Source organism: Callospermophilus lateralis, unplaced genomic scaffold, assembly GCF_048772815.1.
Source record: "Callospermophilus lateralis isolate mCalLat2 unplaced genomic scaffold, mCalLat2.hap1 Scaffold_132, whole genome shotgun sequence".
NCBI classification, from domain to species: domain Eukaryota; kingdom Metazoa; phylum Chordata; class Mammalia; order Rodentia; family Sciuridae; genus Callospermophilus; species Callospermophilus lateralis.
Genome location: NW_027512489.1, coordinates 556,559 through 620,619, shown reverse-complemented (window position 1 = coordinate 620,619; position 64,061 = coordinate 556,559). Strand labels below are relative to the sequence as shown.

The window sequence follows — 64,061 nt, the reverse complement described above, 5'->3', positions numbered from 1 at the left end:
TTACACATTAGCCAAATGTGTGTGTATGTGTATATATATTTCTGAGGCACAATAAAATGGTATTTATATCTACAGCAATTTGTTTTTCTTTCATTTCTGAAAATTGAAATGATTTACTTACATTTTCTTTTTAAGATAAGTTAATATTGGAGATAAACACACAGAATTAGTGACTAGAAGCTAGTACTCAATTTTTTGAACTATTATTCCAAAATCGACTTTTTTACTTCACTGTGAAAACTTAAAATGTGACCTCTAATATTTAATTGACACACAATGCTCCATCAAATCCTATTTATGATTTTCACATTTATGTAATTGAGTATAGGGTACAAAGAGACAAGCAAGGACAATTCCTAAATTTTTAATTTCATTGGAGGCTGTTATCCAGTAATATTCAAAATTTATGTCCTCAGTGAATAAGTCAACTAGATCATGTATAAGAATGTCAAGTTACAAAAACCCCAACATTTTTAAAATACAATCTTTTAAAGAAGCCATCCTCATTTCCCCCAATGTCTGCTCTTCAAGACTATTGATAGAAGCCAGACACTCTTGCCTCACCAGTCTTCCCCAGAAAATGCATTCTGGCCTAAGAAGTGGGAAAATTAATAGGTTCAATTACTCTGGCCTAAAGAGTGCAGAGTCTATTAATGGACTTATTTCCAAAGGAAAGCTGCCCATTGCTGCTGAGAATAATAGCTAACAAAGCTTTCCAATTATGGGTTGGAGTTTAAAATGAAGGAAAATAGGTCAGTACAAGGGATGAAATGAGAAAGGGAGAGTCCAGTGGTAGTAGGAAACTTGGGGAGTGTCGAGTTGGTAACAGCAGAGCCAAAGAAGGAAAGAGAGACCAGAAAGAGAAAGAAGATGCATTGAAAAACCTCATTATATAAATTACACTAACTCTGTGCCTTACTCATTTTCCAGCCTCAATTCCTGCTGCTGAAACAGAAAATTTGTATTGATTCCAGGCCATGTAAATATAGTTAATCTTTAGAATGATTAATGAGATTGAAACCCACCATGCTTCCGATTACAGTTCTAAGCAACAAAGATTTGCTAAGAAAAATCAAGATTTTCATGTTCTCTTTTTCTTTTCTTTTTTTTGAGAAATACTTTGTATAATATTATTCAGAATTGGAATACATACTTTATATTATAGAGACCCCAAAATAAAATTTTAAAATGTAATAAATCATGGATTTGAAAAATCAGCTGACTGATCCTGATCATGAATAGTTTATACAAATACTCATTCTTTTCATATTTTGTTACGTTTATAGTGAAGAAAGACGATTTTGGGGAATAAAGAAATTTACACTGTTTGCTTTTGCCCACAAAGTCCTATTGTGTCAATAGTGATTGTGTTTAAGTTCCCAGTAAGCTATTCCCATTACTGTTCTAATTATGACTTACAAATTATGAAAACAAATATTCCTACCAAAATTATACAGGATGTCTTTTTATAAAAATTATAAGCATGCATTTCTCCACAGATCACACATTGTAAAAGCTAAAAAACAGTATTATCAATAAGAAGATTGGCTCATTTAATAAATTTGAAAAACAGAGAGCAACAACTGTTGATAACATGTCACACAGCAGATGAATTTTCAGTATTTAAGTATAATAATTTATTGAAAATGTATTAATTATTTACTAGCAACAAGGACCCAAATTCTGTATGAATATTGGAAGTTATAAAGATGAAAAGATTGCCATCTTCAATTATAGGATTAATAATTACATTAAGTTTTAATAATGTTTTTTAATGTTTAATTTATTTGTCTTATCAAATGGGTGACTCAGAATTTTTAAAATTATTATTTTGCATATTTTCTATTAGTTTATGCAACAAGATACACATGAGTTAAATTTCCACTTAAGTACTTGTCAAACATAAGAAATATCCCTTGTGAAAAGTACTTGTTTATAGTGAAAATATTTTCTCCCATATGTCTGAAACATATTTAAATATAAATAGTTAGGAGACAGCCATTTCTGAATTTCTACTTAGTGTTTCTGAAGTATAAGTCTTTGAAAAACATCAAAGTGGTGTTCCAGAAAGAGCAACTACATTTAGATCCCAAGGTAGAGAGAAATTTAATTGGATAAACTTCCTTGAGGATTGAAGCAAACAGAAATCATTGAAAAACATAAATCCACTGAATGTGGTGACACATGCCTATAATCCCAGCAAATAAGGAGACTGATGCAGGAGGATTGTAAATTCAAGGCCAGCCACAAAAATTAGCAAGACTATTACAAAATGGAAAAAAAAATCTCTGGGAATGGCTATCAATGGTAAAACTCCTGGGGTTCAATTTCCAGTACAAAAAAAAAGGAAAAATCAGAAACAACAAGACAAAACTCAAAATTCCATAACAGGGTTTTAGCATCCACACAATAAGTTTTCTATATTATTTTAATGATGGAAAAGCTGCTATGGCATCCTGACTCAGTTTATAAACACATTCTTGTTTCACAATATATTGTTGGTTCTAATAAAAATTGTATTTTAATGACCACTCTTAACATTTGAAAGATATATTATTAATTAAGAAAATTTTATAAAAAATAGAACAGTATAAAGGTATCTTCTGAAGTACTTTATTTTTACCCTTTAATTTTCTTGGGAAGATGACATCCAACTAAATTATTTAAATTCAACAAAATCTGATGAAATGTAAGGTATCTAGAGAATGATTAAAATCACTTAATCTTTGAAATTGAATTAGTGGTAGAGATTGTTGTTTACATGCTGATTAAAAGTAGCCTCACTTCACCAATAAAAATAGAAATAGAGACATTTGAAGGAGATAAATATTGCCTCTTAGAAATATATTTCCCTTGATCAGTGATAAACACATTATGTTTAAATAATTAAATTCACTTATTGCTCCCATAATCTGTTAAATTGTTTGAGAAGGTATGCTGGTCAACTATTTCATGGAGCTGAAATAATTCAAAGGTAAAGTAGAATGACTTGAGAAGCGAGAGGACTGAGGAGTGACAGCTCTTTTTTCATTTTTTTTTAGATATGCATGTACTTATAATGACTGCAAATTCTCTCTTCCTTACTGGAAGGGCACGTTCCCGTGGGAAAGGCCTCCATAGTATGGAATCTAACTCTATATTACTGTAAAAATGTTGAGGTAACAGCAAGCTTGAAAATGTTGCAAGCCCTAAGCAACATTAATAATCATAGCCAACAAAATCAAAAACAGAAAACTAAATAAAATGCACATTTGTCTTTAAATTTTGGAGTTGTGACTTGTTTTCTAAATATGTAATGAGACTCATAAAAGAACATAGTTAATATATCATTGCAAATCAACATAAACACGGGGAAAACAACTAGTTGAGAAAATATCTGTGAAGCTCATAAAAATAATGTTTTTTTTAAATTCAAGAATTTCTTCAAAATTGAGAAAGAAAAACACCTTTCTTTCTTGAATTTCTAGTACTGGGGAAAGGGCAAAAATCAAATAAACAGGCATTTCACAGAAAAAAAAACTCATACATAGACACTCACAGAGAGACAACAAATAAATGTTCTATCATAGTCATTGGAAAATTAAAATAAGTCATTCAAATAATATAAATAAAGTTAAGCTCAACTAACTCTCATATCTAACTCTTCATTACAATTTACTTGTCCCTCAAATCCTGATCCTAAATGAGAAGTACCAAAATAAAATAACATCTCAACAATTCTAATGAGAAAAATGACAATCAAAAAAATCTAAACTGGTGCCACAGAAAATAGGTTAAGTGAACAACAGTTTATAAATAAACATACATTATATATTGGTATAACACAAGGGAGGTGTTACATCTTTTCTCCTTCTCTTAAGGAGGAAAATGTCTGGGCAGTAGTTGGTAAGAGAGAGTGGAGGAGAATCATTCTTCGGAAGATTTTTGCTCTTTTGCACTATTTCTTCACCATTCTTTTCTTCTTCTTCTTCTTCTTCTTTTTTTGGATAATGGGATGTACCAAGTCTAATGAGTTGAGCACTGAGAATTACCCTAAATGAAAACTGCACTAAACTCCTTTGAAACTAGTAAACTTGGAAATGTGGAAATCAAGTATTGACATGGTTGACTAAGTACAGTAGAAGCTGCCACCTCTTCAGTCTCCTCTCTTGGTGAACACACTCACAGTAAAGTATTTAGGATTATTTGAACAGAGTGGTAGATAATTCACGTTTTTATGTGACATTTTTAACTTGAAACTCTTAATTTGTAGCTATACCTTTTTCTGAACCCATGGTGTCCAAATATCACTATTTCTTATTTGGTGTATTTTGCGTACAAATATTGGAAATAAGAAAAAAAATACATTCTTGCAGAAACATATGAACTCTAAGTTTATTATTTATATTCATATATATATATATATATATATATATATATATATATATACACACACACACACACACACACACACACACTTATATATATTTACATATATATACACACACAGAATGGGCACAAATTACTTACCTAATTTTAAATCTGCTTGTCTTTTTCACAGCTCTAAAATTCTCAAAACTCCCATAGAATTCCTATTTTTTTCCTAGAAAAATTCTGTTAATCCAACCAAATTTAGAATGTACTCTCTGAACATCCTTCCTCATCTCTGAAGGAGGTGAGAATTGATTCCCATATTTTCCTAGAAAAACTCCTGCTCCTCTAAGTAAATTTAGAATAGATTTCTCTCCTAAAATCCTTTCCATCTAAGAATGTGGCTAGATAAATTTCCTTCTGTCCCTACAGAGTTATATATATGAAATTATTTTAGACATTAACATATTGTAGTCTTATTGTCCAGCCCTAGCCTTCCTCAATCCACACATGCATGCATGCATGCCTGTGCACAAAGTCTCTGAGTTCCTTGAGGGATGGATATGGCATATTTATGTATTACTGTGCGGCTTATAGGTTCTAAAGCAGAAGATGCTAAGGATTGATTAGTCTGAAGCAATTATCAAATGATAAAAAGGTATAATAATGGAAGTGGTAGAGCAGCCAGAGGTTTGTCATCATCATCATTATTATTATTACTATATATATTCTTTTGTGGTGTGTGTATTGATTTATTGGTTAGTTTTGTTGTTGTTTTTATATAGTCCAACATCTCAATAAATTTTCCAGCTCTTCTATGTACTTGCTGAATACCCATTAACTTCCTAAGCCTATCTAATGATAATAAACACTCAGGTAATTAGAATAATTTAAATATAAAAGAAAGTATATATATAGAATAAATAAATATTTATACTTATTTGTATGTTTACAAATATATAAAGAAATATATATGTATACATATGTGTAGATAGATATATAGTATATGTAAAATATTCTACTTACATCTTATTTCACCCTCACTTTCTTTTTCACATTTACCAAATCTGATGAAGTTATCTTACACCATGTGTTTTAATCCACCAAAAAGAAAATATTTCAGTATATACTACAGTATAAATATTCTCCGGTTTCTAATGCACAATTAAATTTTCCTTATTATATAATTACTCCTCTAAATCTTTTGATATTCTGAATCTCCAAAGAAAAGCAAAATTAAAATATTTACTGAAGTAGGTAAAAGACAATTTTCAACTTGAGTCAGTGGCACAACATATTTCATTCTATGAATAAGAATTTTAAGTATGGCACTGTGAATCACCTTGACCCAAGGTAATGTTATGGACTATGATTTTTGGGTCAATGATACATTGATTTCAGAAATGACACAAGTCTAGTTTGATTACAACATCTTTTAACCTGTACCTTGTATGCAACAATGACACATTTTAAGTTTAAGGTGTACCTCCTGCTGTCAAGACTGATCTTTCCAACAATAGCAAGTGAGGATTTCTCCTACCTTGGGGGGAAAAATGTGCTTTTTCAATTCAATGTATTGAAGAAAAATTTTTTCCCATGGATTTTCTCTCAATATAGGTATACACACAGACACACACATACATACATATATTCATATAATAGAGACATGTATGTTCAGATGTTATATATTTATGGATGGAATACATGATTGAAATAATATAATTAGTCATAATTAGTTTTAAGCATTTTTATTATCTACAGATTTTTAAGACTAAGTTTCTATTTTGATTTCAAAACAGCATTTTAAATGTAATTAGGATTTTTGGAGTACCAGCATTTTCAGTTTCCATCACACATCATTCTTCATACCACATGAGGTATTTTCAGATTTAGCTAGGCAGTATGTCTGAATAAAGAAAAATGTGTAGATAACACTGTCTGCAGACTCTGTGCATTAATCAGGCATGGTTTCTTCCCACCTTACACAGTACCTTTTGTCACATACTTTTCCCTCTCAGTAAAGCTAAAATTCAGGTTACATGGAAATATTTGCAATTTGTTCAAGACCTAAAACTTTGAGACACAAGCAGAAATCCCTTTCATTTTTCCTCTTCAGCCATCTTGAATGTTGATTCTTGTACTCTTGAGTTCACCTCTCCACTTCTGTGGTTATCTGTTTAACTGGTTGATCGATCATTGAGAAAAGGATAAGTATCAGAGTTTCCAGCTCTTGTTCCTTTCACAGAACTGTGGAACAAGAACTGACATCTAATTTTACCTTCTGCATGGATAATTGCCAACAGCCACATACTTAAGATGGGGTATGTTATTATAAAGCCCTTGGCTGCTTTCCTCTCTGAACCTATTTTCTCAATTTTATGTAGTATCTTTTTGTTAATTCACAGTGGCCCTTTGCCATTCCTCAATATACCTTACAAGGGACTTTCTATTTTTATTTCTCTGACCTGAAAATGCTTTCTCCAAACCTCCTATGAATCTCACCATCAAATATATTCACAAGATGCTAATTAAAAACAAACAAACAAAAATCAACTATAAACATCAGAAAGATAACAAGAGTAGAGGGAAGGAACAGGGGAGGGAGAAGGAAAGGAAAGCAGACTACTGGGGACTAAATTAGAGCAAATCATATTCTATGCTTTTTACAATTATGTCAAAATAAATTCTAACATTATGCATGACTAAAATAAACAAAGTAAAATGAATAAAAAACTTTCCATGACTAACTCCATTATGTATTTCAGATCTTTACAAAAACAGCACATCTTCAAGTTGATTTTTTCTAATTGTCCTCTTCTTGTAGCACTCCTTCCATAACATAGAATACAACCCCTAAACCAGAAGGTGGGATATGTAGGGAAGATTTAATGCTGCAGATTGAATCTAAAGGTCTTTAAAAAAGAGACTAATCTTTGGTAAGTTCATAAATACATTGTGTAAGGGACAATTCTATTCTGAGAAATTAAAAAAATTATAAGTTAAAATTTTTCATGAAAAATTTATTTTACTATCATTAAATTGAAGTTTTTTCAGTCATAATCACTGATATTATGTTACATTTGTTGTGACATCAGAATTTTTATTACAATAAGTAGAATTATAATTAAGAGAAAATACTTTATATTCCAATTTTAATATTAATAATATCTGTACAACAATCAAGTCATTTATCCCTCTCCTTTATCAGTTGTCTCATCTATTAATTGATTAGGTTATCTAGATTATTTAACATATTTCTTGAAGATCTAACATTAATGAGCTCTTTTATAAGCATAAAATTCTCTCTTAAATTTGCTTTCCTTTTTCTATAAAATGTGAATATGAATTGTTGTCAATGTTCATCAGCCAAAGACCACCAGAAATACATTTAGCACAGTTAGACTTATTACTTCTTATAAGACTGCAATCTCAGGAAACCTTCAGTTTCTTCAAAAATAGGAACTTTTAGGGTACACTATTTATATGGTCAAAGCAAAGAATTGTATTAACAGAATAAATATGGAGAATTGAAAGAGTAATTTATCATTAAATCTAATGGGTTCATTTGGTAATACTTTTAGATTCTTGTCTAAAAGTAAGTGAAATCATGAATTAAATTATGCTATCAGTTTGTGTGTTATGTATAGAGTAAGATACTCTTGGATATAATTCTATCAGTAGGATATGTTCTTTGTGCCTTACAGCTATAATGCAGGTCTATTTGAAAAGTTTCCCTTTATAAAATCTCTACCATAAAAGACGCTTATTAATTTGTTTTTGTAAAACTTTATCTAGATTTGTATGAAATACTTAATGATAAAATATGAGTTTGGCATATGGTCCAAATGCAGCATTTGACTCATGGTGGCTACATCATAAATATCCATAAGAAACATAGGTATTAATAATTATGTAAAACATTGTCATAGAAACAAAATAGGATCACAGAGATAAACTGGATTATGATACTAAAATAAAATGGAAGATGTATTCTAAAACATAAAAAACTACTGGTACAGTATTATGAATTACAAAACTCTTATGTATGTTTTAGAGGTCCTTTTTCCATCTTTAAATGAAAACATATAGTAAATGTGGAGAGACATTCCTGAAATTCCAGGGACTTGGAAAGCTGAAGCGGAAGAATCACAAGTTTGAGCCCAGCCTGGAAAAGTTAATGAGATACTCTCTCAAAATAGAAAGAAAAGAAAAGAAAGAAAGAAAGAAAAGAAAAGAAAGAAAGAAAAAAAGAAGGAAAGAAGGAAAAGAAAGAAAGAAAGAAAGAAAGGAAGGAGGGAGGGAGGGAGGGAGGGAGGAAGGAAGACTGAGAATGTAGCGTTTTATGTATCTACTATAGAACATGAGAGGGTTTAAAACCCAGTACTGGAAAAAGAGAAAAAAATGAATAAATAACAACATGTAATTTGAAGAAACAAACATGATTTTTATTATTTAATTTTGTATAATGATATATTAGAATTAACATCATCAATATTGTATACCAATGTATATATTACTCTGCTTTATTCATTGATTTGAGTATGTATATGATTGCAAAGGACAAAAAATCAGTTTTAACCAGCACTAACCTAAAATAAATATATAGAGCCCAAATATGCAAAATCTGCTGGTTCCTGAGGGAATCAAAGGAAAGTTTAATAAAATGGGGGATCTGAGAGTTCAGGAGTCTTCTTTCTTAATATGCCAACTCTGTTTTTGTTCCTATTTACCCATAGGCATTTACCCTGTATGCCTATGAGAAAAAGATGTTTTAGGATTGATTTCTCTTGATAGTTTGTCACTATGATGGCAGGACTCTTTGAGGATCGGCCTGTGATAGACATATTGAAACTATTTCTCATTTCCCCATTACAAATATATTTAGCTATCTTTGAATTGTACATCTCTGTCTTCCTTTTACAAGATTATTTGCTAATTATAAACATAATACAAATTTATTGTATTGAAAAATTCATGAAATAATTCACATTTAAATTATTATCCCTAACTTTTAGGGATAATAATTTAAATGTTATTAGAATATTTGCCTATATTATTTATTTTTATGTAAATAAAGATATGTTTATAAAAAAAACTGTCTTTCTTTCACATTACTGAAATGTTGGTGTTTACATTTCAACCAACTTTCAATTCGCATACAATAAAACTTCTCTTACTCTAGAAATAAGATAATCAATTAATAACTACCTTATGGAAAATATTATAGAATTCATATCCATTTACATTACAAATGCTTTAAGGATGTTTTCATCATTTCAAAATTGGGTCCCTGTATCTTGCCTCCATTCCTGGAATGAGAAAAGCTTGATCACTGAATGCTTTTTAATGCATTATTTTAATTCAAAGTTATATTTATTTTAGAATACATCATAATACATATTCAACTACCATATGATAGAAATATATAACTTTATTTTGTTCAGAATCAAATTCCTTACTTTTTGTGGTCTTGACTAAAGATTATTTTTAAAAAATAAACCTTGTGAATCTTGTAGTTTATGAGAACAACAGGCAAATATTAAGCAGTTATAATGAGTATAAAACAAGTTTATTTATTTTCTAGAAATACTAAGCATAGTTTGATAGTAATTCCAAATACTACAATCAATTTCATTGACTTTATAACTACAATACCTGATAATGATGTTAAATTATATGTGATCATCCTATAAAAATAATTTCCTCTTTTTAATCATAGACCATAGCCAAAAAGCTCATTATATATGAAGATGAAAATGTGAGATCACAGATAAATTCTTTCTCAAAAATGACAATGTTCTTTAGCCCCCAAGTAAAACATCATTTTTACATAAAACTTAATATAAGGCAAAATATGATTTTGTTTAACTACAGTAAATTATAACTCTACATCCTTCAAAAATATATTTTTAAAGTGCATGTATAATTTTATTTAATGATACATTTGCAGGTGTTGCATATAATTAGGGTTATTAATTTTGGTTAACAGCTCCTTGCAATAAACAGGATAGTTACATTAAAAATCCATAAATAAATATTCTACAGTGGCTCTAATCCCCATTTATGGAGGTGATTATAACATAATAAGATGTTCCTTCTTTAAAAATACCTAATATTAATTGAATGAATTGGTTTAAATCTATGGTAACGCTCAATAAATTTAAAAATCTCTTGACAATTGAATCTTGTTTGAATTAATTTTATTAAATTTACTTGAAATTTTAGTTTAGATCTGCAGTAGAGATTACTTAAGGGTCCAAATTAATAAGGTCTTCATAATCTGTATACACATAACTTCAGTGTTATTGATGGCCTATAGTTTTAATTGTTAAAGATATTATTAATTTCATCTATTATGTAAATGGTTTCCAAGGAAATGCTATTCGTTCAAAAAATAATATATCTGTATTGAAATATTCAAGAATGATGCATACTTGAAGGCCATAAAATATATTATGTTTAACTAATTTTAAAAGGTTTGAAAATTTACTTTTATATAGTAGGTGTTTCTACATTGAAGTTTATATGTTTTCTCTGATAGGTGGAAGCTAACCCACAATTAGGGGGTAGTAAAGGAAGAATAGGAGTGCAGTAGATTTGACAATGGGGAATTTTGTTATGGGAAGGGGAATAAGAGAAGTAAAGACATTGGAATTAATCTGACATAGGTTTCCACGTACATATATGAAAACAACACAGTGAATTTCACCACCAAATACCTAATAATGGAACTCTAATTAGACTATGATATACTCCATGCTTGTATAATTGTATCAAAATGGATTCTGCTGTCATATACAAGTAAAAAGAAACAATGAAAAATAAACCATAAAATTGGGAAGTTCTTTACTTACCATTTTATTAAAGAGGGTAACTTAAAAACATTTTCACTTATACTCTGTGCCAACTGTGTCTCCTAGAATGGTGGGATTGAAGTAAGTATGCCTACCATCTAACACAGTTTGATATGTATCTTGGGTCTATGACTTGATATCAGAATTTCACAAGTGTTTTAAACAATCCTGTAATACGATCCCAACCTTTATCAGTCTGACCTTTTCTCCCCATACTCCAGTATAAATCCAGACCTAAGTCAGCCCAACTTCCCAGAAGTCAGCTTTTTGCTCCTGTCCAAACTTTGGATTCATTCTCTTTATCTTGCACTTTTTCTCCAGCAATCCACTACCATCAAGGTATAATTAATCCTTTATCTCTTTTGTGAAATATCATTTAAATGCATTGCTCTCTTCTGCCTCTACATTCCTTATCTGGGTATTTTCTAGATCATTCATTGTGCCACTTTTGTGCATGTGTCCATTATTTTCCCTCTTTTAGAATGTCAGAAGTTTAAGAAAAAAATGCATTACCTATGATTGATTTACATGATGATACTAAGTAGATGTTGAAATTAACTGAATTTTTTCATTCTTATGCACAAGCAGATAAGTACATGATATTTGAAGTATATCAATTTTCTAATATTACTGTTTTACTCTCCCTTATGTTTTCATACCCTATTCATGATCTTAAAGTCTACTCATAAGTTTAATAAAATATCTAATAATAGAGTGTTCCATGAAAAATAAAGAAATGGAACTGTCTTGAAAATTTTTAAAAATTGAAGTCACTGGTAAGTATTCACATATCAGGAGGCTGAGCAATGACCCTCTCATAGTAATCAGAGTTCCTTACTAGTGGTTATCACACTCTGGCATGCCACACTACATTCACAGGGCAGGGGCCAAGGGTAATGGGCAGGTATGACACCTCACCAAACTTCCTTGAGGAATGAGTACTCAGTGTCAAACTGCTGCAGTGACAAGATCACAAGTTTCAGGGCCAAGCCCTTCACTTCTACCCATAGGGCCTAGCAGTCATGGCTCATCAGCAGTCTGGAGAAGGCCAGACCAGGAGGTGTCTTTTAAAGAGAACCAACTATGATCCATGCCCCCACCTGGCTGCGCAGCTTTCACCTATGACACTAAGGGCATCTGAACATGGGCATGCAACATGGGAACACAAATCATCAGCTGGAATTCAAGTAAGGGCACAGAGCACCAGGTCAGAACCAAGGGCCAGTGGGCACTCAGACAGGAAGAAGCCCAACCCAGAGCAGTTTTTATATACAAGGAGTGGCTGAGGCAAGCAGGACCTCCAGGGCCAATAGATGGCAGAAAGAAGACTTGCGCTAAATAAAAGAAGCCTTTATCTCCTTCTGAGATTCCAATGTCTCTCTTCCAGCTTTGGACCCTACCTGAGAGCCTTCTGACCCTTTAGGGCCCAGAGCAATGCCATTACATCTTGTAATCTGACTTCATGCTATCAAATGGAGTTAGCCACTGGCAACTCTCCTTCCCCTCAGTAGTTTTTCATTCTCTGCCATGGACCATATCCCATGGTGAAAACCCAGACATTCCCAGGCACATAGGACCTCAGCTATCCAGACCCCATTTTTTTTTGGTACCAGGTAACAATGCAGGGGTTAAACCACTGAGCAATAACCCAGCCCTTCCTTTTAATTTTTATTTTGAGACAGGGTCTTGCTAAGTTACTTAGGGCCTCCATAAGTTGTGAGGATGGATTTGAACTCTCAATCCTCTTGCATCAACCTCCCAATCCACTGGGATTACAGGTATGTGCCACTCTGCCTGGCTCCAGACCCCTTCTCTGGACCTGACCTTACTGACAAGCTTACCATTCCTACATCCAACCACACAGCAGACATCCAAACCTATCCAAAACAGATATTACCACTGTCTCCCAAACACATTGCTCCTTCTTGGGGTCTCCATGATGATTGCACAAAGCTGCAATGAGCTCAGGAAGGCTGTCCTCCACCTCCTGCCACACCTCCATGGAATTGATGATTAGCCCAGCCACACTGCCTTCTAACCATTTGCAGTTTGCACCATGCCAGAAGCTTCCTGACAGATCCCTCCTCTCAATGTCACTCTCTTACGCCACTGTCTTTTCATCACCAGCCATTAGGGCATGTCTACATACACTTTCCTTCATAGCTCCTCTCTGTGCAGTCAAGATCAAGCTCAAGGCTGTCCACAAGCCCCTCCACATGTCTCTCCACCTGTCCCATCTCCACAACCTGGCACTCACAGCCTGAATTTCAAGCTCTGTCAGCGGTCCCTTCCTAGACTCCTGCACAGATGCAGATTCAGACTCAACACCTGTGCATCAAGGAGGCCTCTGCCTCTGACATCTACCCAGCCAGCCCTCATGGCAAGGAGATGTCTTTTAAGGAGAACCGACTATGATGTATTCCCCCACCTGGCTGCACAGCTTTAACCTATGAGACTAAGGGCATCTGAATGGGAGGCATACTCATCCTTTACTCTTAGGCTGTCCAAGGATGAGAAGCAGGCCAATCACTTATATCCCAGGTGGGCCCAGTATTCTGGGAACTGAACGTTGTGCTTTGTGCTGCTCTCAGAATAGAGCTCTGCTCACAAACATGTGAGAGAGGCCAAAATGGACTTATCCTCATTGTGCCTAACATGGAAGGACATATGGGTTTCCCAAACTGAACAGTGCCTTAAACAGAGTTGAGACCTTCTGGCACTGGAGATAGAGGGCTCATGGGTGAAAGAGAAAAAGGAAAGGCTGTGGGGTAGTCACCTCTGTGAAGATGGCATGGTGCTCCAGGTCCACATTGTGAAGATGGGCCTGGAGGAAATCTGCAAAAGAGTGGTGCTGCTGCTTGTTTCAGTATTTGTGTGACAGTGCCTGCACCACAAATGAGCCCAGAGTGGAGGTGCTAAGCTGCACCACAGCATCTGGTGTGGCACAGTACAGTAAAATCAGCTTGGTCTCCTCAGACACCCTGTGGTTCATCTCCTCCATCAGGTCCCCAGGGCCCTGCCTCTTCACAGCCTGCAGTACCATGGAGGCATAGGCATCGGAATGGAAGCTGATAAAGACATCAGCAGGGCTGTACTTGTGCCCAGCAAGGAATTGATGGGCCTTCACATCAGCAAACTGCTCTGCCTACTGCATGAGCTCCTGCATGATGTTCTTTTGCCACCCCTGCAGCACTGAGCTGAGGTCCAGGTAGTGCCGGTTCATGAGGGGCATGGGGAACTGATCGTACACCATATTTTTCTCCTCAATGACAAGCAGGTGGAAGTCAGGGTGGACCCGACACTTGACATGATGGGTGGCAAGCCCAAGGTCCACATACTTCTGATCCCCGAGGTAGATGTAGTACTGGTTGAGCGCATCGTACAGGCTCTCCTAGAGGTGCTGCAGGTTCAGCAGCACCACCATCTTTCCTGTCTTCATGCAGATCTTCACCTGGTTGATGTTTCTTCAGATCTGGGTGTACTCCTGATCCCAGGGAAAACTGGAACCAAAGATGATCTCAGGCTACTGGTCCTCACTGAAGAATGACATCTGCAGGATCTGCAGGGCCATGTAGTTTTTGGTCAGTATGAGCAAGTAGCGGGATTCAGCTTCTTCCAGTTCCCCAACTCTGTTTGCTGAGTTCCAGGGTGCTGACTGACCTCTCCAACGCACCCGGCCGCAGGTAAATTGGCCATGAAGATGTCCAAAGCAGGGATGTCACCTTTGCCCCTGAAGTTCTGAAGGACTGCCTGTGCTATATCCTGTGGATAAGGCTTCTTGTTAGATGCTCTGGCAGTGGAAAAGACCATCTTGATGAGGCTATAATAGTTGTGAAGCCCAAAGAATTTCTTGTTATGCCTGCTGCACACTGTTTCATAGGCTTTGGCAAAAGGAGCAAAGTACTCTTGGACCCTGTCCTGCACCAGGCTGTCTGAAGAGCAGATCCCTCTGGCACTCTCTATGAGCTCCTTCTCACTGGGGCTGCCGTGGGACACAAACTACCCTGGTTCATCTTGGCAGGGTCAAGGGCCCAGTTGGAAATACCTATGAAGCCAACTTTTTGGTGGGGGTTAGGGTCACCTTCAATGCACCCATCTTCCAGCAGTGGGTACACAGCCTTCAGGGGCATTTTTGGGGAATCTTCTGCCAAGCCAACCTCATCCAACACCACCACAGACACATACTGCTGCAGGTCCTTCCCCTGCTGAAAGTGAGCACACTGCTTGAAGGTGTTCATGATGCCCTGTGGGGTGCAGTGGGGGCTACACTGGAATGACACCAGGTGGACCTGCTTCAGGCTGTGGAATAGAGTGGAGTGTGAGGCCTTGCCCTGTATGGTATCTGCCATGATGGTCTTGGCAAAAGATTTGGAGCTGCCAGGCGTTCCCACCAGGAAGAGGGGTATCTTTAGCTCAGTGCAGATGATCATCATGAAGAAGTTCTCCTTCAGAGCCAGGTTCCTGGCTATGGTTTTTCGCAGAAGCATCTCACTCAGGAAAAGATCCTGTGCATGCCTGATCTCATTCAGGATGACCCTTCTGTCATCATATGGTTGTGGAAAATACCTGCAAATGGCTCTGCAGTAGGATTCCTTCTCCTTTATGGATTCATGGTAACAGACCCCCACATCCAGCACCAGAGACCAGAAGATGGGGTCTCTCCTGAAGTTATTTTTGCTGACACTGATCTCACAGATAAAGGTGTTCAGCTTCACCAATAGCATTTCGCTGCAGCCATGAAACCAAGTGAACACCTTCACACAGCACTCCACATTCCAGAGGCTGACAAAACTGCACTTACTTTCAGTGTTGCTCATGAACCTCTGAGAGGCAGAGAGCACTTCTGTGATCACATGAGTCTCATCCTCACTGATCCTGATGTAGTCCAACAGTCTCTGCACCATCTGCTGGATGTAGAGCTTTTCAGCAGTGCTATTTAGCTGCCCGAAATTTCACACTAGAGGAATCATCCTCAGGGGCAGGGCGTGGACATGGTACACCAGCTGTCTGAGGGGAATAGAGCACAGCCTGTCTGCTGTCTTCTCTGAACTGACCCTGTATCCCAAACCACCTGAGTCCAAATGGCAGATGGTCTACTGGGAGTGCTTCCTGTAAGAATTGCAGGCAGCTATGATGTATGTGCAAGCCTGAGTCCTCCTCCAGGGACTGGCCATCCACAGTCTAGTCACACAAGACTTCCTTAATACAGCTTATGGCTTCTGTTGTGTTGGCTTTGTCAATAAACAAGATGGAGTCTAACTGCTGTTGGTTCTTATTGGATAAGGAAGTTTTCTCAGCCTCTAAGTCTTTGGAGTGAATCAAAGCTGCAGTTGTTCCTCCATGGACCTTGACCCGTTTTATGGTCTTAGCCCAGGCACCAGCATGCTGCAGATCATTAAGGAGTTTAATGAGCCTGGTTTTCCCACAGCCAGTTTCTCCCATGATGATAGCTGGGATCCCACACCAGAACCGCATTAAAGTGGCCAGAATCTTGAGCCTGTTGTCCATTGTAAGATCATATGCTTCATCAGGGATAAGGGACTGAGGAATTCCTAGTAGCTGGCAGGAGTCTCAAGAGTTTCTCATGTCTGAGTAGGTTATCAAAGTCAACATTGAAGGAAACCCCCTGAAGTAACAACCCCCTGTACAGTTCTTCTGTCATGGCATCTTTCCTGATTATCTCCCCATTGAGATGGTTGATGGCATCAATGTTGCCATTCTCATTGGGCCAGAGATGGTACCTATGAATGTCATGGTCTCATGGTCACCATTGAAGAACACATATGGGTGAGGCTCTGACTCCCACCTCCTCCAGAGAGTGAATGGGGCAAGTTCTTCTTCATCAACCCCATCCATGGTGATTGTGTGCTTCCCTTGGCTTTGGTCAGAAGTATGAAGTGTTGGTGTAGCAAAGTCTCTTGCCATGACAATCATAAAGGGAACCACAAAGTTCTTGAAGCCCTGTAGTATATCTCCAGTAAAGTCTGCATTGCAGAACACAGAGGCCTCACAGTCCTTGAGCTGAGAGTTGAGGAACCAAACAAAGTTCTGGAGCTCAGACCAGGAGGGGTTTATGACCCCACAATATATTAGAAGGTGCTGGAGGCACTCCGCTGAGTCTTCTTGATATTGAAATGTGTCTAGGTTTTGTTTTGATGGAATCTTTTTAAATATTGGAAAGGTCTTTGGGAAGTAGCACTGCAGAACTTTCTCTCATCTATTCCAGGCTCTATGAAGCTCCTCTCCAGGCTCAGCTCCATAGCTGTCACTTCTTTGGAGGTTTGCAGGTAACTCTGGGGAAGATGTCAAAAAAAACTGAACTGAGGGACATGTGGATTCTGCAAAGAAGAGACATAAATAGAAGTTACAATTTGTTTTCCTGAAAGACGCCCATATGTGTTAACCCTCCATGTGGTCTCCTGTGGATAGGCCTTTATGAAAACAGTCACTTGAATACATGTGGCTTTCTGCAGCCTCTTGTTCACAGAGGCTGGCATCTGCATGTTAGAGCATTACAGAAGCTCAACTATGGCAGCTGCATTATGAACCAGAAAGCTATTTCCCATCCTGTGGCTTCATCTCTCCACCATGCATGAACACATGTGCAACAAAAGGCACATTTTCACAGTTGAACTATATTTTTCAAGTTTTCATGCAGTCTCAGCTAACAGATTTCCATAAATGAAGTCTCAATGCCATCTTCACTAGCAGTAAGAGAGACAGTGGCCATCAACAGAGGAATTTCCCACACTCAGAATGCCTGGGATTCAACCCAGACATAGGACCAATCTGACAAATCCAGACAAATCCAAGATACTATCAATCAACACGAGAGTATCATCATTATAGATATCATTAAGATTTAAGTCCAAGCATGCATTTTCCCTTACATGTACTCATAGCTCCCCTAAGGTGAAAGTGGAAAACAATCAAGATGTGTCAACCCAGGCTACAGGCCACAGAATCAAATGCCTTGTGTAAATACCAGCTTTGTAGACCTTTTTGGCAGTACTGAGTTTCCTTCTGGAATTTCAATGATATATAAATGGAATGGGTTCTGAAGCCACATTTTTTCACTTATATCCATTAGGTATTGCAAAATGAGGATTTTGAAAAGCAAGACCCAAGTTCCAGTCTGTTCCTAAAGACATAGAAGCATGGGTTTGAAAAATACACAATTGCCAACCATTCTTCCCAAACCCCAGCACCCTCCTGTCTTCTTCCTTGAGAGAAGGGTACTGACTACAGGCAAGTGAAGAAGGAAGGGACTCTTCATACAAGGAGAAGCAGATGGGGCCCTGGGAATGTGAGACTTCTGATGTAGCCATTCAGTTGCAATGTGGGCACTTACCAAAGCAGTCACATCAAAGTGGAATATCATGGGTGTTTTCCAATACTGAGCATCCCAGAAAGAAAGCAGGGAGACCAGGACCTGGCCCTCATCCACCTGAGAGTCAGTCAACTGAACAATCTTTAAAGGCACCTTTTCACTGATGAATTTCTTTTTCAGTTTTTCATGCAGTCTCTTCACATAGAGAGATTTCCGTGTAATGTTAAAACAAGGAAATTAGATCCTAAGCCTCTGGATCCAAGAAGAATAGATTCAGATATATTAGAACTTACTTCTCTGCCAAGAGCAGTGGCACATGCGTATAATCCCAGGAGCTTGGGATGCCAAGATAGGATCATTATAAGTTCAAGGCCAGCCTCAGTAACCTAGTAAGGCCGCAAACAACTTAGTGAGACCATATCTCAAAATATAAAATAAAAAAGGCTGGGGTAGAGCACCTCTGGGGTTAATCCCCAGTTAAAAATTTTTTAAAAAGTTACTTCTCTGTATAAAATTTAAAACTGATGCAACAGAACATCATATTAGAGAACAACTCCACCATGAAGCCAGAGTCCCGAGCTGTCACCCACCCAGCATCCTCACATTCTCCATGATGACAGTGATGGAAGTGCAATAAAGTAAAAGCATAGGCATGTTCCTTGGGGGACGAGAGATCAGGTTGTGTATGGAAAGGACACAGTGATGCTCACAGGTTGAAGTCAACAGAATGGAAGTCACCATGTCTTTCCAAGGAAACATAACAGTGACTAAAGGGAAGGTACAAAGGCACTCTTCTCCTGGAGCCAGAGCAGCTGTGCCTCTTCTGCTCACACCAACACTGTTATGCTCGAATTTAGGACCCCCAAAAAACCACCAGAGACCAAGATCGATATAAACAGCAAAGAGGTGTTTATTGCGAGCTAGCTCGGTCCTCTGCATGTACACAGCAACTGGTGACACTGAAAGGCCCCAAGCCCAGGGTTTGCAGCAGTTTTATACATTCTTTGGAGAAGGCAGGGACCCCCACGTACATCATAGCATCTCTTAGCAAATCATCACACACTGTGGGAAAATCAAATAACAACTCTAAAACATGATTAGCACATTCACTGGCAGGAACAAGTTGGGTAGGGGTGATTGGTAACTACAAAAGGGGGATTCATTTGAACTGATTGGTTTAAGCCAAGAGGGGTGTTCATGCTGAATTTCATGGTTTTCCAACACCATAAACTACTGGGAGGGTCATCTGGCACCCCAGGTATTTCCCTGTTTCATGCTGATTGGTGGCTGCTAGGAGGTTACTATGGGTCTCCACCTGGAGGTTACTATGGGTCTCAGCCTGACTGAGTCAGGGAAACCTGGCACAGCAGATCTCTCCTGTTATTTGTAGATAAACCACTTAGCAGGGTGGGAATGTGCCTAGGAGCGCTCTGTGGGTCTTTCCAAGGACAAAGGTCATGTCCCTTCCTTGGACAGGCTTTGCTCTGAGATAGAGCTGGTTTTTCAACACAACCTGGAAAAGGTCAAAGGAGGTTATGCAGGGAAAAAGTGTAGAGAAGTCCACACAAGGAGAGGAGCAGGGCACCCAGGAATTGCAACCTGGGTGGAGAAAAAATCTAGGGGATGCACTGATTGCAGGGAGTCAGACCCTCCTGAGACTCACTTTCCCACCTGCAGAGGGGTGTCATCTGAGGTGCCCACTGCTACAGAAGCAGGGGTCACTTGGAAGCCCTGAGAAACTGCCTGCCCACCCCAGGGCTCTCATTATTCCTGCTCTCTCCAAGGCCACAATCCCCACACACATCTGGTCTCTGAACACAGCTGCCACTAACAAGGTCTGTACTGGGACCTGGTAGTGATGTGCCAAGTAGGCCTGGATGGCACAGAAGGGTGCTTGGGGGATGAGGTGGACTTTGTGCTGGCTGAAAGCTGAGGGCAGGGAACAGCACTCCTGTGATGTCACATACCATCACCAGCTGGTAGTCCTCCCAGGGACACTGTGTGCACAGGCTATGGAATAGGGCCTTTGCCTGGCAGGCCATTTTGTAGCCCAACTAGTCTGTGAATAACAGGCTGCAGATCTTTTGCCCTCAGGAAACTGGAGCCAGGCCATGGTGCAAGAGCAGGGCCACCTCCTCAAACATGGTCCCTGGGGTACAGAGTAGCACCTCATTGAAGGTGGGGCAGGTGATGGACTGGGGCCTGCATGTAGATGGCCAGGGCAGCCAACAGCACCTCAGAGGGGCCACACATGACAAGGTTGGGCTGGCCAGCCTGAAGGCCCTCAGGGAGAGATCGCTCCATGGGAGGCCCACCCATCCTGGCCAGGTGAGCCAGACAATAGCCCAGGGCCTCCAGGTCCAGGTAGCCAGGCAGAAAGACTCTCATGCTTTCCAGGAACTGTTCCATGATAGCCCTCAGCTTGGTCACCAGGCTGATCTTAGAGGATTGCAATGGTGGTAATTCTTCCATCACTGTCCCCACACAGTGTCTGGTGGCCTCCTTGAACCCCTCAATGTTCCTTATGATGTCAGCTGGGGTGCAGTTGTCTTTGATGAAGGACAGAATCATGAGGGCAGCTTTGCTGGGACTCTGCTTCCTGAGCTCCGTGCTCAGGTGGACCAGCCGCTCAGCCATGTAGAAGTTGAGGTAGAAGTGCTCCCTGTAATTCCTGCTCACTAGCTCCTTCCAGTCATCCAGGAAGTGCTCCATCTGCCTACAGAGGGCTTCCAGCAGCTGGGTGACATCCCCACTCTCTGTCAGCTGGCTTACCAATTCCAAGTGGAAGTCCATGCAGATGGAGATGCCATTCCTGGGGCAGCAGTAGACCTCGGCAGTCCAGGTTTGGAACAGCAAGTTTCTCACAGAATATAGGTTCAGGAAGGCTTGCACAAGCCACTGCACATGGCAGAATAACTGGGGGGAACAGAGGTATAAGGCAGATGTCACAGTGAGCTACTGCATGGGGACATACCAATCTAGACACACAGGAGTTCTACTTCAAGCGGCTTGGGTTCACTCCTCCCATAGGGTCACTGGGAAACATGATGAGCCTAGGGAGAGGGCAGCCACCTTCAGGAAGAGATCAGGTAGCAGATAAGAATGTAGACTGTGGGCTGGGCTATGCTCAGTGGTAGAGCACTTGCTTAGTATGTGCTAGGCCCTGGCTTTCTATCCAGCACTGGGGAAAAAATGTCAATTGTAAAGTGCAAATAAACTGTAAGAAAAGAACCATTACATGAGATAGAGACTATTATATAAATCAATAACCTGTGTCAACGTTTACTTCAGTTTTTTTAGTACTGGAGATTGAATCCAGGGTAGTCTACCACTGAGCTATGTTTCCAGCCCTTTTTATTTTGAGACAAGATCTCACTAAGTTGCTGAGGCTGGCCTTTAACTTGCAATCCTCCTGTGTCAACCTCCTGAGTTGCTGGAGTTACAGGAATGTGCCATGACACCTGGCTTGTTTACTTTAGTTTTGATGAAGAGTGCCCATTAGAATCTTGAGATGTTTGATTTTACAAATTTACAGAGTAAATGAAGCCATTCATACTTTTTCTTAAGGAGTATCTACCTGATCACCTCCTGTTAAATGCAGTGGATTGACCAACAGTAATGAGATCTTTCTGATGCTGTTAAGGAGGAGCTGATGCCTCCAAGGTCTGTCCCACCTCAGATATGGCTCCAGGCAAGGTGCACCCTGCAGACCCATGAGCTACAGTCTCTGGAGCCACCCTGTCCACCAGAGGCCAACCCCTGCCTGTTTCCTTTTGCAGGCAGTGGGGCAGTGAGCATGCCCAGCCTGAGGCAACAGGGGCACCTGCTCACCTCAGAAAACCTCTTCACTTCCATTCTCTTGTGGTCTTTCTTTCCAGACATCAGCATCAGCTTATTTAAAAAATCCTTCAGGTCTTCCAATGTATAGGAGCGATCTGGCTCCAGGCCACTGTGACCCCCAGGGAGGATCAGGTGCAGGATGGCATCTGGGGAGATCTAGGATGCAGAACATGTTTAGAAGCAATTTTCTGGTGGCTGAAACCCTGACTCTGCAACAGGCCAGTGCGCGCCACCAACACCATACCTAGAATCTGGGAGGGCTCACCTTCTGGTTGCCTGTGGATGCCCTGATCTCATTGATGCCTCTTCTGTTGATTACTGTGGCCAGGGACAGGGAAGAGAGCTTGATGGACCCATGGCTTTCCTTCACTGTCTTCAGCCAATCCAAGTTTCTGGCAGAATCTCACTCTTGGGACAAAAGCAGAGAACATGGACCAAAGTTTGAATGACTGTCTTCCTTCCTGTCCTCCTCATGCCCCTGCTGGGCAAACTCCAGCCACCCTCTTCCAGGACTCTAGGCATAACTTCTTGCCCATTTCCTGAGGTTGCCTCAGGTACCCCTTTCTGGTACCCCAGGACACTGACCACTCATTGTGACTGAAATGGTGCCAGGTTCCTAGCTGACACTGGAATGCACATGGCCTGTACTTATGGATGATTGGTTAGATGACTACAGGCTATGCCCTCTGGTGGCAGGCCACCATCCTCCTGGGTTCCCAGAACAAAAACCCTCTGAGGAGAAATGCCTGACTGAACAGGATCCCTAAGTTCTTAATGTCCTGCCATGGTCCCTGAGTATGACCAAAAAACTTAGAAAAATTTTAAGAGAATATGAGCTTCTAGCAGGCAAACTGCAAATTGCTCTCTCTGTCCATCTCCCTACCCTTCAACCACATGCAGGACCAGCTGTCTCAAGGCCAGTGCAGGTCTCTGGACATCTTTGCTCATTGGGTGAGTTACGGAGTGAAGGTTAACTCAGACTCTGGTATAGACAATTTACTTAAATGTTCATATTTTTCTGATAAAACATTAGTCAATATCAATTGTTAAAAATACCCAAAAGTAATGAAATAAAAGACAATTACTACCATTCAGAGAACCACTGTAACCCTCTTTTAAACTTCCTATTGTGCTGTTTTCACACTTGTATTGTAGGGTGGAGACTGCTCTTGATATGCAGTTCCATAGCTCTCTTCCAACCCAAGACAAAGAAAGCATTTCCATTCATGAAGAAAAGCTGGTTTTCAACATCAGTTTAAATGGCTGCCTGTGTGGCCTCAAAGCACAGAAGTTCCCCAGGGTTGCAAGATGACCATGTATTGGAACAAGGAACAAGACTCACCAGCTTACTGGGAAGGTGAGGATCATTTTGCAGAGCCTTCCAGAGTTCTTTCAGCAGTTCCATGAACTCACCGAAGCTTGCCTTCTTGTCTAGCTTATACAGCAGGAACGCATAGCCCTGCACAGCATCATGGAAGCAGACCACCCAGTCCACATCAATGTCATTTTCTTCAGCCAAGATGAAGGCAAGGTCCACAAACACCTGGAGCTCAATGATGCCTGGGACAGAAAGGGGACTTGCAGAGGACCACTTCAGGATGTTGCACAACTCATACCTGGGGCATGATCTTTAGTGAGGCAAGGCCATCAATAGACACTAAGTAAACATCTAGGGCCTACTCCCACTTCCTTCCTTCAGTTAGGACTCCAGGATACCTTGTCTTTTGCAGGATATGATGACACCACTGATCAACATCTAACCTCTACCAAATAATTCCCAGGCACTGTACTAGGCTTGTGTGCACCTTATTTTCTTTAATTCACAAACATCATCACTTAAACAAAAACAGGTTCAGTTGGTAAATAATATGTGTATAATTAGTTATTTTTTTAGAAATTGAGATAATTCTTCTGAGTTAATTACCAAAGATTATACATCAAAGCAGACTCAGGAGTACAAGCAGCACAGATCTGGATGAGAGCTGGAGCCAGCACAGCCTCAGTGCTAGCAGAAGGTATCCTGCCAGGCCTCTGTGGTGCATCAGTGCTGCTCCTGCTCCATCTGTTTGGCCTTTCTTACCTCCCCTCCACCACCCTCTATCTAATCTATACAACCATATAGGCTGTCCAGCCCTGGACTGGGAGAGAAATGCACAGATTCTGCAAGCTTGCTGCAGCAACATTCCCCTGTGTGCAAGAGCTTGCCTTGTCCTCTAGAAGAATGAGTTGTAAAGCAGAAAAAGAGTCAAGATACTGAAGAAAATGATGCCAGCATCCAAAGATGGAGAGAGCAGCAAAGAAAAGAGTTTTAATGAGAACTCTGAAAAGCTGTCCTGATGCAAACTACTGGAAGCAGACACTGCCCTCCAACTAACACACTCATGTGTTTGAGGGGGGATGTCCTCAAGTTCAGGAACAAAACTTGGCAAACACCTGAAGATTAGCTACCCCTGTACCTCCCAGAATCTCATGCAGCCAGCTGACCAGCTCCTTCTGCAGGGCCAGCTTCTCCAGACACTGGCAGTGGGGCTCACCGATGTCTTGTAGCAGCTTCTTGGCCTAGATGAGCTGCAAGCTGATCTGATCCAGTCTCTCATGGCAGGTGGCCTCAAAATCATCAGTCTGCAAGATGAAGCTCTGCTGAGGGCTATTGCAGAGATCACCCATGCCTGCCTTCCCACAAGCCTGGACAAGAAGATGCTACAGCAAGAGTGTGACACACTCTTGCACCAAAAATAGTATGACCTCCATGGCCCTCTTTGCTATGCTACGGAAGCTACTGTCCACAGTACCTAAGTGCCATGATGAAGCCTTCAAGGACTTTGAAACCTGTTCTGCACAGCAGCCCTGCCAGATCCAGGTTTTTCTGTTTATGAGAGTTACAGACTTGCTGAAAGTTTCAAAATTAGGTATGGACTATTCCACACTCTGCTAAATTTTAAACACTATCGTGCCTGTCTCTACTAAACATAGGCCACACACACCTTAAAAATGTGAGGCTAAGAAACAGGAGGGAGAAACTCAGGCCTGACCTATGAAGGGAGCAGTGTACCATTTGGTACTTCCTGTTGGAACTAGGAAAGGTACCTGGACAATTGACAAAATATTTTCTTCTGTGCTTTTATAACCTAATAAAATAAGATTCCTCTGGAAAGAGGATGGTTTCTCTCTCCTGAATTTTTGGTTCTCATATCGACCCAAGAAAACTCACTAGTTAAGGAACAGTCACACTATCTCAAACAAAGGTAAAAATGCAGGCCATGGAATGTTCTAGCCTCAGTGCAGCCCAAACAGAGCCTTTCAAGGGGTTGCCACACTGCCGATCCCAGAATCCCTGGGGCTTCCAAGGAGTCTGAGGTTGGCCCCCACCTGAGAGGAGTCCCCAGCAAATAACTAAAAAAGCTTATTAAAGTGTAAAGAACACTGAAGTCACCAGTCAAACCAAAATCCTTTTAGACCTTGCAGATAACCTTGGCTGAGCTGATTGCCTGGTGAATGCTATGGTACTCCTTGATCTGCTCAACATGCTCTGATATCCAGCCCCTCGGGGCCTGAGGTTGTACTTCACACATGATCTGGTGATCCAAAGTCAGGTCATTGTATTTATCTACAAAGTCTTTGAAGATGACATCAATTTCTGCCAAGGTGACATCTCTTAACTTCAGATCCTAATATAGTTTCATGAACCTTTGATAACAAGGTGAGTATAAATATTCATAGGCCTCTGTAAGTGCAAGAGGTCACCTTTCACATTCCCTTTTGGGATCATTCAATAACTCTGCAGCTTCTTCCCAGAAGATCTGGAAGATGTTGCTGTCTGTCAGTGAGTCTATCCTTTCAGCCATTTCCTGGACCTCAGGGCCTAGGTTGTAGTGTGTCATCTGTTTACAGGATGAGGACTCCAGCTGGCTCACACTCATGGTTTCATTCAGTCTTTTGCAATTCAGGTCTTCTAGGTGTCTTGCTTCAATCTCTCCAAAATCCACTTTGGAAACCACAAGGAAGCATGGAAGTTAAACTGCTAGTCATGATAGCTTCTTATTTTACTTTATGAGTACTTCTAATCACTGCCTTAAGAAAACTAAGTGAACACCATTGCTGGGATTTTTGTCACAGGAAGAATTCATTCTTTCTTCCCTCTACCCTGCTGTGGGCTCATTCATCAGTTTTCATGATAAATAACAGACTGTAAGCTCTTTTGTGAAAAGGACAGTTGGAAACACATATCCATCTCCTTTCCTCCCAAACCCAACTCCAGTGACAGACTAGAAATTGCTTTTTAAAAGATCATAACCAGCAGAAATGAGGAGAGTAGAAAAGGAGCCCAATAGGAACACACACTGGGAAGTAGAAAGATGACCACGCCAGTGGCAAGTGATACTCCAGGGGCCTAAAAACACAGACCCTGAGGCCACAGTACACATAAGCTCAGCCAGGCCAAGCACAAGCACCTGGTAATAAAGGACACTAGTTTCTAAGGTCACCCTAGACTGAGGGAGGCAGAAAGTGAACAGGAAGTGTGTTCAAAGTCTGTTAAAGAAGCAGTTGGTGAGAGTTCACTCCACCATGGAGGCTGCCCTCTGTCTGTCAAGGGACAGGAAGGACCACCTGAAGGGCTCTCAGGCCTGGAGGCCACTTCTAGACATATACCTGTCTTGGGTAGTTACAAAGGACAGGGTGTATTCAATTTAAGGATGAAGAGGACCACACAGCCACCAGGGCAAGAAACTGGAGTAGAGGAGCTCACCCTCCTACTCTCCCTCTTAGATCCAGAAACCTGGCAGCAGGCAGGGGGCTGCAAAAGTGACCAGCCTTAAAGAGAAGCCCTCGAGAGCCAGATCAATTCAAGGGTAGCCACAGAGCCTCAAGGGCCAGGGACCAGAAGCCCTTAGCCTATCAATCCATTTGTGGTGACTGTCTTTATAGACACAAACAAAAATCTCCAACCAGAATAGAAAAAGCTTTAGCATAGGGAACATACCAAAAACCCAAAATAGGGCTTATGTAGCTCAGTGGTAGAATGTTTGCCTACCATGTGTGAGTCATGGGGTTTGATGCTCAGTGCATCATAAAAAAGAAAAAGCCTAGATTTCATCCTCAGTGTGCAGTATAGAAAAGAAAGGAGGAAAAGCCAATGGAAAGAAGCAAATTTGATGAAGTGGAAAACTATGCAAGGAAAAGAAAAATCTTTAAAAATACCTATAATCCTCAAAATATAAGCTACTTCACACATGATCCATGACAACAACATAGTATATAAATGGATCTTTAAAGCAAAAAGGGAGGGGATGCAGTTGTGGCTCAATGGTAGAAAGCTCACCTAGCAAGTGAGGCACTTGATTTGAAGCTCAGAAATACATAAAGATAAATAAATAAAGGTATTGTGTTCATTTAAAACTAAAAAAAAAAAAATAGAAAAAAGGTGCTGGTGTGGTGGCATATGCCTGTAATTACAGTAGTTTGAGAGGCTGAGGCAGGAGAATCACAAGTATAAACTCAGCTTCAACAAAAGCGAGATGCTAAGCAACTCAGTGAGATTCTGTCTCTAAATAAAATACAAGGAGCAGATGACAGTGACTTCAGCCTTCCTGCCACACAGAAGGAAGTGGAGCAGACAACAGCGATTCCAGCCCACTCCACGGTAGGAGGAGAATGACCATGCTATGGCCCCATCTACTGATGCATGGGGTGGCTTTCCCCTGGCTTCCATTTAGTGACAACAGGCAGGACCAACAAGACCATCTTCCAGGTTCCTACAGGCAAGGTATTGGTAATATGCAGAGTCACTACATGATTATAAGTTGGAAACTATAATACCTCAAATCCACACTGCCAGAGAGGAAGACACATGGATGACATGAAGAAACAAGGGAGGAAAGTGCTTGAAACACACCAAGCTGATACAATAATAGATTCCATTGACATTCCATTCCAAACGTACATAATTAAAATGATCTGCAGATCAAAGAATAAATTAAAAGAGCAAATACAGGCAACAATTGACTGTTCCACCAAAGAGATATGAGAGGAAATACAGGTAACAGAAGGTTACTTCAAGAAAAACATAGAGACTGTGGAAAAAAAAAAACAGAAATCCTTGAAATTAAGGAAACAATAAACCAAATACAGAAATTAATAGGAAATCATCAACAGTAGACTAGATACTTGGAAAACAGAACCTTAGGCAATGAAGACAAAATATATAATCTTGAAAATAAAGTTGACCACACAGTGAAGATGGTGAGAAACTATAAACAGAACCTTCACGAATTATGGGAAAACATGAAAAGACCAAATATAAGAATTACTGCGATAGGGGAACACACTGAGATACAAACCAAATGAATGCACAATCTCTTCAATGAAGTAATAATAGGAAATCTCCCAAGCATGAAGAATGAATTGGAAAATTAAAAACAAAAGGCTTTTAGGAAAGCAAATATACAAAATTACAACAAATCCACAACAAAGCACATTATAATGAAAATGCCTAGCATATAGAAAAAGGATAGAATTTTAAAAACCACAAGATTAAATTTTCAGATTACATGTAGGGATAGACCATTTTGGATCTTAGTAGATTTCTCAGCTGAGACCTTCAAAGCTAAGAGATCCTGGAACAACATATATCAAGCTCTGAAAGAAAATGGATGCCAACCAAGAATCTTGTATGCATCAAAATTAAGCCTCAGATTTGATGACAGAATAAAAATCTTCCATGATAAAAATTAAAAGAATTTACAATGAAAAAAATCTGCACCACAGAATATTCTTGACAAAATGTTACATGAGGAGGAAATAAAAAAATAACAATGAAAATCAGTAAAAGGAGGAACTACACTAAAGGAAAATCCACTCAAAGGAGAAACCAAGTCAAGTTAAAAACCAAAAATAAACCAAAATGACTGGGAATACAAACAATGTCTCAATAATAATCCTGAGTGTGAATGGTCTAAACTCATTATTCAAAAGATATAGATTTACAGATTGGATTTTTAAAAAATCCCAAAATATGCTGCTTTCAAGAGACTCATCTCATAGCAAAAGACATTCACATACTGAAGGTGAAAGTGAAAGGATGGAGGAACAAACATACCACTCACATAGGCCATGTAAACAAGCAGGAGTTTCCATCTACTAATGGATAAAATGGACATCAAACCAAAGTTAGTAAGAAGAGGTAAAGAAGGACATTTGATACAACTTAAGGGAACCATACATCAACAAAACATAACAAGCATAAATATGTATGCTCCAAACATTGGAGGTTCTATGTATATCAAAAAAAAACCCTTCTCAATTTCAAGAAGAAATTGATCACAACAGAATCATACTGCATGACTTTAGCACACCTGTCTCACCAACAAAAACTAAACAAAGAAACTACAGAACTCATTAATATAATTAATGATTTATATGTAAGACATATATCGAGTATTTCACCTATCATCGAGTAAATACATCTTCTTCTCAGGAATACATGGATCCTTCTCTAAAATAGACCATATATTAGGCCACAAAGAAGCTATCAGCAAATTCAAAAATAGAGATACTACCCTGTATTCTATCATAGCATAAGGAAATGAAAGTAGAAATCAATGATAAAATAAAAAATAAAAGCTTCTCCAATACCTGGAGACTAAATAATATGATATTAAAAGAGAAATGAGTAGCAGAAGACATCAAGGAGCATTTAAAAGAATTCTTAGAGGTAAATGAGAATATCAACACATCATACCAAAATCTCTGGGACACTATAAAGGCAGTGCTAAGAGGAAAGTTGATTGCAGTAAGGTCATTCGTTAAAAAGAATAAAAAGTCAAATAAATGACCTCACATTACATCACAAGCCATTAAAAAGAAGAACAAATCAAGACCAAAAGTAGTAGAAGACATGAAATAATTAAAATCAGATCAGAAAACAATAAAATTAAAACAAAAGAGACAATTCAGAAAGTTGACAAAATAAAATGTTGTTTTTTTGAAAATATAAATAAAATTAATAAACCATTAGTCAGGCTAACAAAGAGAAGGAGTGAGAAAATTCAAATTACTAAAATTCATGATGAAAAAGGAAATATCATGATGGATATTACTAAAATACAGAAGATTATTAGAAACTGTTTTGAAATTTATACTCCAATAAAATAGAAGATCTTGATGACATCAACAAATTTCTAGAAACATATGATCTATTCTATCTGAATCAGGAGGAGTTACACAATTTAAATCAATTTCAATCAAGGAAATAGAAGACATCATCAACAGCCTACCAACAAAGAAAAGCCCAGGACCAGATAAATTTTCAGTTGAGTTCTACAATACTTTCTAAGAAGAACAAATACTAGTACTCTTCAAATTATTCAGAAAGGGAGGAATCCCTTCCAAACTCATTCTAGGAGGCTATCATCACCCTAATACCAAAACCAGACAAAGACACATTAAGGAAAGAAATCTTCAGACCAATATCTCTAATGAACAGACACAAAAATTCTCAATAAAATCCTGGCCAATCACATACAAAAACATATTAAAAAGAGTACACCACGATCAAATGGGGTTCACCCCAGGGATGTAAGGTTGTTTCAACATTATGGAATCAGTAAATGTAATACATCACATCAATAGACTTAAAGACAAGATTCATATGGTCATCTCAATAGATGCAGAAAAAGCATTTGACAAAATACAGCACACCTTCATGTTCAAAACACTAGAAAAACTGGGAATATTAGTATCAGACCTCAACATTGTAAAAGCTATGTATGTTAATCTCAAGGCCAGCATCATTTTAAATGAAAAAAAAATTCAAAGCATTACCTCTAAAAACTGGAACAGGACAGGGATGCCCTCTTTTACCACATCTATTAAACATAGTCCTCAAAATTCTAGCCAGAACAATCAGAAAAACAGGAAATTAAAGGGATATGCACAAGAAAAGAAGAACGTAAACTATCACTATTTGCTGACAACATGATATATATAGAAGATCCAAAAATTCCACCAGAAAACTTCTAGAGCTAATAAATTAATTCAGCAAAGTTTCAGAATATAAAATCAATACCCATACATCAAATGCATTTCTATACATAAGTGATTAATCCATTTAAAGAGAAATTAGAAAAACTACCCCATTCAAAATAGCCTCAAAAATATAAAATACTTGGGAATTGACCTAACAAAAGAGGTGAAAGACCTGAAAACTACAGAACACTAAAGAAGAAAATTGTAAAAGACCTTAGAAGATGGATAGATCTCCCATGCTCTTGGATAGGCAGAGTTAATATAATCAAAAGGGCATACTACTCAAATTGTTACACAGTTTTAGTGAACTTTCTATTAAAATCCCATTAAAATTCTTCATAGAACTAAAAAAAAAATCATAAAATTCATTTGAAAAAATAAGAGACCCAGAATAGCCAAAGCAATCCTTAGCAAGAAAAGTGAAACAGGGGGCAACACTATACCAGACCTTAAACTATACTGCAGAACAATAATAACAAAACAGTTTAGTACTGGCACCAAAATAGATATGTAGACCAATGGTACAGAATAGAAGATACAGAGACCAACCCACACAAATACAGGTTTTTCATACTAGACAAAGGTGCCAAACACATACACTGGAGAAAGGATAGCCTCTTCAACAAATGGTGCTGGGAATGCTGGAAATCCTTTGTAGCAAATGAAATTAAACTTCTATTTCTTACCATGCACAAAACTCAACTCATAGTGGATAAAGGACCTAGAAATTATAGAAGAGACACTGTAACTAACAGAATAAAAAGTAGATCCAAATCTTCATCATGTCAGACTAGGCTCCGAATTTCTTAACAAGACCCTTAAGGTATGAGAAATGAAATAAAGAATCGATGAATGAAATGGATTCAAACTCAAAAGCTTGTTCTCAGCAAAAGAAACAATCAGTGAGGTATGGGAGCAAAATTTTCCCACACATGTCAGATAGAGTGCTAATTTTCAGGATATAGAAAGAATTAAAAAACCTCAATACCAAAAAAAGAAAAAAAAAAACTAAACTAAACAACCCAGTCAATAAATGGAATAAGGAACTGAACAGACACTTCTCAGAAGAAGATATACAATAAATCAACAAATATATATATATATATATATATATATATATATATATATATATATATATATATATATATATATACTGTTCAACATCTTTAGTAATTAGAAAAATGCAAATCAAAACTACTCTAAGATTTCATCTTACCCCAATCAGAATGACAGTTATCAAGAATACAAGCAATAATGAGTATTGGTGAGGAGGTGGGGAAAAAGGTACACTCATACATTGCTGGTGGGACTGCAAATTGGTGTGTCAACTTTGGAAAGCAGTAAGGAGATTTCTTTGAAAATTTGGAATGTAACCACCATTTGACCCAGCTATTCTATTCCTCAATCTATACCAAAGGACTTAGAATCAGCATAGTATAGTGACATAAGCACACAGATGTTTACAGCAGCTGAAGTCACAATAGCTAAACTGTGGAACCCACCTAGAGGCCCATCAAAAGATGAGTGAAAAAAGAAGCTGTGGTATACATATATACACAAACACACACACACAAACGCACACATACACACACACACAATGGAATATTACTCAGCATTAAAAGAGAGTAAAATTGTAACATTTGTAGGTAAATGGATGGAGTTTAAGAATATAATGCTAAGCAAAGTAAGCCAATCCCCAAAAACTAAAGGTGGAATGTTTTCTCCCTTAAGGGGATTCTGATCTATGATGGGGGGAGGATGGGAAGAATGAAAGATCTTTGGATTGGGAAAAGGGGAGGTTGGGTAGGGGTTATGAGGGTAGAAAACATGGTGGAATGAGATGGACATCATTACCCTAGGTACATATATGATTGCACAAATGATGCATCTCTACACAATGTACAACCAGAGAATTGAAATGTTGTGTTCTAGTTGTGTATGATAAATTGAAATAAATTCTGCTATCATGTACAACTAAGTAGAATAAATAAAAAATAAATATAATAATAAAAAAGAAATTACTCAGTCCACCAAAAAAAGATATAATCCATGCTTATAAAATTACATCAAAGTGAATTCAACTGCCATTTGTAACTAAAAAGAACCAACAAAATGCAATCCCCCAAAATTCAGCATACTACAGTGATTCAACCACATCAATGTTTATAGCAGCTCAATTCACAATAGATAAGCAATGGAGCCTACCTCAGTGCCCTTGGACAAAGGAATAAAGAAAATGTGGTAATTTTACAGAATGGACTGTTACAACTACTTTGTTATTATGAAAAATTATTTTATGTTTTTTTTGGTTAATGGATGGAAATGGAGATTATCATAAGTTAAATAAGCCACAGCCCAAATGTTAAAGGTTGAATATTATGTCTGACATGTGGATACTACTTCAAAATAAGGGGGGGCATTAAAAATAATCAAAGTAAGATCAGAAGAGTAGATGAAAGTGAATGAATATGGGGGGGGGAGGAAAGGGATAGGAAAAGTCAGTGTAATGAATGCAACTTAACTTTCCTATATACCTGTGTGAATATACCATGAATGTACACACTGAATCTCACCATCCTGTATATCCACATGATACTAATTTTAAAAGACGCTTATGTAAATAGCAAAATGATCAGTAGAGGGAAAGAAACAGGGAGTGGAAGGAAATTAAGGTAAAGAAAAATACTGGGGACTGAATTAGAACAAATTATTTTCCATGCTTTTATAATTATGCCAGCATATTCTATTTCTATGTATAACTAAAAAGAACCAATAAAAAAGAAATATTTTATTACTTTTATTTTTTTATTTCTTTATTTCTAAATAAATAAAATATAAAATAGGGCTGGGGATGTGGCTCGGTGTTTAAGTGCACTTGAGTTCAGAGTTCAGAGGGTTTTGGTATCAATACCTGTTACAAAAAAGAAGGAGAAGGAGAAGGAAAAGGAAAAAAAAAAGAAAAAAGGAGCACCTTCAAATTAAATATATGTGAGAGCTGATATGAAGAGTTCAATGCCCAGGCTGCACAAGAAATTTGAGGAGAAGGCTCAGAAAGCATAGCCTAAACAGGAGAGATGTTATGAGAATCAGACAACCATTTCAGGAGGTCCAGCAGCTGCTGATGTGAACCCAGCAAGAAGGAAACCACAGTAAACCAATTCATGAGAACTCCCTAGAGATCAAAGACTAGATCTCCAGCTGACAGAGATCTGCCATGCCCAGTCCTGGAGATGGAAAACAGATCAACAGTCAAGTACAGTTGAGAAGAATGGGCCCATGAGCAGAGACCTTCCAGAGAACCCTGAGCCAGGGTGCCATGCAAACTCCTGGCACCTTCTCCTCAGGGATATGGCCTGAAGGCCAGCCAGTCCTCTTCCCTTGGCAACTCTGTGCAGACAGCCACTTTCTCTACTCCTCTCCTCCACCACCACACAAACGAACCACCCCCTTTGGGGGCTCAAGGCCTCTGACCCTCCCTCAGCCCCTCTTTGTACTCCAGAGGTATATGCCAGTGACCACATGTAACACTAGTTCAGGCCCCTCTTTAGAGAGGCCTCTCCTGAGCCCCTGAGGGCTGCACAACTTGTTCTTTTACAGAACCCACAAAACCTGGGTCTGTCAATTCCTGCCCCCCTTGAGGCTCAAAGAACCACCCTGGGGCCTCCATATGGGCAAACTGATGAGGTGACCAAGCAGATGCCATTTCTGCAGTAAGGAACCAACCAGAGTGGAAGACCCATTCAGACAGCAGGAAGAGCATGGTCATCAGCCACAGTAAGCATCAAGATGGAGAAACACAAGGAGCTGGGGAGACATACCAACAACAAGGCTCCAGGCAGGGTAACTAGAACACAGGTCACAGGGGAGAGCAGGGCAGGAGAGCACTGAGGGGTATCAAGAGAAACTGAAACAAAGGCGCTTGCATAATTTCATTGAACAGCACAGCACCTTTCAGGACAATCTGGATGCCTCAGCAGGGCATGCATTTCCCTTGTGCTAGGCCTCAGGCATTCCACCAACTCCAAAAGTGGCCCTAGTCCCATACTGACCCATCCTGGTGTCATCCAGGGCTGTACAGAGGTGGTCAATAAATGAACTGCAGGAACAACCCTGAGGCTGAACAAGCAGCAGGGCCCTGAACTGTGCTCTGATCCTCATGGCAGCTGTCCAGATGACCACCTGACCTGACAAGAGGCTCACACATGCCCTAGCATGTTTCTGTTTTGGTCAATTTTAGTACTGCAAATTTTGTTTTTATAGCCCAAGGAGAGCATTTGAGACCACAGATCTGGGACCCAAAAAAACAAATGAGGACATTTCCTTCTGCAGAAAAGTAAATCCTAAATAATTGACAAACTTCCAAAGCACCATCTATTGGAAACTGGCACCAACCTGGGATGGATAAAATAGTACCACCTGGAGAAAGCAGACACCTTATCAACAATCATTCTTGGTGCCTATAATCCCAGTCACTCAGAAGGCCAAGGCAGGAGGATCCTAAGTTCAAAGCCAGCCTCAGAAACTTAGTATGGCTCTAAGCAACTCAGTAAGACCTTGTCTCTAAATCAAATAAAAAAAATGGCTGGGAATGTGGCCGGTGGTTAAGCACCCCAGGGTTCAACCCTGGCATAAAAAAATAGTTAATGGGTGGTATTTTAAAGAATAAAGGCTGAAAGGAATAAGGTGAAAACATAGACTTAACCATCTCCATTCCTATGTCACAGTTCTGAAGTGTAAAAAGTTTAAAAAGAGAGTCACCCCAAGATGTCACTCTGCATCACTCACAGCAGAAACTCAGTACCCACAGTGGAGAAGCTCCAGAGCAACATGGAGCTCTCCACTCAGCAGCAGGAATGCTGCCCTAGACACAGCTGAGAGAAATGAGTGTGAAGGCCAAGGGCAATGCATCTGCAGAGGCATAAATCAAGTCAGGTTCCCTCTGGGGCACGAGGGCAAGGATGACTGCAGGCTGAGGGGCATAGGGACCTGAGCAGTGGGGCAGGACTCGGGCTCCGCTGCCATGTTGTGTTGCGACATGAAGAGAAAGGTTCTGGTGGGGAAGATGAGGCATAGACATGTGCTTTTTTAGGGGGAAACAGGTCCTAGTTTTCTGTGAACAATAGAATTAAGGACAAGGAATGGGTCATGTTTTTCATGAGGCTAAGAGTGAAGTGTGTAGTCTGCACAAAACAGAACCCAGCATCTAGGAGGTGCCAAATAAATACATGACAGCTGACTTGACCACTCTGTCTCATCCAGGCTTCCCCAAACACCCCAAGTTCCCTTCCAAATCAGGCTGCGTGGAATCTCAGACCTCTCCTGGGTATAACATTTGGTCCATAAATCCCACTCACCACTGGAGGTCTAAGTCCAACGATTGTGCAAATGAACTCAGAAGATGAGGCAGGGATCTCATAAAACCTCAGGTGTTTGGTGATCCTGCAGACAGCTTCATGGAACTTCAAGCCCACAGTCAAGAGGATTCTCATGAGGTCTTCTGAAGAATATAACCACCACCAGGAGTCCAGAGAGATCATTGAAGTCATTGGGAAATGAGAAAACAATACCAATTATCAATTACCAGTCCCTTCTCCTTTTTGAGATGTACAAGTATACCTGTACTCACAGCTCCTCAGGAGGCTGAGGCAGGAGAATGGCCCAATTCAAGGTTAGCCTCAGCAAATTAGCAAGACCTTATCTCAAAATAAGAAACAAAAAGGGCTGGAGTGTGGCTCAGTGGTGAGAGCCTCTGGGTTCAATACCCAGTACTGCAAATAAATTAATTATTTAAAATAAAATAAATGACCACAAGTAAGGCATTTACTTGATCTCCTCCAGGCTACCATTACAATGAGCCTTAAAGCTGTGACTGTGATAATAAGGGAACACAGTCCTTTTGACTTAACTTAGCAGTTGGAACTCTATAAAAACCAAGTTAAAATATTTTCAAATACATTCCCTTCTTTGAAAAAATAGCTAAGAGTGACTCTTTCTAATAATTTAAACATAACTTAAGAAAAAAATCAGAGAGATATAGGAGGGAGGGAGGGAGGGTGCTAGAAGAAGAGTGTGCACTGTGTATGGAATTTTTTCCACCTGGTGTGAACGGGTATTACATTTACTAACTGACAGCCTGGTGATACAAGAAAGAACCCTGCAAAGTCCCAAAGACTTGTCATGCAGGGAGACCATGTGCTGTGCCCCACGTCCAGACATCCCAGGGGCTCAGAGGAGGGAAACCAGCAGTGCTGAGAGGCTCCATGAACACCTGGGCCCCTGATGAACATTCCTGTTCTGTGTTTCCTGTGCTGTTTCTCCAGGTGGCAAAGGTCATGCACAGGTGCGGGAGTAAATGATTCTGCAAGGCAACCTTTGATTTTTGTTTTAAACTCATGCAACTTACAAAAACCATAGAAGCAAACATTTAAAAAAATGCAGGACACATACATTTTCATTCTGAAAATGATCATTTAAAAATAAAGAAAACACAAAGGCCAAAATGTTGGATGGGAATTAAGCAAAATCTCAGCACCCAAGAGCTATGATTGGCTTTTTTGTTTGTTTGTTTTTAGTCCTGGAGACTGCACCCAGGCCTTTCACATGCTAGGGAAGCGCTCAACCCCTGAGCTGCATCCAAAGCCCAATTCATTTCCTTTAAGAAAAAGAAGAAATTAAAACCTGGATGGCTGTATTCACAACTGCAGAGTACACTAGGGCACTTGCTGGTGTGCCACCTTCCCCCTTTGACAGGAGGTGGCTCACACAACATAGGAGCCTTGCAGTAATTGGCTGATCTACTTACATGACATTATAGATGTTCACAAGGTAAATGAGCATTTTGAAAACCTACCCAACATGCTAAGGCAAGGAAGAAAAAAGGAAATATGAAACTATCAACCAGAAAACAGGTGTTCATGCTTAGAAGAGAGTAGGGCATGGGGACTTGTCTTTTTCTCCCTGCACATTAGACTTCAAGGGCTCAAGATCCAATCTTTATTTTCCACTGGTAAAATTTGTACCATTTTCATTTTTTTTTTTTTTTGGTTGGTGTTATTTTTATTGTCTTTTGTTTTTTGGGGGCTGGAGATCAATACCAGGGCTTTCTTCCCAGCCCTTATACCATTTTATACCATTTTCGTTACCTCATTTTCTTTACCCCAAAAAGCATCAAGGGAAAAACAGCAACTATGACACATGTGATGTTCACAGAGCTTTCTAAGACTCATAATTAACAAGCGGCTATGTTCCTTTGTGCTCTGTATACTAGACCAGAATCAACTCTGGGAAGTCAAACTTTAACCCTAAGAAATAATGACTTCTTATTTCAGCAATTCTTAGCACTTCCCCCAATCTGCACTTCAGGACAGAAGACCCACAAGCATTCAATATTCAGCGTGTTACCTGCTTTTGCTAAGCAAGGACCTGACAATCTACTTCCAACCACAAACCTCCAAGACATCTTCTGAATCTTAGAGATCTTCTGAAGCCATTGCAGCCTGTTGTGAGCCCCTAGAAAACAGTCCAGGACCCAAGCAGGCATGAGACTCAAGTATTATGTGGAGTTTTCCATATATGGAATGAGGCTTCCCAGAGATAGCATACTTAACCAGGATCGAAAGACATACTCATCCACACACAGCAACTGCTTCCTGCTCTCTGTGAAGTCAAGAAACTGGTTCTTGAAGGAAGAAACTGGGACAGAGACCAGGGCAGCAGTGAGAGCACTGAACAGACTCAAGACAAGAAAAAGCAAGACTGGGAAGGTCCAGAATTCTAAGATTTTAACGTAGATATCAATGCATCATGGAAACAGACATATGGAGTGAATCAAATGAAAACTGAACAAAATAGCCAAATGCATGGCACACCTGTGATCCCAGCAACTCAGAAGGCTGAGACAGGGAGATCAAAAGTTCAAGGCCACACTCAGCAATTTAGTGAGGCCCTGTTTCAAAAGAAAAAAAAACATTAAAAATGGACTAAGGATGTGGCTCCATGTTTGAGCACCCCTCGTTTCAATCCCTGACACTAAAAAAATGAATTAAAAAAAAAAAAAACATTTCCATTTTGAAACCTTCATTTCAAAAGGTTCCAAAACTAGATGAGAGATGGGAACAATTGAGCTAACTACCTTTATTCCTAATGATGGCACTGAATCCCAGTGGATGGAGTGGGCAAGGGGACAGGTTATTCCACACATGAAAATTATCTGTGTGTGAATACAGTGATGTTTTCATGTTTAATTCAGGATTATTTTAAGTTTTATACTTAAATCGGATTTTAAAAAGTTTTTTTATGGTGTTGGGGAGACAACCCAGGGCCTCGCCCATGCCAGGCAGACCTTTGTCACTGAGCACAGCCCAGCTCCCTTTGATTTTTTTTATGTAGTTGTGCTTTCCAAGTCTTCTCTGAAGAATCTTTCCTCACTCCAAGATGACCTTATTTAGAAGCATGCTGTTAACACATCAAGGCATGTAAGGATTTTTCAGAGAGCCTTCTGCTCAGCTGTGGTTAGGGACATGCACTCTTGAACAGCAGCACCTTCAGGGTACTGAGAGTGGTTCAGCTCAGAATGCAGCCTGTCTTGTTGCATGTGCTCACGGGCATACCTGAGAAGGGTATGTGTCCTGGCATGCAGGGTGCCAGAGCCCCTGGGTGCCATCTGGGCCTCCAGCTTTCTTCCCAACATCTGTACCATATTCATTCTCCTGCCAATTGTTTTACAGTCACTGAAGAGGAGGCACAGGGCTCCACAGAGCTATAGATCTGGATCTGCTGGCTCCTTCTCTCAGGCTCCTGTGTGGGATTGGATTGGATTCTCTACCCTGAGGTTTAGTCCTACATGGTCCCTTTGTTCTCTGGTCCTCTGTGACTCTTGCTCTGACTTTTATCTTTTTGGTGGTGCTGGGGATGGAACCCATTGCCTCGGCCAAGCTAGATAAGTGCTCTGTCACTAAGCCCCAGCCCCAGCCCTGGCCTTATTCTGGCTTTTTAAATTGATGGAATGCATATTGCTTAGTATTTAGTTTGGAGTTTTGCATCTGGGAGTCCCATTTCTCCTGCTGAAGCACAGTTCTCAGTGGGGGCAGTGGTGTTCAAGCCCACCTTCTATCCCACCCAGGGGTGCCTAGCAATACCTGGATACACTTGTGCCTTTAAGACCTGGGGTGGGGGCAAGACATTGTCTCTGTACCCTTGCCCACCCAAGACTTCCATTCCAGGAGGCCTGAGCTTCCCACCCATGGGTCACTGCAATGCCTTCACAATCAGAGAGCAGAGAGTGTGGAAGTCCTCTGCTTTTTCTGGCCAGTTCTATGGCCTGAGCTTTATGGCTAGCAGAAGGAGAAGCTTGCTCCAGCCCTACCAAATGCACTCATCACCCACCACTTCAGCTAAAAGGCAATGTCAGAGATCAGAAACTGTGATTTGTGATACTCAGGGCTGAGTCTTGGGATATACAGAGTTGCTAAGTGTCTGTCACACAAATGAGTAAACACACATTAATATAGTCATAAGAGGAAGACTGCATAGCACTTTGGCCATGCCAGTGATCCCAGTTGTTTCAGAGACAGGAAGATCATGAGTTAAGCCCAGACCTGGCAACTTAGCAAGACTCATGTCAAAAATTAAATATTTTTTTCTTTGTGGGGAGTGGTTCTGGGGATTGAACTCAGGGGCACTCATCTACTGAGCCCCATTCTCAGCCCTATTTTTATTATATTATAGACAGGATCTCACTGAGTTGCCTAGTGCCTTGTTTTTGCTGAGGCTGGCTTTGAACTCTGGTCTCAACCTCTGAGTACCTGGGATTACAGGCATGTGCAAACATGCCCAGCTTCAAAAATTAAAAATTTAAAGTCACTGAAGTAGCTTCGTGACAAAGTGCTGACATATCATTCCAATATGCATTTACATTAATGCAGCTTTACAACTTACTCATTTAGCAATTCTTCCTGAAACTGAGAGAAGGAGGTTCCCTTGAGGGCAGCTTAGATGTTCTCAGACTGGCTCACAGAGTCTTTTCTTGGAGGGACCAGCTGCATATAGTAATTCAGGGAGGATGCCAAGCCAGCCAAAGACCCTTGCAACAATCCATCTGGAAGGGAACAAAGACCTACTGTGAGCTGTGGATTGCTATGTCCAAACTGCCTGTGGTCTGATGTCTCAGGAGGGAAGGGACAGCCACTTGCACCTAGCAGAGGGAGCATAATAAACACCTGGACTGAGTACCAGACCAGGAGGCACAAGGTGGCAAGGGGGACAAGTTCCTGGCCCCCGACCCAGTGTACCAGGATACCACAAATGCCAACAGACACCCACTAGAGTCACTTCTACCCACACCATACAGCTGAGGTATTGAGGTGCTTGGTTTCTGACTAAGGAATTCACATAGGGCCTAGGGTTTGAACCAGGCAGTCTGAGAATGGTGGACCTAAACACAAAACAAATGTTTTTGTTTTTAAACTGGAATTAAACCCAGAAACCTTCTACCACTAAGCTATATCTCCAATCTTTTTTTTATTTTGAGATAGGGCCTCCCTAAGTTGCTGAAGCTCAAACTTATAATCTTCCCGCCTCAGTCTCCTGAGTCGCTGGAATTACAGGCATGTGTCACCATGCCCAGCTACAAAGTCACTTTTTAAAAGGAATGGCACATGATGTGTGTTCCATGGGCACAGAAATTGATGCTTCTTCCTTCTCTCACACCCATACACAGCTGTTGGTAGATATCCTTACCACTGTCTCTCTTTCATACAGGGCACAGCAACTGCCTGGGTCTTTAAAGCTTAGGAAACCCACAGGTGCTAAGAGTTCAGGAGAGGCCACCTGATGTTACCCAAGCTCAAACCAAACAGAAGCAGAAGAGACCATGATCCTCCAAGCACAGCAGGTCAGAAGAGGACTCCCCTACCACATAAAAGGCCACGGCTGACACAGCAGGGGCAGTGTGCTTCCACCAGCACAGGTCTGCCAGCAAGAACAGCATCCCTGTGGGTTCTGCAGCTGACCTAGGTGACACCTGCAGGCAGGCCTGGGCCCCAGTGCTAAGTCATGCTGAGTGTGAAGAGGAAGTTCCTCCCAGGAGCACTTCTATCATGTACTTTATATTATTCATTTATTTTTCCAGATGGGGTTCCACTAAGTTGCTCAGGCTGGCCTTAAGCTCTTGGGCCCAAGCAACTCTCCTGCCTCAGCCTCCCAAGTAGCTGGGATGACAGTGCTGCCATGGTGCCTGGTCCTGTGAAGCTTTTTGAAGTCAGGGTATTCAGGAGAACACAGAATTTAACAACACTAGCAATGACATACATGCCAGCAAAGTGACAGGAGCAAGTGGTGACATGACTGTGGTTTTATTTTTCCCCAGTGTGCACTCAGCCTTTCTCTATCACTTATCTCTATAATCAGATAGAAATCATGATAAATGCCTACAAAATCTCTGACAAAAAAAAAAAAAAAAAACATGGGATACCTCTCAGATGTTACCAGGATATGGTGGAGGTCACCGTGCAGGGCATCTGGTGAGCAGGGACTGTGGCAGAGAATGGAGCACTGTGAGGTCAGGTCACACTCCGATAAGCAGAGTTTGGTATCTTCCCCAAGGAAGAGACTGATCAGTCCCATTCTCAGTCTGCTCCACACAGGGCAGCCTTCATGCAGGACATCCCCACTTTTTTCTTCTATAAATGATCTTATCTGCTTTTTAAAATACTCCCACAAGTGTTTCTTCACCTGACACAGGGGGAAAAGAAGAGGCATGACCATGGAGTGCATGCCCTGGCTGGAAGGCCCCTTGGGCAGGGGATCAATGTCCTGAGGACAGAGAGCTCTGGGGAAGGCCCCATCTGCCCTACCTCGCCACCTTCTCAGAATATTAGCTTTTGAAGCAGCAGGAGCACATTGATGCTCAGTCCCAAACCGTGTAGTGAGGGGGTCTGGAAGGCCCCAGGATGCTCATGATAGCTCAATGTCAAACTGAGAGAGAGTGCCAGCTCTGTCTCCAAGTCACAGTGTGGCTGAAGGGGAAAGGATGGGCTCCACCTTTTCTTTCAACTCTGCTTAAGCCCAGAAAGAATGCAAAATTGGTGCTGGGAATGAGGCTCATGGGTGCAATCAGGAGGAGAGATAAGGAGAGAATTTCCAAGAGGTGGTGCAGAAACGAAGGGATGGAAAGGCCCTCCTGACCCCTCTACACCTGCCCTACTTAGTCACAGGGTCTCTATATGCCTCTAATAGGTCAGGGGACCCTGACCACCCACACCAGAGCTACTGATGATTGGGGGAAAACTGATACCTCTTCCTCTCTGAGGCCCAGGCTATGCCAGGGCTGAGCTTTCCCTTCATAAATCATAGGCACCTGGAACTGGGCAAAGAAATTCCTCAGGTTGACGGAGTTCCAGGTCTGGGGATGTTGAAGATGTGGCTCAGCATGATGTTGACTGCCATCTTCTTCCCCTTCACCACCTCCTTCTTTATCTTATTAGTGAAGAGGTTGTGGAATTTTTTCAGTGTTCCAGGAGGCCTCATGCAAATTATGTCATCATATTGATGCCAGTCTATGGGTGATAGCAAGAAAAATGTCACACTTAAGATTAGGCCTCTGAAGAAGGCTGATTCAGATACTAAAATAAAATACTGTTTCAAGTGTGGCAGCTTAGTGTGCATTTGCAAACACTCCCTAAAATGTCATTATGTTGTAGTAGGATTTAAAATATTGAACCATGCAGTGATCTTTCCTTAGAAGGAAGAGGTTTAACCCTGAAGCAAAATTATTGAGAGTTGCCTATATCAATTTAGAGCTTTTTGTACTCCAGCAAATGTAGAATTATTTTTTTCAGATTATGTGGCTCCTAAATTAATGACATCAGGGTAATTTAAAATTGCACATTCTTCCTCCATATTATATCGGTTAAGCCTGGATTTCTGCTTCTGTGTCTTCCTTTCACACAGAGCCATTCAAGGCTCAGTACCCCCAATACAATTCTGTGGCAAGGCTTTGAGCTCAGTGAAGCTAGGTACAGAGGACTCAGAACAAATGGACAGGCAAATTAATATTTAAAAGACAGTAAGCTCATCTAACTGCAGGCTCCCTGTTGACTTACAAGTTGATCAGCAAGTCCCAGAAATTAGAGGCTAACTGAGCTCATGCAGAAAGGCTGTGCTTCTTTGCTTTTCCAAGCCTGTGCACAGAGCTGAGATTCAGATGTGGCTGGAGTGAAAACAAATTCAAATTTCCAAAAGGAGAAAGAGAATTAAAAACAGAGACAACAGAAGCTCCTCAAACAATGACCTTGGTGGTGACAGCAACTCTGCCTTAGCAGCCTGGAGTGCTTAATATATTTAAATGGTTCATCTTCCTACAGTGGACTTTTAATAACTCTGCCAAGTGAGAAGCTGTGCTTCATATTTATTCATGTTCTTGTTCCCCATCAATGTATCTACACATCCTGATGTGCTTGTCTGGTAAACTTTATGGCCTCGGTGCATGCAGCCCCAAGAGCCTTGTTATTATCTTCATCAATAACCTGGTGCTCCTACTCCCGCTAATCCCTCATGCCTTCCTGTGCCCTGCCACAGCTAATAAGTGCTTTGCCATGATCACTGATTCATACACATGGGCACCTGTTCCATTCAATCAATTTGCCCTGCTAAAGTAACATGACAAAGAGACAAATATGATTTTGACTGGATCTTGTCAAGTAACAAGGAAACCAATCTGGAAAATTCCCCTTAGGGGCCAATTTATACAGACAACCAATTTTTACAACTGGGATTAATCTCTTCTTTCTTCCTTCCTTAGCCATAATACATGGAAATAAATACAAATCATATTGAGTATTATGTTAACACATTATTGCTTTAAAATGGTCTAATATTCATGCAAATATCTATAATTTGAGTCAGTTGTGAGAAACTGCCAGTGTTATATATTTCCAAAAGTTTAAAAATACACATTTATCCCCAATACTAACCTTTATTGCCTAAGTTTGATTATGCAATATTAACCTTTTATATTAGGATAATATATATTTTAATTCTGCAATTATTTTAATACTTAGATTTCAAATGTAATTATGTCATTGGTGTCATTGTGTGCACCAACATATGTACAAGTAGCCTGCCTGTCCCAGTACTTAGACCTGAAGGACTTAAGGACTCTGTTCTCCTAGGTACAGGCATTGAGTGAGCCCATTAGAAACCCTTCAGTCCAAATCTTAACACTGAAAGCCTGCTATTTTTAAAGGAAATGCTGTAGTGTAATATATTAGCATTTCTTCATAAAATCATTACATGAAACATACACAAAGTGGGATGTCAGAATCAAACTTAATAACTTAGTGACTGTAGCAGTTTTAGGTTGGGACTGTATTTCAAAATTCATGAAAAACCTCAAGCAATGCTACTTCAGTACCATGGTCCCATTCTCCTGTGTTTGGGACTGTGTGTATCCATGCAATACAGAGATACCTAGGTACCACCCTGCCACTGGCATTGTGAAAGTTTGCCCACATTCCAAAGTTGAACTAATATTTGTAACTGTTGCAATATAAAATAAATTAATCAAAATGCAGGATGTATAATCTAGATATGACAACATTCCTGGTTATAACTTTTAAAATTATGTACTAAATATTTATTATTTCTCCCAAGAAATTACAGCCATCTTCGCAGAATGCATAGAAAGTAATACTTTTCTAAACTAAGTATTTTTTCTATTAGTTTCCTTTTTTTGATGGAGTTTTTAGTAGCACATGGCATTTCCAGCTTTAATGAGGATTCAGCATATTTAAAATAAAATTTTATTTTTAACTATTTTACAAAACTCTCTTTACAGATCACATAGTGTTTGAAGTTTCAAGCATATCCAAATATCTATCATATATAATTTAGGCTGTTAGCTGTGTTTATTATACATGAACTCTGTCTCCAGACTTTGCATTAACTGTACTCCCTGCCTCAAATACTTTTTTGGTTTCTGAGACTTTCTTATCTCCTCTCCTCAAGAAACTGGGTTAAATATCCTTTATGAGAATTACACTGCTCTGTGACTATATTTCAGGCTTTCTTTTTCACTATAACTAGTCTCTTTGAGGACAAGACATTAGTATGTTCATGATTATTATCTTTGCTACTTAGCGTGAAGCTTGGCACACCATAGGTATTAAATAAGTATTTGTGGAAGAAATGGATAAAATTACCAGAAAAAATGTTACTTAGTTTCATATTTCTTCCAAATTTAAAAGCCATTATAAATACTATATGTAAAAATATCCACTTGTTATCTTGATGAACGCTATACTTCTCTACATAAGTGAAAAGTTTCTATTATTTGGTTATATTTTGAATTTGGGACTAGCAAAATTGGTTCTTTAGTGAGAGATCTCTAGTTTCCCTTGAAGAAAACAATTGTAGATCATCTATTCAGACAACATGTAATTAGTATCCCATGTTACTCATTAATATAAATTCCTGAAATAGCTGAACTTAGTTTTTTAATGATTTAGAGTTTTGTGTACACTAGTTGTAGAGCTTTGAACATGAGTGGGAAGTATGGTCCTGTGCTCCCTGCCCATGTAAGTAAACATACAATGTAAAGATTACATTAGTTAAATGTTTCTTCTGTTGTACTGCTATTTACCACCCACCACAAACTCTGGTTATTTTGGAACCCAATAAGTATATGTTCAATAAATTCCTGGGAGAAGCAATACTAGAGTGCAGATCCTTAATCAGCATGTGCCCTGTGAGTGAGTGGTTAAACACATTCACAAACAATTTAATAGATGGAAGTTACTGTCTACATGTCATATGCTTTCTGAAAATTAGTAAAAATGTCCTAATGGGGGTTAGTTTTACATAATGTGTCAATCTTTTAGTTAAAGATATGTCTAAGATTAATCCATATACATTCAGTAAATTTTTCAAATTTAATCTAGCAAAAGGAATTGAGAAATATAGTGTTTGTGTGGCCTCTAAGAAGATATTGATTCTAGAAGACATAAGGTAAAACCTCTAAAGGTCAATAATCATGAGGCTTAGTTCAGAGAATTATATTTTAGAATTTTACAGTAGTTCCTCTCCTGCCAGACTTCAGCCTCAAACTGAGAGAACAACCTCTTTTGTTCTCTCCACAGTTCCTTCTTTTAATGCCTCTAGCAAAAACATTTCCTACTAACACAAAACATATTTTCCTCCATTAGCAAGGAGCTAAACCAAGGAACCATGTCATCCACTACTGCCATTAGATTGACTGAGCGTTAGATGGTGAGTGCAGTATTCACCTGGCACCTGAGCTCCAGGTGGCCTTTGCACACTGGTTCTCTGCGCTGCTCCGTTCCTTTAAAGATAGTTTGCTGCTTGCTATTCTTTAGCTAGAGGGGTATGTAAACAAAAGGTCTCCACTGAGCTACTGAAAAATAAATAAATAAGAGAAGAATTTTTTATTTGTGAAGCTATAGATCAACAAAATGACACTGAACTGTAAAATTGCAAAGAATACAGTGCTTTAAATGTTGAACTTATTTTTTTTTCTGAAAGACAGTAATATACTTCATGCCCCTGACTAGTTTTGTGTCCTTTTAATTAAAATTAAAGTTTCATAAAATTAGGATTGTTTTAATATTCACCATTAGGCAAAACATGCTAGTTTATTTTTAATTTTGCGCTAGTTATTGTGAGGTGTGATGCGAGTATTTACAACAATTGCCTAGTCCTCTTTATAGTTAGTGTGATACATCGTATCATTATTCAAAATATATTCTGTCCATCCATTTTAAGAATTACTGACCAGGACTTAGTTTTGGCTCCCATTCTGCCAGCTTGGAACCCAGTGTATACTTGAGGGCTGCTGATTTTGCACATGGTTTGAGTGTGTTTCCCAAGAGTTCCTGTGTGGAAATTCCATTCCCACTGTGAGATTTTAAAAGGGTGGGAACCTGACCAAGGGGTTTAGAAGTGAGGGCTTTAGAGCTGATTGGATCAAGAGGGTCATTAAGGTAGAGTGAGTGAATACTAATGACTTCATAAGAAAAGAAGGGGGGGGGGACCAGAAAAGTATTCCCTGCTACCAGCCCTATGATGACCCATGCTGCTTGATGACTCTGAAAACAGGAAGACCGTTAGCACCAGATATTCTCCCTCATCATCACACCAGAACTAGGAGCTAGAATTAACCTCTTTTCTTTGAAATGTTACTGCACTTCAGGCAGTTAGTTTGAGTAATAAAAAACAGACTAACTTTTGACCATTGACTGGTGATAAATAAATCATTTTGGGTAAACAGATTGTTAGGGTCATTAGTCACCACTGTTCAATTTAGCCAGAGCTAAATAATACTGAAAAAAAATGAAGATCCTATATTAATTTTTTATTCTTATGTTTCTTTGGTATAGAGTTAAATAATAAATGCATGTATACTCAGTAAGTGCCATGAATTTAATTCCTAGGGTATTGCTTGAACTTGTCTATTTGAATGCCACATAGGTATGCTCTGTTTTAAAATATATGTGATAATTTTCCTCTATAAATAGCAAGTAAGGACCTTTACTCTATGAAATTCTCTATTGAATTCTTAAATAAAAAAGTCACTCAATTTCTAAAATGATTGATGTGTGTGTGTGTGTATATATATATATATATATATATATATATATATATATATATATATATATATTATGTATAAGTATATATATTTTATATGACATTGAATAAATATATAGATATAGGTATAATCTATTGAATATACTAGAATATGCTTTTGCAATTTTTCTCACACAGGGTAATTAAATAAATTCATGCTAATAGGAAACATCTTTTAATTGTTTTTATAATATGTACTAATTTTAAATTATTCCCTATGTGAAACCTATCACCTATAATCAATTTTGCTTTTATCAATTTATATTGTCTAGTTTCTTTTCAGGTACTGGCTGATTCTGTTTGATGTACATGTTTCTCATTTTTTCATTGTAACACTTTTTTTGGTTAAAATAAGGGCAGACCCAAGTGGGTTTAATTCCTGAAGAGCTTATTTAGCTGAGGTCTGTAGCCTCGAGAATTTGGACTCAAAAAAATCTCCCTATTGCTCAATAGATAAAAGTATCAGGAAGTCTCAATCTCTCCTTCTCCTCTATTACCTCCCCATGTCCCCTTTCCTTCTCCTTTTTTCTCCTCCCTCCAGCCCTGTAACTACCCCTGCTTCTCTCATAAACCCTCACAGTAACCAAATGAAGAAAGTGATGGTTTATTAAGTTGGTTAATATCCAGTTATTGCAATTGTAAAAGAAAAATAAACTGAAAAATTAAAAAACATAGTTTGTGAAACTGATTACCATTTGTGTAATTAAGGTCATTATTTTGTTTTCTTATTCCTATTTATCATTGTAATGTTGGTTATAACAGTGCTGGTCAACAGGCCTCTGTGAAATCAACTATATTCCATAAACCAACTTTATCATTCGCTGTAGGAAAAAACCTAAATTTCTGTATTATATTGCTACTATCTATGTAAAGTAAGCTGCCTTTATCCCTCCTTTTCCCACATAGGACATTTATCTTAAAGTATTTGAGAAGCCCTGTTGTTCCATTCCTGAGGAAAAAATAAGATTGGTTGACACCCTGCTTTCCAGTGAACCCTTAGCATCACTGTACTTTACCGATCTTTTCTGTTTCTAGAGTATCACTGATGATTCTAATTCTATTCTAATTCATATAATTAGAGCACACATCTATTTTACATTTCCTTTATTTAACTCAGTCTTGAATTAGCATCTCTAACATAGTTTCTGATTTGCTTTAAATCTAAAATTCTAAGTAGTTCTGATGATTCTGCGTCATTGCTACATAACGCAGATTGCGTATAAGAAAAATTTCATTTTCCATTGAAAACTGAGATTGTGTGGAATCATTTTACACAATATATTCATAAGTAATATACTGAAGTATATTAAGTACATAAGTAACATACTTTCAAGGCTTTTTAAATTTATTTTTTCCAAAACAAAATACACACACACAGTGTATAAAATCATTATTGCCCTACTAGATATGTACTTTGAATTATTGGTTCACACAATGTTTCAATAATCAAAATAGTCTCATCTATTGAGAAATATGCTTTCACATATAAATATACAAACACATGTTTGTACAGACAGGACAGACTAAGGATTCCTTCCAAAATGTAGTTTCCAAAGTCAGCACTGAGAGGCCCCAAGAAGAAATCTACCCTCAGCAAAGATCAGCTCTGGAGGAGCTACTGATGTTCTGAGAACTAGGAGGGCATTGGCTTTAGATAAAACATGACACCTGTCACTTGGATTGCCTCAATCCAGGTACATTAAACTTTTGTGAGCATTCTTTGGGGAAAGAATCATTACACTTTTGAGGCCATGCAATCTTCAACTGGAACTTTGATGAATGATACTCATATAGGTGTAAGGAAGCTTCCCTACACATTTTACATGGAGATAATGAATTTTGATTTCAAGCTGACAGTTTGATTGCAGGGGTGCACATATGATACTCAGTGGTAGGTAAGCAAAGGCAGTTTGCTAATCATTGTAAGAGGCAGAGTTAGGAGTTCGTGATATCAGAGGCTGCTCAAAAAAGGCAAATTGACCAAGTTTATTAGTGCTGTGTGATATCTCTGCAGACTCTAAAACAGCAGCAACAAAGCTGTAGTTAGTAACAAGAATTCATTTGTTCCCACTGGTTAATGAATCTCAGACACATGAGGATCACTTTCTAAAGTGATTTGATTTGACACTTCACTTGGCATATAGGAATTACTCCACTGATTGTTTCCAAAATGAAGACTATTTCAGTTCTTTAATTTCCTCAAAGACACTGAAACCATTCTTTCCTATTAAGTGTTCCAAACTTTGTAAATTAAGATGGAAGAAATAAGAACTTGGAAAGGCAGGATTGGAAAATGCAACCTTCTCCTTAGTTGCCTGAATGATTATTGGACTTAATATTCTAAACACTGTGGTTTAGTTGTAGGAGAAACACATTGATTAAAAGTGAGTTTTTGAGGGGGGAGGGAAGATGGCCACGAAGGGAGTGCGGTAACTCCGTGCACTGTGTCACTGTGAGGGAAAATGACGAGTTAGAACGGCTAAAAGCTATCTTGTTAGGAATTTCCAGCAAAATTGGGGTGCTCCAAAACCTAGTCGAAGGATTTTCATCGCACGAGGATCAGCTTCAGGGGCTCAAATGAGAGCGATCTGTCCGTACGGAGCGCTGCTTGTTCGGCAGATCACCCCGCGGCTGGAGTCTGCGGTGCGCACTGGGAAACGACGGGCTGGTGGCGCAGAGATACAGCGATGCTGATTCTGCGGGCTCCTGCCAGCTAGGCATTTGCTGAGCTCGGAGCTGAATTCTGGGTTGGAGACGGGGGAAGGAAATGGTCCAGTTCGGTTCTCCACACCGGTCAGACCACGGAGGAAGCCAGCGGCCACCATCGTGGAGAGCTGACGTCACCATCTTTGTTTTCAACTGATTGCAGCTCTTTCAGCTATAGAACAGGTAATTTCAGGCTGACAATTGTCTGTGTCCCGCAGACAAATTGCTCAGACTTAGTGCTAAATAACACGCGGAAACTGCTTCTTGGAGCCTGCTCCTATCAGAACACGCACCGAGCCCGGAGTGGCGGAGCTCCGGCTCCCGGAGCTGCTCTGGCCCAGGGCTATAGAACCCGCGGAAACTGCTTCTTGGAGCCTGCTCCTGTTGGAGCAAGCACTGAGTCCGGAGAGGCCGAATTCTGGCTCCCGGAACTGCTCTGGCCCAGGGATAAAGAACCCGCGGAAACTGTTTCTCGGTCCGGGTCCTGCTGAATACTGTGGAGGCCAGAGGGGCGGAGCAGAGCCACCGCCGGAGCCCGGAACAGGCCCAGTGACCCGCCGGCGTGGTATCGAGTTGCCCCGGCTAGAGCAGGGGCCGAACAGAGCCGCCGCCCGCGCCCACAACAGGTCCAGCGACCTGCCGGCGTGGTTGTCAAGAAACCCCAATTGGAGTAGGGGGAAAGCAGATCCTCCATTCGCGTCCGCAAGGTAGGCAGGCCTGTGACAGACTGGCAGAACAGCCCCAGCGGCCTGCCGGCATGGTAGACACGTCACACCACTTGGGGGAGTTGCAGAGCAGAGCCGCTCCCCGAGCCCGGATCAGGCCCAAAAGCCCGCCAGCATGGGAGTCACATCACTCCATTTGGAGTAGGGGCAGAGCAGAGCCACCCCCCGAGCCTGCAAGGTAGACAGACTTGCGACCGACCGGCGGAACAGGCCCAGCGGTCTACTGGTGTGGTAGACACGTCACACAAATTGGAGGAGGGGCAGAGCAGAGCTGCCTCCCGAGTCCGCAAGGTAGGCAGACCCGCGTCCGACCGGCGGATCAGGCCCAGCGGCCTGCTGGTGTGGTAGACACGTCACCCGTCATCCCAATTGGAGTAGGGGCAGAGCAGAGCCTTCGCCCGCGGTCGGAGAAGACCCAGCGGCCCGACCGCGTCGTAGTCACGTCAACCCAATTGGAGCAGGGACAGAGCAGAGCCACCACCCGCGCCCAGAACAGGTCCAGCGACCTGCCGGCGTAGTAGTCAAGACAGCCCAATTGGAGTAGGGGCAAAGCAGATCCTCCACCCGCACCCGCAAGGTAGGCAGGCCTGTGACAGACTGGCAGAACAGGCCCAGCGGCCTGCCGGCGTGGTAGACATGTCACACCACTTGGGGGAGGGGCAGAGCAGAGCAGAGCCGTTCCCCGAGCCCGCATCAGGCCCAACGGCCCGCCGGCGTGGCAGCCACATCACCCCATTTGGAGTAGGGGCAGAGCAGAGCCGCTGCCAGAGCCTGCAAGGTAGACAGACTTGCGATCGACTGGCGGAACAGGCCCAGCGGTCTACTGGTGTGGTAGACACGTCACACCAATTGGAGGAGGGGCAGAGCAGAGCCACCTCCTGAGCCCGCTAGGTAGGCAGACCTGCGACCTACCGGCGGATCAGGCCCAGCGGCCTGCTGGTGTGGTAGACATGCCACTCGTCACCCCAATTGGAGTAGGGAAAGAGCAGAGCCTCCGCCCGCGGTCGGAGCAGGCCCAGCGGCCCGTCAGTGTCGTAGTCACGTCAACCCAATTGGAGCAGGGACAGAGCAGAGCCACCACCCGCGCCCAGAAGAGGTCCAGCAACCTGCCGGCGTAGTAGTCACGACACCCCAATTGGAGTAGGGGCAGAGCAGATCCTCCACCCGAGCCCGCATGATAGGCAGGCCTGTGACAGACTGGCGGAACAGGCCCAGCGGCCCGCCAGCGTGGTAGACAGATCACCCCAATTGGAGGAGGAGCAGAGCTGCCGCCCGCCCCTGCAAGGGAGACTTTTCAACTATACAAGAGCAATATAAATATATAGGGGGAAAATTTCAAAAACACAACAGTTTCACCAAGCAGAAAGAAACACGAGCAATATGAAAAGACAAGGAAAGAAAGTACCACAAGCAATGCAGGTCAACTCAACTTTAGAAGAGGTAATAGCTGCAGCAGATGGAATGTCAGATAAAGAATTCAGGATATACATGCTGCAGATGATCTGGAGTCTCAAGGAAGACATTAGACAGCAAAATCAGACAATGAAAGATCACTTCGACCACTTCAACAATGTATTACATAAACAAATCCAAGAAGCAAAAGATCAATTATACAGGGAGATAGAGGTTATAAAAAACAAACAAACAGAAATCCTGGAAATGCAGGAAACAATGGTGTAAAAGTACTTGTGTAAAATCAGTGACTTGAAAAACTGTGCTCTATATGTATAATACGAATGAATTGCATTCTGCCATAGTGTACAATACATTCGAATAAATAGAAAATTTAATTTAAAAAATTTGAGACAGTGTTCTGCTAAATTGCCTAGGGCCTCACTAAATTACTGAGGCTGGATTTGATCTTTCGATCCTCCTACTTTAGCCTCCCAAGCCACTGTGAGGCCTGGATGAACACTATTATTATAACTATTTTTTTACATACGTGACAATAGTGGAATGCCTTACACTCATTATTACCTATTTACAGCACAAATTTTTGTAACTCTGTATATAAAGCATGTTCATGCCAAAATTATGCCATTCTGCATGTACTCTTTTTTTTTGCGTTACAATTCTTAATACACATATATACCACCATTTTTCATATCTCTGTTTGTATATAAGGTATGTTGACACCAAATTCACTAGTATTTCTAATCATATAAAATTTAATATGGTGATCTTAGAAATGCATTCAAGATATAGATACTTTCTTTGTGTACAAAAAACATTTCTTATCCTTTTGTTAATATCCATTACATTCAGTATGCTAGAACAATATATAGAGATTTCTCATTAATCAATTATATGTTGAGTTTTGACTTCAACAAGATCCTTTAAAATATGAGAGTAATTAACAGCATTTAACATCATATAAGATAAATGTGATTATATTACAAATGAGGAAAGAGGATTCAACGTGGGTAAGTTGAGCTGAGACTATGCCAGGGGGAAGTCAACTATACACAAAATGATATGGGAGACAGGTCAGAACCAAGTATACGACCAGAAGTGGAAGTTGGTCATCCTAAGTAAGCCAAGAGTGGTTCTATAAGGTAATGACTATAAAACCAGAATACCATGGCCTTAGAAAACAGTGCAATATGAAAGATTCAGATGGTTTGATAATAATTTGATTTAAAAGAACTTGAAAATCATTCCAGAAGGCAAAAGATTTGATGTCCCAAACTATAATTGTGTGACCCACTCAACATGGGGTCTACCTGTAGGAGGTATTTACTTTTGAGGACTTCTTGTTTTTCTAGATCCAGAAAATCTCAGATATGCTCCTCCTTTTTTTTGGTGGGCATAGACAACAATGAGTTCTTTGGGATTTGTACCAAGGTACAAACCTGGAACAGATTCTAAACCAGTATACCATCTTCTTCAAATCAGTCTTTGAACAGTGAAATTTTGACATAAATTTACTATGTAGATATATGAATACACCACAGTGAATCATTACATCAAGTAAGTCCACATTACTGGGATACTAATTAGAATAAGGTTCACTCCATATTTGCATAAATAGGTCAAAATTGACTCATCATGGATAACTAAAAAAAACAAATTAAAAAAAGAAAAAAGAAAAGAAAAACAATCTTTGAGGCGTTCTGTGTGCAAAAAAAAAAAATGTAGACCTATTTGAACATCCCTCATGGTATTAACAATATGTTTATTGTTAATATAATGGATGCATTATTTTGTCAGATTCATCTGAAGAGAGACATCAGAAAATAGCAAGTAGGGATTACAAATAAACAGAACTTCAAGAAGACATTTTCTCAATAAAGAACTCATAGTCCACAGTGGTGTGCTGAAGTCTGACAAAAGATCACACTTGGATTCCAGCTGCAGACTCATTGAGGAGGTATAATCTTGGAAAGGTTGCTTCCAAATCCCAGTCAGATAGAGGCTTTCAGGAACAAGCCTTAGAAATATCCTTCTGCCCATAAAAATCCTTTCCTGTTAGCATATTACAGGGAAACTAGTCAATGTGATTAGATCATCTGTGTTTGCTAATTGCTATGTATGGAAATTAGGCTCCTATCCTTTGCTAGACAGGGAGATAGGGTCTCTGCTTACTAGATGATTACATTTTAAATTATGGCTTTAAGTCTATGTGAAAAAAAATATATTCCTGGTTTGTAAATCAGGCAAAGGCTTTTAAAGTCTTTTACATCTCAAAAGAGCAGAGAAATAGTCCACAATAATAACATTTTCAAAAGTAAATGCTCTAAGAAGAGGAAAGTCAGGGACCTATGATCAGGAAACATTTTGTCTAAGTACTTAGCACAGCTGAAGGAACTTTAAGATTGTCTTGTAAAAACCATGACTATTGCCATAAGATTAGATAAAGGCAAAAAAGGTTAAGAAATTGAAAGAAGATTAAGATCATTATAAGAAAAAAAAACTACATATAGAGATACAATCTATCAAAGAATTTACTAGTTTCCCCCTATCTAAACAATGGCCCACTGGAAAATGTAATAAAAAAATGGGATAGCATTCAAATGACACAAAAACATAATATATCTGAAAATAAATCTAATCAAAAGCACATATTCTGTATAGGAAAAAAAAATAACTGTAGTAAAACGCCTGCATGAATGTTTTATAAATGGAAAAGAATACCATGTTTTGCCATTTATGTTTGACAGGACATTATAAAACTGTGAATTTTCTCCAAATTAATGAATGTTAACCATCAGATAAATTTGATTTTATACAAATGTTGTTTTGGACAAATGTCAAATGCTGGGAGCCATCAGCCAAGTAGGTATGACAATTTCCTTCCCAGCTACTCCCATGCTGTCTAGTGGAAGGACTTCTGAAAGGTGACCTTGCTCAAGGACCAGGGAGGATCCATGTTTAATGTGTTCCTTGTTTAGCATAATAGGAGATTAGGGTGTTCCCCCTTTAGAATAGGGCGGTTTAGCATAATAGGAGATTAGGGTGTTCCCCCTTTAGAATAGGGCGTATCCTATTGCTGAGTTCCTCTTGAGTTCATAGGGTCAGACAATATATTTTGGGAGACAGAAGCCCAGGAGTAGTGGATTTGGGCAGAGAGTGGATTTGGGCAGAGTGTGGATTTGGGCAGAGAACGTGGATTTCCCCAGAACGTGTTTGTAGACGGCCGGTGTGAGTTCGGGAATAAAGAATTGCTGTTTGAATCTACAAGCTGTGTGGTGACTCGTGATTTGTGCCCAGCCAGAGACTGTGGCCGTCAAAACCTAAAAGTAAAAAGGAAATTTTTTTTCTAAAATTAAAATAGTTTTTTTTTGCTTTAATAGTGCACAGGGGGTTTATACGTAATTAAAATAAAAAATAGGGGACTGATTTTTCTGTTTTCTTCAGTGACAATTATTTCTCCAACCAATATTTATTAAACCATTTTGCTACTAGACTGCTGACATCACAAATACCTAAATCCAGTCACTCATCTGCATCAGAGACAAAAAGAGAAAAGAAAAAATGAGTTAAAAATGTGTTTATTACTAATGGCAATTTGATCAGAACTGGGAAGACATCTAACCTGGATTCCCATCCCACAGAAATGTTTTAGAGCAACAAAAAGCCATGAGGTTTACCCATGCTGTGCTAACCACAGATATGAGTATAATCTATATACAACAATTATGATTTTCCAACTTTTGTTGGCATCTGGACCAAAGTATTGGGGTGAGCTTCAATTATCAGTGTGAGGTGATAGGTTTTAGGCAGCTGAGACGGAGAAAAGAGCTAGAAACAGGCTGGAGGGGAATTATAGGTTTTTCAAAACAACATGTCTCTCATTGCGTAATCTATGTTTTGGTGAGCTAAATAACAATGCACATGATTATTATCGTAAGTGAGTGGGATTATGATAAACTTTAAGATTTACAAATTTTCTAGGTGACAAGACCGGAAGAAAAACAAACCTGGGGAGAGACAGGCCAGAACTAGTATGAAGAACTTGAGATTTAAAAAAAATACAAATGATCAACAAATATAAGAAAAAAATTAACATACTTAGCAATCAAGAAAATGCAAAACAAAACTGCACTAAGATTTCATCTCACTCCTGATAAAATGGCAACCATGAAGAATAAATGCTGGTGAGGATGCAGGGAAAAGAAACAGGCACTGTTAGTGATGTTGTACATTGGTGTAACCACTACAAGACTAGGATAAATATAATGTGCATATATACACAATGGAGTTTTTCAACCATAAAGAATAATAAATCATGTCATTTGTAGGAAAATGAATGGAACTTGAGAGCATTATTTTAAGCAAAATAATTCAAACTTAGAAAGTCAAGGGTCATATGTTTTTTCTCATATGTAGAAGTCAAACAGAAATAAGAAAGAAATGGGGGCATCTCATAAGTAAAGTGGAAACCAGTACTATAGAAGAAGGACATAAGCTGGAGGAGGAGGAGTCATAAAGGGGAAGTACTGGAGAATTTAATTGACCAAATATATTCTTCATGTTAGAATAAATAATACAGTGTCCCCCTATTACAAATGATTATTAAAAATAAATTAAAAATAAATAAAATATACTTTTTATTTCCTTGTCCTTCCTTTATGTATTTTAACCATTTTATTCCTTCTATTTATCCATTATAATCTCTCTTCCTATTTACTTGAAGTGCCTAAACTAGCTTTTTATTCTTCAAATACATTATATATTCTCTTTAATTTTCTATCTGTTAAACCATGAACCAAGATTTGTCTTACTTATGAGACAGAGCTTTAAAGAAAATACTTCTAATTCAGAGAATACTTTGCCTTTGCCACACCTAGAGTTTCTCTTTTGCAAAATCAACTTAATTTTTAGTGGTTCTCAATATTTACATATGAATGAATATTGTTAATTAATGTGACAAGTTACTCTTATCTGCACACTTCTGGTCCCCACCCCCCAAAAATTACACATTTATTTTACATTTCCACATTTTTTAAAAAAATATATATTTTTTAGGTGTAGATGAACATAATACCTTTATTTATTTATTTGCTGACCATGGAGTGATACCTTTGAAATTGTGAGCCAGATAAATCTTTCATACTTTGAGTTAATTTTCTCAGGTAGTTTGTGACAGTGGTTAAAAGTGGACTAACACAGGAACATCCTGTGGTGATCTTGAGAAATAAGAATGTAGGGGCAATAGGAATGACATTGATGGTCCTTTATCTGGAGATGATTGTAAATGTAGCCTCACCCTTGTAAGTAAGTAGCAGAGAGGCAGGAAATACTAGGAAGGGGTATTCTGTGGTATTCCTGATAGTAGAGCCATGGCTGGGGGTGGGAGTGTAGGACATAGGAGCAAGCACATTCCCAGTTCAACCAAGTACAGACCCTAGCTCTGACCTGCCCTGATAGGGTCCCTAATGTGGTGAACCCTTTGTCCAGACATTTAGTTGTCACTGTTTACATCTCCAGTTCAGATGGATAGCCTCTCAACCATCATTCTGAAATTCTCAAACTTTGAAAACTGAGCTTTTTAAATTATGTATTTAGTAGCAAAATCTCATCTAACTTTCACTAAAATGAGGGTCCATATTCTTTTTTGTCGTTTCTCGTCTCCTATAATATCAAATAAGTGAGAAAAGCAAGTAAAAAAAAAAACTTTTTAAATTTTTAATTTTTTTCATTCTAATTTGTTATACATGATAGCAGAATACATTATAAATCATATTACACATAACAAGCACACTTTTTTTATATCTCTGGTTGTATATAAAGCATCTTCACACCATTTGTGTCTTCATACGTGTACTTGGGGTCATGATATCCATTTCCTTCCATCATCTTTTTTACCCCCATGCCCCCTCCTTTTCCCTCCACCCCTTTGCCTTTGTAGAGTTCATCTAATCCTTCCATGCTCCCCCTCCCAACCCCACTATGAATAAGTCTTCTTATATCAGAGAAAACCTTCAGTATTTGTTTTTTGGGGGATTGGCTAACTTCACCTAGCATTATATTCTCTAACTCCATCCATTTACCTGCAAATGCCACGATTTTATTGTCTTTTATTTTTGGGTAATATTCCATTGTGTACATATACCACATTTTCTTTATCCATTCATCTACTGAAGGGAATCTATGTTTCTGAGGATAAAACCCAGTGCCTCACACATGAAGTGCTCTACTACTGAGCCACAACCCCATCCTGTTTTCACATTTTTTATGTCACTTGCACACATGTATATTGAACATTCTTGGTAAATGGTAAATATCCGATCATATTGCACATTGTATGTTGAATATAAATTATTTTTATGTCTTTTGTATTTAAATATAAGCTCTTTAAAGACATGGACCTTATCTATCTTGTTTATGTTTTTTCTTTTTCTTTTTTTTAGTTATAGGTGGATGCATAAGAGGCAACACTCAATCACTGAGCTACAATCCCAGCCAGGACCTTGTCTATTTTTATCATTGCATTTCATGTGTACAATATGTCTTAGCATGCAGAAAGTCCAAATTCAGAGTAAATGAAAAATATCTGCCCACACTCAACGATCCCCATGCCTAAAAACTGTTTCAGGAATACATGATTAAACTGCATCTCACAAAGCCTTTTCCTAATGAACATAGTTATTGATCCAGAAACTGAACATGACATAGCTAGTTCATTTAAACTAAAAGGATGATATTGTTCCCTCAGCAGGAGTAGTAACTTCCTCAATCTCCCACAGATAGAGGAGGTAACGTTTGTGACCTCATTACTGAGAGGCTGTGATGCTCCTGATAGATTCTTTGTGACTATCAGGAAAGTTATTTGAATAAGAAGTAAGAATTGGGCTGGGGATGTGGCTTAAGTGGTAGCGCGCTCACCTGGTATGTACGGGGCGCTGGGTTTGATCCTCAGCACCACATAAAAAATAAATAAATAAATAAAGATGTTGTGTCTACCGAAAAGTAAAAAAAAAAAAAAAAGAAATAAGAATTCAAGTCAGGCAGATAGAGTTACTAACAGGAATAATAATGAAAACAAATTTGACCCTGAACTAAGGCCACAGCATGTTTTAGTTTTGACCATACTATAACTTGTTAGATTATATCGTATTTCTAAGGGAACCAGTAGATGAGCTTGAATTTAGTATTACTTGTAGTTGAAATTCCTTACCAGAATTTTTCTTCAGAAAAATTTGCTAACTTCATCAAAAATGGATAGTTTTACCTCAGAATGCTGATTTAATATGTATCAATTCAAATGTGGAAAGAATTATTTCAAATCCCAGGGATTGTCTTATATGAAATAAGAGAATTAGAAAGATATAAACATCACCATAACAGAAGTAATCCACCACTTAAATTCCTGAAAGGCAATACATAATAATTATAGTGAAGATCCCTGATTAAAAAACAAATGCACAAACAAAATACTTTCAAGCTAATTTTTAACTGTATTACTTTAAGCACTCTGATTTTGAAGAAATTTATGACTTAGATCCTTAGATCCTTTGTGAAATCTCAAAACTTTTTAGTTAGTAGTGCTAATTTCATAAATGCTGGGAGAAAATGCTTATAAGCTATTGATTGTTGGAAAAATATTTATATAAAATGAACATTATAATTTGTAACAACAGAGTTAAAATTTTACTCAGCAGGGGATAAAGCTAACAGAAAAAATAAGTGCTGGAAAATTCCCAAATGATTTTGTTGTTATTGTTATTGTTTTCATTGCTCTTTTGATGAAAGTAAATTTTGAAAAACTTTAATGTAACTGCATAATTTCTGAAATTTTTGAAAAATGATTTTAATGTTTAACTTGGATCACTTATTTTGTAAACACAATCTGGTTGCTTCATAAAATTTGTGCATATTTTGAGAAATGAAAAACTTATGCCCTGAAGACTAGGGTGTAAGTGCGAAGAAATCAGAAACTTAGGTTTCTTAATCTGTATATCACATTGAAATTCTACCATGTGAAGACTATAGCCTTTTTAAAAAAATATTTTAAAATATTTATATTTTAGGTTTTTTTAGGTGGACACAATATTTTTTATTTTTATGTGGTGTTGAGGATCGAACCCAGTGCCCTGCACATGCCAGGTGAACGGTACCAATTGAGCCACATCCTCAGCCCTTAAAAAATATTTTTTGCTTGTAGATGGACACAATATGTTTATTTATTTATTTTTATGTGGTGCTACGGAGTGAACTCAGTGCCCTACATGTGCAAGACAGGTGCTCTACCACTGAGCTACAGACCCATCCCTGTCTATAGCTTTTTAACATGGGTTTTTGCATTATTCTTAATATGGTAGGAACTCAGTTCAGACTATTGAGTAGAAGACCAACTAAACCTCTTTGACAATATAATAAGAGTACTCTGATAGACTGAACATAGAAAAATGAGGGCTGGGGATTGATTGTGGAAGCAACCAGAACATAGGTTATAGAATATAGGATATAGAATATACCATATATTTGCAGATGAATAATCATGATTGGGATCTGTGCAGAAGGATTGTAAAACATTCAGATTTTAGATGTTGTTGGAAAGTAAATCATTTACATTTACTGATGTATTGGCTGTTAGGAGGTGACAGAAAAAAAATCCAGATGACTCCAAAGTTTTCCGGCTGATAACATGGAAGAAGATCATTGAAATTTAGGAAATTTCATTTGATATAGGAAATATTGTATGAGTAAAAGATATGTGTGGAAAGGAGGTATACAGTAGATTGTGATGTAACTTAGATGTCCAACTGAGGTGTTCTTTAGGAAGGATTTAAACATAAGAATTTGGGATTATGGGAGCAATATGAAGTGGAATTATAAAACTGAGAGTTTTAGGAGTATGTATGTTATATAAAAATTTGGAGCCAGATAAAATTATAGGGAAAAGAGCAAAGAAACTGATTGGAAAGAATATGTCAAGTAACTATATTGCAATTATGTTAGTCTAAATATAAAATCAGCTATTGTTTCATACTATTAAATGTAAATGGCTAAATGAGGACTATAGGCTTTACCAGAACACTGCTGTATGATGATGCTGAGAACAAATCCAGAAAGAGAAAAAATAAAAAGAAAGAAGAGAAAAGAAAACATAGTGAGTTAGAATTAGACAAGAATGGGAAAAGTTTGCATCCTCAAGAAATCTAAAATATGTGATTGCATTAATGTGCTCTGAAACAAATAAAACATTAAAAATGGAATGCAGAATAATCAGTTACTTTTTTTGTGCAATATATGCCTGTTGGTTTGCTTCAGTTTGATGACTGTGTTGGCCATTCATGATGTTCTACCCAATTCCCTTAGGCTTTAGATGTAACCATCTGCAATCTTTAGCACATAATCATCTGCAAGCTTCTGCTAGTGCTGGCGATAGTGGCTTCAACTTGTAAGCTCACATAGGAATTGTCCCTATCTGACAGAAGTCATCTGAGGAGACATTTGCCTCAAATTTTAGATCAGTCATAGACTAACATGTACATGGGGACAATTGCCTGTGTTCTTTATCTGAACATATAACAATTTTTAGTGTAAATTATAATTCAAATTTCCTTTTGGTTCAGACCAATTACATATTTTATCTAGTATCCAAATGAACCTTCTTTATTTCCATTTTTCTATCTTGCTTACTTCAGTTAACTTACAGATTTTTCCAGAAGATCACATATTCAAAAATTCATAACCACCAGATTCATGATGTCAACTTATGTGTCCAGAGAGGATTACGTAAGAAGTTTTCTGGATGAATTTGATGTTAAAGTTCACCAGATGACCTAAATGCTTCATTCTGAGCATTAAAAAATTAAATCAACTTTGATCTGGTCCTAGAAAGATAACATCAAAGAACAGTTTATGGATTAGGTCACTCACTGCCGCAGTCCAGCTGCAGCAAAATAACTGGGGGGTGAAGAGCAACTTGTGTAGATTGATACAGCAAGAGTGGGAGGGAGCCATTTATTGTAGGACAACAGAGGTATTTATACATTCCACACAGCTTATCTTAGTTAACATAAAATAGATACAGCAGTCAACCAATAAGGAATCTCCACACTTAATGGCTCCCTGGCCTTACTTCACAAACCACTCCCTCTGGCATTTTGCAAGGCGCCATCCAGACTTGTTTACAGACTCTAACAT

At 39.2% G+C, this 64,061-nt stretch overlaps 1 pseudogene; it reads right to left on the bottom strand.

Annotated features, from left to right (window-relative positions):
• Positions 1-12,118: 12,118 nt before the first annotated feature.
• LOC143389978 (E3 ubiquitin-protein ligase RNF213-like) lies at positions 12,119-36,887 on the bottom strand (annotated as a pseudogene).
• Between the last annotated feature and the right edge of the window lie 27,174 nt (positions 36,888-64,061).